Source organism: Mchenga conophoros, linkage group LG18, assembly GCF_057382185.1.
Source record: "Mchenga conophoros isolate Kocher_MC1m ecotype Shallow Benthic linkage group LG18, M_conophoros_male_GT1.1, whole genome shotgun sequence".
Taxonomy (NCBI): domain Eukaryota; kingdom Metazoa; phylum Chordata; class Actinopteri; order Cichliformes; family Cichlidae; genus Mchenga; species Mchenga conophoros.
This window is the reverse complement of record NC_140543.1, coordinates 2836443-2906948: the sequence shown is the minus strand read 5'-3', so window position 1 is coordinate 2906948 and position 70506 is coordinate 2836443. Positions and strand designations below refer to the sequence as shown.

At 41.2% G+C, this 70506-nt stretch overlaps 4 protein-coding genes and 1 pseudogene across 8 annotated transcripts; all 5 read right to left on the bottom strand.

Annotated features, from left to right (window-relative positions):
• Positions 1-9518: 9518 nt before the first annotated feature.
• On the bottom strand, positions 9519-12332 carry LOC146552876 (uncharacterized). The gene is made up of 4 exons (XM_085254407.1): positions 12194-12332; positions 10538-10849; positions 10331-10405; positions 9519-9977 (listed from the first exon to the last, which is right to left on the bottom strand). The coding sequence occupies exons 1-4, from the start codon at positions 12330-12332 to the stop codon at positions 9829-9831; spliced, it is 675 nt and encodes a 224-aa protein (XP_085110533.1). The 3' UTR covers positions 9519-9828.
• Positions 12333-23151: 10819 nt separating this feature from the next.
• LOC146552875 (NLR family CARD domain-containing protein 3-like) lies at positions 23152-32396 on the bottom strand. Its single transcript, XM_085254164.1, has 9 exons — positions 32287-32396; positions 31143-31272; positions 28497-28551; positions 28079-28310; positions 26143-27946; positions 25610-25777; positions 25354-25521; positions 25212-25258; positions 23152-25108 (listed from the first exon to the last, which is right to left on the bottom strand). Exons 2-9 carry the CDS (start codon positions 31268-31270, stop codon positions 24561-24563), a joined length of 3150 nt encoding a protein of 1049 aa, XP_085110290.1. The 5' UTR covers positions 31271-31272; positions 32287-32396; the 3' UTR covers positions 23152-24560.
• Positions 32397-41046: 8650 nt separating this feature from the next.
• LOC146552874 (immunoglobulin lambda-1 light chain-like) lies at positions 41047-43743 on the bottom strand (annotated as a pseudogene). The gene is made up of 3 exons (XR_014889474.1): positions 43338-43743; positions 41675-41986; positions 41047-41542 (listed from the first exon to the last, which is right to left on the bottom strand). The product of XR_014889474.1 is annotated as an immunoglobulin lambda-1 light chain-like (transcript).
• Positions 43744-48628: 4885 nt separating this feature from the next.
• On the bottom strand, positions 48629-62413 carry LOC146552873 (uncharacterized). Its single transcript, XM_085255066.1, has 5 exons — positions 62353-62413; positions 59820-59930; positions 58990-59256; positions 49217-49396; positions 48629-49124 (listed from the first exon to the last, which is right to left on the bottom strand). The coding sequence occupies exons 1-5, from the start codon at positions 62411-62413 to the stop codon at positions 48793-48795; spliced, it is 951 nt and encodes a 316-aa protein (XP_085111192.1). The 3' UTR covers positions 48629-48792.
• LOC146552872 (uncharacterized) lies at positions 57246-68273 on the bottom strand. 4 transcript variants are annotated; one of them, XM_085254310.1, is made up of 4 exons: positions 68211-68257; positions 66866-67209; positions 59820-66695; positions 57246-59256 (listed from the first exon to the last, which is right to left on the bottom strand). In XM_085254310.1, the coding sequence occupies exon 3, from the start codon at positions 63731-63733 to the stop codon at positions 62432-62434; it is 1302 nt and encodes a 433-aa protein (XP_085110436.1). In that variant the 5' UTR covers positions 63734-66695; positions 66866-67209; positions 68211-68257; the 3' UTR covers positions 57246-59256; positions 59820-62431. The 4 variants fall into 4 exon arrangements, with proteins under 4 accessions (XP_085110436.1, XP_085110433.1, XP_085110434.1 ...); XM_085254307.1 differs by having other exon boundaries at positions 66866-67381; positions 68211-68248; XM_085254308.1 differs by lacking the exon at positions 68211-68257 and having other exon boundaries at positions 59820-63976; positions 66528-66695; positions 66866-68204.
• Positions 68274-70506: the final 2233 nt, after the last annotated feature.

Genomic DNA, 70506 nt, shown 5'->3' with positions numbered 1-70506 from the left:
CACAAAACAATAATTAAAAAACCTGAATACTGGTCAGTTTTTCAATTTCTTATTGACTCTTATTCATTTCTTATTGATTTGGGTGAGTAATAACCACAATCTATATATTTTTTTTCAATAGACCCTGTAGTTTTTAAAATATTGATCTCTACCAAACGGTCGAGATGTCCCTTTATGGTAAAAATATGAAATGTCATGCAAATACAAGTACATTAGATAATACAGGTGAAAATTCCATCAAAGGAAAGTATTATATCAAACAACAAAATACATAGTTTTTTTTTTAATCTGCAAATGTTAAAAATGTGCTACAGCACAAAATACTCATATTCAGGCCACTTCTGATTGAATGCTACTGTGCAAAATCAGTTTTGTTTTTACAAAAATAAAATAAAAACAGAGCAAATCCAGCACATCTGCTTGTGGTTTTGGTCGTTGGGGTCTTAGGGTGTAGCTTTTATTCTGTGGTCTTGGAGAGCTGGATCATGGTTGTCCAACTCTAGATGCTGGCTTGTTAACTTGGTTCAGACACAGCCAGGTGGAAACCTTTTGAGAGCTACGGTTTCTGGTCCAATAGGGCACAGTCCCTCTTGTAGACCAGGTCAAGGATGTATCCAAACAGTGGAATATGCCATCTTCCCAGGAGCGCTCTGATGCTAAGTTGCTCACCCACCGTTGGATCTGCTCGGCCGACCACAAAGTCTACCCTGTTGTTTTGAGACCCCTATGTTCCTACTCTTCAGAGAAAATTAAAAGAGGAGGGAAACTTACAATTGACCCCCTTAAATACTCTTAGAATTGGATTCACATGTAGGTCAAGGGTCACTGAGCTTACCAGGCCAATTTGGGTTCCAATAATTAGTTCTAAAGGTTTTGGAATCAATAAGATGACAACAGTGCCCAAATTTATGCACCTGCCTGATTTTGTTTAAACAATTATTGCACACTTTCTGTAAATCCAATAAACTTTATTTCACTTCTCAAATATCACTGTGTGTGTCTCCTATATGATATATTTAACTGACAGTTTTTATTGTAACAACCAACGATTTATACAGGAAAATAATGACTATTAACAAGGTTGCCCAAACTTTTGCATCCCACTGTAACAGGACACAGAACTAAAGAAAGCCATGAATCAATATATGGAAACTACCTGATGCCGCTTAAGTGAAGCAGAGCAGAGGGGTTTTTTTTAGAGACAGACCTAAGAGTTTTGCAATTTGGCATAATTTAGAAAAAGTTTAAATTCCTTTGGAATTGAACAGCAGAAATTAGCCTCGTTTAAGAGAGGTCATATAAAAATACATCACTGTACACATAGTTAAACTGGTGCATAATAACCAAGTGAATAATGCAGAAAATATAGATTTTGATGATAAACTGGTCTCCGAGTACACTGTGAGAGAAAGAGATGTACAGCAAGTGTGATTTTGCTGAAGGGGAAGCTGTTGGGATTGAAAATGCTTGATGTCTCTTACGAAAATAAGTGGTTATAATCATTTTCATACATTTACTGCGAATGTGCTTATAATGAGTTGGCACTCAGTCTTCTGAAGGTCATAAGCTTTGTTCGGCATTACTGTGCGGACTGATATATTGTAGGAAATGACTTGGAGTGCAGAGGGGTAACTGCAAACGCTTACACACATAGATTATAATTAGAATAGGTCTCTGGGTCAGACAGTTCCGAATATGATATTTTAAACCAACTTTGAATCACTAGAAGAACAATGGATAATAACATTAGATTATCAAGGCTAGGCAGAGAGGTGTTTTCCTTTACTGTCTCTTACAGACGAGGTCACGGAGAAAAGAGGATGCTTCGCAGCAGACACCAAGACTGCCACGTCCGTGCGGGAGGAAGATAGCTGCTATAATCTATGTTTTTGTCTCACTATATAATGTTGTATAGCCCACTTGAGGGTCATCCTTTTTGTGAAACATGTTGCTGGTTCACATAGAGGTCCACAGCGCTGTGTAAACTTGTAATTTCAACTGCCAAAAGCAATATAAATTGTTTTTTAAAAGACAAACCTTTCTCCTGAGATTCCTTCCAAAAATTCTGAACACAACAAAGCAAAACAGCAAAAGTAAGAGAGAATTCATGACAGTCAGGGAAGAAATTATTTCAACCCCTGCTGATTTTGTAAGTCTGCCCACTAACACAGAAACGATCTGTCCATAATTCCAATGGTAGGTTTATTTGAACACTGAGAGACAGAACAATAACAAAAAAATCCTGAAAAATGCAAATTAATTTTGAACTTTTTTGAAATGCATTTTCTGGATTTTTTGGTTATTGCTCTGTCTCTCACGGTTCAAATAAACCTACCATTAAAACTATAGACTGTCATTGCTTTGTTAATAGGCAAACTTATTAAATCAGCGTCAAACTATTTCTTTCCTGACTTTATATTTACACATCAAAAAGGTTTGACCAAGGTTAGTTTATAGGGCCAGGAATAATTTCTGTTACGCCGACTTTATAATTAATTCGTTTTGTAAGTAATTAATTCTATTTGACATTTTTAATACTGTAAAACACGTTGTACTACCCAAAGTAAAATATAAATTTCACTGATAAGGGGTTTATGGTAAATGGCCTGCATTTGTATAGTGCTTTTCTAGTCCCTAAGGACCCCAAAGCACTTAACACTACATTCAGTCATCCACACACAGGTGATGGCAGCTACATTGTAGCCACAGCTGCCCTGGGGCGCACTGACAGAGGCGAGGCTGCCGGACACTGGCACCACCGGGCCCTCTGACCACCACCAGTAGGCAAACATGGGGTTAGTATCTTGCCCAAGGATATTTGGCATGCAGCCAGGAGGTAGCCTGGGATCGAACCACCAACCTTCTGATTAGTGGCTGACCTGCTCTGCCACCTGAGCTACACCCCGCACCCCATACAGCTTTGGACAGTTTATGCTTTTAAAATCGAACCACACATCAGTTTTAATTACCAGGCGTAAACTGTCAGGTATAACAAACTGTCATGGTTTTGGGTCTTTGATGCAGTGTCTTGTGTTTTTTGACTTTCATTATTATTTTGATCTTGAGGAGTGATTTATGTTTCCTAGTCTTTATTTTTAAAATTTAGTTTCCTTTTACTTATCGTTTGTTATAATTATCTTGTGTTCCCCTCCTGTTCTTTAATCTTTATGTGTTTTATGGTCTCCCTTACTAAGTCAGTCTTATTGTCGTGTCCCGTCTGTCATAGTCTTCATCTCTGTGATCTGTCTTCAGCATCCCTTTAGTCTCCCCAGCCCATCTTGTCTCTGTCTGTATAAGTGGTCCCTTGCTTTCTTTCTGTGTCCCTCACCATGTCCCTTGCGCTCTACCTCATTCTCTGTGTTTAGTCAGTCTGAGTCTCAGTATGCTTATCACTTCCTGTTATGGAAATGATATGAAAGTCCTTGTTATGTCTAATTTGTTCCTGCTGTGTTCCTATGTGTCTCCACTTCCCCAATATCATTTCAGTGTATATATGTCATAAAAAATCCCCAACAGTACCACAATTCCTCCCTTGGAACCCTATGAGATGTTTTCTCTAGATCCACAAAGCAAACATCACATCTGTAGTACTCGTTCTCAGCATGAGAGAGAGCAATACACTGATCATTGCCTCTCCTTTTAATCTAGTTTCTCGAACTCTTGTCCATGTCTTCATGGCGTGGCTCATACGCTTTATTCTTGTGTTGAGCTACAGCTCAGCACGTCAGCCTTGTTCTTTAAAATTAATAACAGCACACGTGTTCTGCATTACTCAGGCATCCTCTCACTGTCCAGGATCTTACTAAACACTATGGTTAACAAGCCCACTGTTTTCTCTCCTAGACATCTCCATATCTCCACAGGTATGTCATCTAGACCGACCGCCATTTTGTTCTTCATCCACTTCATAGCTGCCCTCACTTCCTCCTTAGTAATCTTTTGCACTTCTTGATTCACTGACTCCCCTTTTCTCTCTTACAGTTGACTAGACAGTCTGCAACACGGTCAGCTATGGTCAAGCCATTTTATTACTGCATGTAGGAGAATGAACACACACATCAAAACATCACAGGTTCATAGTAATGAGCGTTCTAACCTTAGGGGGTCACAGCGTCCCTTTTATACCCTCACACACAACTCTCTGTAACTTTTAGTTTTAACAGGTTTCTGTCCCGCGGGCTGTTGCTTGTTAAAGGGGCCACTACCTTTCCCAGGAAGCTCCTGGCACTGGTCATCTTGGGAGTTTCGTCCTTCTACGCCCTAACAGTTAGGAGATAACATAGTGAAACCTCTTTAAGAAAAGCTAAGCAGTTTTTCACCAGGTCATCCTGACATATACACGTACTTCATCTAAGCATGCAAAGGTTATAAAAAATGATACAGTGAAGTGAAATCTGAGGCCATGGTTCTCAGCTGGAAAAGGGTGGAGTGCCCACTCCGGGTCGGGGATGAGTTCCTGCCCCAAGTGGAGGAGTTCAAGTATCTCGGGGTCTTGTTCGCGAGTGATGGGAGAAGGGAGCCGGAGATCGACAGACGGATTGGGGCTGCAGCTGCAGTAATGCGGACGCTGCACCGGTCCGTCGTGGTGAAGAGGGAGCTGAGTGTAAAAGCGAAGCTCTCAATTTACCGGTCGATCTACGTCCCTACCCTCACCTATGGCCACGAGCTGTGGGTAGTGACCGAAAGAACGAGATCGCGGATACAAGCGGCAGAAATGAGCTTCCTCCGAAGGGTGGCTGGCCTCTCCCTTAGAGATAGGGTGAGAAGTTCGGCCATCCGGGAGGGGCTCAGAGTAGAGCCGCTGCTGCTCCACATCGAAAGGAGCCAGCTGAGGTGGTTCGGGCATCTGACAAGGATGCCCCCTGGGCGCCTCCTGGGTGAGGTGTTCCAGGCATGTCCCACCGGGAGGAGGCCCCGGGGCAGACCCAGGACACGCTGGAGAGATTATATCTCTCGGCTGGCCTGGGAACGCCTTGGTATTCCCCCGGATAAGCTGGAGGAGGTGGCTGGGGAGAGGGAGGTCTGGGCCTCTTTGCTTAGGCTGCTGCCCCCGCGACCTGGCCCCGGACAAAGCGGATGAAGATGGATGGATGGATGGATGGATGGATGGATACAGTGAAGTTCTGTCCACCTAAATCTAAATGTGAGGGTTAACTAGAATTTCCCATTACACTCAGCCTCCTTGTGATCAAGTTCATGCTTGTCTGTCCCGTGTTTAATGTTGCCTCTCTGTTCACAGTTCCATCAGAGTTACCTCCTAACATGCTACTATTCTGCAATGGTCCTGTTTGGTTCTAATACTTCAGTCTGTCTACAAACCAAAGGTTTCATACTCACCCCACTCCTTGGCCTGCCCTCCTGCCTGTTGTGACTCTCTTGGATTCCCCCCCTCTGGACCTCATTGAACCAGACCAGCTCCTCTCACCTGCCGCAGGACACTCTCATGGCCACTGCCTCCAGGGCTAATCAGCCTCCACCTGCAAGTAAGCACCCCCCACTGTAATACCTTCTCACCTCTAACCATTCTCGTCTTCCTGCCCAGTACCCCCTCTCTCCTCTGTTATAGAGCTTCACGTTCCGTCACTCTTCTTGTGTTCCCCATGTTCAAACATTTCTCCTTCCTCAAATTTCTTCAGCTCCTGTTTATGTTTCCAGTTTCAATCCATGTTCTAGTTTGAGTTCACATTTTTTGTGAATAAACCTTGTAAATAGTTTACACATATTGAGTCTGCTTTTGGGTCCAAACAGCACACGAACCTCAAGTTCCTGACAGTGTCCCATACTAAGACTTGAATCAGTGAATCACATTAGAATTGAAAATGTGATTAGACATGAGTAATATTTTTTGATTGGTTCTAGTTTTCTAAAGTATTTACTAAAGGAAAGCTGCATTTGTCAGGACTGTGAAGAAACCAATGATGTCAGTGGCTCAAAAACTGAGGAGCTGATATCTGGATGTACTAAAAAACAAAGATGATGAAAAGACCAAACAAAAGAGGAGCTGAAATAAAAGTTTTTAGATTTAAATGTTATTGATATAGAAAATAAATGAATGTGAAATGATGACTAAAGGATGAAAAATGTTAGAATGGCAGCATGACAAATGTTAGCTTTCTTTCATGATTTCAGTTTAATTAAAAATCATTGACCTTCAGTAAAACAACTGGAACCTGCACAGTGTGTGTTAATCCTAATCAAACCCAACACACACATCCTTCTCAAACGTTTTCAAAATGTTGAATATAAAGATTTGACTTTGCAGGAAAAGTTTTCTTTCTCATTAGGCTGCAGGGACACCTCCAGTGTCTTCATTTTATGTTTTAGGTTGCTCCTGTTCCTTCTGTTTTCTGTTTAAGTGGAGCCAAAATAAGAGACAAGGTATTTATATTATTCATCAAGAAACCATCATCCTCAGCTGTTATTTGAGTTCAATCACAAAAGTTAAGGTGGAAACTTTTTTTCCATTTTTCCCCTTAGATGTGGAAATGCTGATTAAATAAAGATAAATCTGATGTAAAATAATTTCTGACAGCAGTAAATAAAAATGGTCCCTGAGCTCAGTATGTTTGTGACTCTGAGATGGAGGTGAAACATGTGAAGCTGGGCTGTGGTTTACTGCTCTCTTCCTGTCACAGACACTGTTTGACATCTGTTCATCTGTTGGTTTTTGTTCAGGCTGCAGGGATCATTTCTCACTGTGGGGAGCTCACTTCCAACAGGAGCAGTAGTAGGTGGCTGAATGATCGCTCTTAACTTTCTGAGCCTTCAACTCACAGCCATTACGATTAATCTCAACTGAGAAATCTCTTTTCTGAGGATGATTGTAATAATCTGACCTGATTTCATTATCTCTTTTATCAATAGCAAGAATAATTTTAAAAGTTTTAGCATGATTCCTCTGGATCCAAAATATCCAGCTATAACACTGATTAATCCCTCCACATGTAAAACTGACTTTTTCTCCAACTCTCCTGGTCAATGTTAAATCGTCCTGAATCAGCTGTTCTGCTGCCATGGTAACCAGTGCTGTAGAGACACAGACAGATAGATGAAGGTTAGTGTGACAGTGTTTGTTACAGGTTGACTTTGTTGGCTCCTGATTGGCTGGAAACACTCACCTGAACACAGACAGCACAGAGCAGCAGCTGGGAGGAAAAGCATTTTGTGCAGTGGTGTTTCCTCTGGTGAACCTGGGGAGAAGTGGCGCTCTGATGCAGCTGAGGCCAAACAAGGACGAGCTGTGAGATCAGACGAGGGCCACGTGGTTTCTAACAGGTCCTCAAAGCTCCCATCAGCCCCTGCGGCCCACAGATAAGACTGCTGCTGCTGATTGACAGCTCAGCTGAAGCTGCTGTGGTTTCATCGTCTTCATTTCAATCTGACAGCAGATCCAAAAATCTGGGTCACATGATGCACAAACACTCAGAAACATTCATGTTGCTGTGAATTTAGTAACACACACTGTTATCTGTGGTTTAACAGCTGTGATGAAAACACTAAATATTCAAACTAAATATAATGAAACTATAAATAAAAATACAAATATAAAAAATTATTATGCTGTAAAAACATTTAAAAGTAAAAAATATTTTTAAAAAAATAGATTAAAATAAAATCATATATAACAACATTTAGAGTAAAAATCTTATTTGAAACAAACACATGTGGTTCTGTTGTGTGTTTAAATATGTGCACACTGTGGTTCTGGTGTGTGTTTAAATATGTGCACACATGTGGTTCTGTTGTGTGTTTAAATATGTGCACACTGTGGTTCTGTTGTGTGTTTAAATATGTGCACACTGTGGTTCTGTTGTGTGTTTAAATATGTGCACACTGTGGTTCTGTTGTGTGTTTAAATATGTGCACACTGTGGTTCTTTCCCACATCTTCTAATGTGTTTTGTTCCAAGTTGGTTTCAGACTGAAGGATTCATTAAAGCCTTTTTAAGAATCATTAAAATGATGATCATCAATTCTAATATCTATAAACAGTAATAAAAACAGGGCTGTGTTTCACGTCAGCTTCATTTATTTGTAGCCATGGTTAGATTTCATCTGCAGCAGGCAGTCATCCACCTTTACACACACATTTACACAACAGTACAAAAGTACTTTTTGATTCCTGAAAGAGAAATAAGACAAATGTTGCCTTTGTATCATCTCTGATATGGAAGGGATCATTTGAAGATGTGAGTGAAGGACACAAATATTTGGATCTGGTGTTGTTCTACATTTTAGGACTAAAAGACAGAAGGAAGAAAGTGAAAGTGACTGTGCGAGGCGTTGAAGTCATGAAGTCAAGTGGAGGCCGCTGACTGCTGTTACTTTCTGCTGTACAGGTTCAACAGGGACTCACAGTCAGCCTGCTAGAACATTTGGATGAAGAGAAAAAGGAGGAAAAAGACTTTGAGGGACAAATCCAATAAGATCAGCATGTTTTGAATGTGGGAATACAACAGTTTCCTCCACCATGACACACACTGGAGCCTCTTTTTGCTCACAGCTTCACTGTTTGTCTCAAAGTTCAGTTTGGAGGCCAAAATTGTTGCAACACATTTGTAAGTTTGCACTAATTTCACTGTGTGACCCTTAATGGATGTAATGAAAGAATCAGTCAGTGAAATATGAAGCTGTGCTGTAAGTTTGGAGGAGAAAAGTGTCTGAGTGACTTTAATGAGGTGAACACATGAATACAGAGCACTGACTGACACGTACACACTCCTTTAATGAGTCGCACACATTTTTGTGACTTCATGAAATGTCAAAAATGACACAACACACAACAAGCTGCGAGCACATTATTGTGTGTTTGCTGTTTGTGTGCTTTGTTTGCTGTTATGATAGCAGGCATACAGCCATGTTCTCAATGTCTCAGCTATCATTGATTATTGCTGCTCTTCCTCTTCTATTAGGCACTTCAACTCAATGAATGACACACAGAAAGATTTCATGACTGTGTTCTTCACAATAAGGAGAATATGTTATCTGCATCTGAATGACTCATGTTGCCTTGTTTCTACTTTGTTTGCATATTTCTGCTTGTTGGAAAGGATTTTCTGAATCATTCAGTAGTTTTTGTAATAATAACGACATTTAGCAAGACTTCAAAATGATTCTCCAACATTTGCTGTTCAGACTTGATCTGTTCTTACGTGTGTGATATCCAGAATGAAAAACTCAGCTCAGGTAATAAAATGGGAGCTGAGCAGACTGCAGGGGCTTCATGGTCTCTCCTTTGATTCCATTAAAGTTCATTTGTCAGCTGTGAGTTGAGGATTTGAGCTGTTTCTCTCACAGGTGAAGAACACAGATCCTTCCTGGAATCATTCTTGAAGCAGAGTTCCTGCTTGTAACTGTCATTGTGTTATTAAAGTGAAAGCCACAGCTAACGGTGTGGAGGCTGCAGAGCAGAAACCCACACAGCCCGTCTGCTGCAGGAGAGCAAGTTTGGATACAGTCAGTTTGTGCTTCACTCACACGGGTTGTTGTTGATCACACAATGAAAGTAGAATCAAACTCTTCATCTTCAAATCTTTATTGTTCACACAAACACAACTACACTGTTTGACATTTGAAAATCAAACAAAAACTTGTGATAAAAATATTCCTGATGGTTTTTGTTACTACAATAAAAGTCACAATAAGCACAAAAAGAATTCTAACTCAGAGCAACAATACATGTAAAGATGTATTTATTTCAGACGATCTTCTAACTGTTGAAGAAAAAGGCAAAATAAGCTCAACACATCATAACTAACATTTGTGATCAAAGTGATGAATGAGATGAATTGATGAGATGTGATGGTGAGAAAAGGCGAGCAGGAAACAGTCAGTCAGCATGTGTGCAGTTGGTGGACGCTCCCTTGTTTGTGAGCATCATCAGCAGAGAGAGTCCACAGCAGTACACCAGACTCTTCACTATCAGCACTGTGTACAGCAGGCAGAGCAGCTTCACCCTGCACTGAGACTGGAAGGACACTGAAGGACAGACAGACACAAAGAGACAGACAGACAGTCGGGTTATTCCTCTCAGATCAAGGAGAAAAAGTCCAAATAGAAACAGTCACAGCTTCTTCTTCAAGTGGATGAATTGATGTAGTGTTTGTGTCCACTTGGGGGCAGAAGAACTCCACAAGCAGCTAACAAACTGATCTCTGACATATTATGGTCTGTCTGCTGTTTGGTGCTGAGCAGCTAGTGTACAGTGGCTTTATCAGAGCTTGTTGGATGAAGATTTGATCAATTAGTGCAACTTTAAGAGCCTAAACTTGTTCCAGCTGCCTCATTGGACATTGGAGCTGTCCATGCAGAGAGGCAGCAGGTGATCTTACAGTCAGCTGGCTGCAGAGCTGGCAGGTCTGCTGGCTCTCTCTCTGGAGGACAGGAGGCTGCTGGAGCTGGAAGCTCTGAAACAGAAAAGGAGTCAAATGTTTGGAGCTGCAGTGAGAAATGTCAGTCCTCTGCTGCTCTGCTCTCTTTGACAGCATCTCCACATGAAGCTGAATCACTGCTGAACACAGTCACCAAGCCTTCATTACCTTGTTGTGTTCGGGCCTCCACTGTGCCCCCCTCGTGCTTCACCCAGCAGCTGTATTTATATGTGTCAGAATGGCTCCCATCAACCATCCTGATGGCAATGGTGCGTCCCGCCTCTCTGAGCTCCAGCTGCTCTCCCTCAGCAGGGGGCAGCTCCTCCGCTTCTCCGCCGTTCTTCTTCTGTCTTTTCCAGGAGAACTGGACCAGAGGAGGAAACATGGCTGAGGCCACACACAGCAGGGAGCTGTTCCCCTCCAGGTGGGCTCTGGATGCTGCTGGGTACACGCTCACCACGGGCTTCACTACCTGCTCATCTGAAGTTTGACAGCAGCAACAAGCAGCACAGACACACATTCACACAGTCAGCAGCAGCTTCCAGCACTGCACTGCATTCAGTCTGATCCTGGAAACTACATGGACTCTGATCACTAAACTACTCATCAGCACAAAGTTCACTACATACACTGGATTCAGCTTCATATCAAACACAGTCATCACCTCATGTCATCATGGCTCACATGAGGAACACTCAGCATGGTTTTAAAGTCAAATTAAATTCAGTTTAATTCGTCATGTTTTTGCTTTTTATTGTTTTATAGAAATTTAGTTCAGTCCAATTTTAAAATATTTACATTTGTCTTTATACAAGTGAAAATGTATTTTTCTTATTAGTCCTTAGACACGAGTTCTAACAGAGATCCTCTTCTGTCCAAAAATAAATTCATATTCTTTCATATTGTTTTGTACTATTAATAAAATTAAATATAATTTCACAAAATTCAATTCAGCAGATAAAATTTCCATTCTTCTTGTCTTTGATATATTTTACCATAAAGACCATATTTGTCTTTCAGACTAATTTATTCTTAAATATTTTTGTGTAAAATTGGAAAAGTAATGCAGTGATTATTTTAATTTATGTTTTTATTCAAATAAAAAACTGTAGCAACTATTTTAAAACATTAAAACTGAAATGTTGAATAAAACGTTTTCAATAATATGAAATATACTTCATGATATTTTTAGTCATAAAATACAAATTATTTGACAAAATATATTTAATAAAAATTTGTCTTGAAAAGTATTTTGGAAAATTTAAGTATTATTAACTTTTTATTGTCACGTACAAATCCACACACACGACTTCATCTCAGAAATAAATATCAGAATTTAACGATGTCAAATTCATCCTAAATTTATCTGTCATATCATTGTTTTCTAATCAGTATCTGTTTTTATAATTCTATTTACCTTTTTGAAGCAGCTACATGAATGTTTGACTATTAAAAATATTTGTTCCTCAACATAAAGCAAATATTTCCTGAAACCATATTTGTTGTTAATCTATATTAATTTAATTTTAACATCAAATATGATCTTGTGTTAAAAACCAGCAGAATCACTGAGAGGATCAAATCCTAAATATTTGTAACATCACTAATATTTGCAGAAATAAAGAATAACTTTAGTTGTTCAGTGAGATTTCAACATGTTTTCAGAGATTATTGAGCTTTTCTTATGTAACAATGGCTGCAGATGAATTCTCTACTAATGATGAAAAACTAACATGTAAAGCCTGAAGCAGCACAAACTGACTTTAAACACATTTTCAGCTTCTACAATAAAACAACTGAAGGAAAATAAATGTTTGTTCTTACCTGTTACAGACAGTTTAGTTCCAGAGCCAAAGATGAGGTACCATCCCACTCCCACAGTGAGACAGACTGCTACAAAAACCTGTCTGCTGTTGAACGTGTCAGCTGAGGTGAATGAGTCCAAATGAGGAAGCAGGATCATATTTCAGCTCCATGATGTGTTTCTCTAATGTTCATATCAACATGACTGTCTCGTCTTCTCTTTTCTTTTAGCCACACTAGCAGCACAGCTCTGATGTTAATGTCAGTCTGTTGGTCAGTCCACTACTTTAGTCCACATGAAAATAGAAAATCACTATATAAGCACCAGTCCATTTATCCCAGCAATGATGCACCACTACAATGAAACATGCTGCTGATAGGATCATGGTTTGGCCCATCTGGCTCACCATCATTAATCACACAATGAGTTTTGAATTCTAGCAGCAAATTGTAAAGAAAACTATCAGAACATCTGTCAGTGAACTGAATCTCAGGAGAAAGTGGGCCATGCAGCACCACAATGACAAGAAAGGAAAGATCGATTGTGGGTAGGCAGCAGAGGATCAGGGGACCATAACACCATCTTACACAGTTATTAACTAACGAGCTCATTGACTAATCTGAAACATCACTTTGATTTTTCTAACAGCTTCATTGGAATTTCAGCTCACAGTGGATCTGCAACATGAGCAGCTGAAGAGCTTCAAGAGCTGAACGTGAGGTTATAAACACACAGTTGTACAGAAACTGTGGCAAAATGGTTTAAACAACATCCAGTTATCAGAGTGACCGTCACAAATCTGATCTCAGCTCAATAAAAAAACAAAAAGTTTCTGATGGAAGAAATGAGACAGAGAGGCTGAAGTCTCCTTCACTTTCCCCTGTCATCACATCTTTGAGGGGGTAAAAGGATTTAACATCCAGCCTCATGTGTTAGATCCAGATTTGTGGCATCACTGTAAGAAAAGAGCTTTTTCCCCATGTGCTCGTAGTAAATCATCTTTATTTCTATTCACAGTTATAATCAAAGTATGATCCTGATCAATATGTTAAATAATAAATGTAGTAAGTAAAATAACTGCTGATCTTCTGTAAACACAGTGATTGGTGACGACCTACCAGAGGGAGGAGAGGTGGGGTGAGTGAGCACTTATCAGAGCATAAATTGGAGCCTCAGAGATGTTCAGGTTCTGTTTCCAGCAGTCCTGTGAGCAGTTCAGATGATCGGATACCAGACATTCACCTTTGGAAATTCTGGCAGAGACACCAGAGACATCAAGCAGCTGCCCAGACAATGGACTTACAAATTCAACATGGGTTGGCCTCCACCTCTGTGGAAAGTGTGGGGCGGCCAATCAGCTCTGGGGATGGATCCTTGGTCACGTCACGACAGCCTTCGTCTCCACGGTCAGCTTAGCATCTTGCTGGCTGATCATAGCGACCTGCTCCGTAAAAATGTTTTGTATGTAAAAGATTTTAATGAATGGTTCAGTATTAGTGCAAATGTTCTCACTGTAACTGAAACACTTTAGAAGATTTTAATGATCACAAAAACCAGATGTTGGTGGTGATATGATAATAAAGATAATAACACTCACCTTTCTCTGTGGATGTCCAACCAGGGTCACACACAACAATCCCAGCATGTGGGACCATCATCTGTGGGATGTTCTCCTTAAAAATCTCTGTGTTGATGAGATGAATAATGTGGACACTTGATTTGAAAAGAACACAACAGTCAGTCGTCTTTGTCAGGTATGGAGGAAGGACGGCAGCAGAAGTCTTGGCAGAAGAGAATATCCAAGCTAATGGACATCATCCAAGTGGCTCCTGGTGTTGTTAACAGAAAATACAAAGTTACTGTCACATAAAATATAAGTTTAGAGAAAGTTCAGAGAATTAGATCCACACCTCTTCTAGTGTCACAGTTACACATCCTCATCTTTCAGAACAAGAACTCAGCCTTCAAGGTGGATTTGAAACTGCTGCATTTAATGACACAGATCATATTTAAAATACACATACAGGTAAATTTATAACAGAAAGTTTAACCTCCACAAAAAAATTCAAAATAAATGACCAAGACTGTGACAAATAAATCAGCACAGCATAGAAAGTTAGCTGTTAATATGAGAGCCTCAATTTTAAACTGTTAACTACATGTTAACATGTTGCAGCTCCAGCATTTTTTGATTTATCAATTAAACTATTAAATAATTAATCTTACAGTAATGAGTCTGTGTCCTTTATGAACTATTAGTTTATTAGATTTATATTTCCTGGAGTGTTATTCCCAGGAAAGATTAGGATGTCAGCCTCTCTGACTTTGTCTCTGATGAACTCATTTCTAATCTTGTCCAGTGAAAGTCTGAACATCTTCCGTTCGGCCTCCTGTCTTTTTGTCAGAGCCACAGGATCCAAACCAGACATCACAGCAGCTCTCACCAACATCCTGTAAACCTTCCTTTCACTCTGCTGCTGTCCTTCTGTCACAAATCACCTGACAGTCATTTAAAGTTAGCAGCACAGTGTGGCTGTGACAATGCTGCTCAAGCTTTCCTAAATTACATTCAAAGTTATATACTGCTCAACAACATAAAGGGAACACATGGAGTTACATTGTGTTGTTTAAGGGTTCCCTTTATTTGTTGAGCAGCATATATTAAGATCATTTAAGCAGATTACTGTGAAGGACTTTAATGGTTTGCTGATGGATTCGCCTCCATCTCCTGTGTTCTTGCTGTCAGGTGGATCCTTGTGATCCTGTAAACAGTGATGCACCTGAGAGTCACAGACAGACATGTGGGACACAGACAGACCTCTTCCACAGCAGATGTCTTTAGTTCACAGGAGGAAAAATACAGGTGTGATAATGACGGCTGCATTCCAGTTAGCAGAGGTCCTGCTTTGTGGATCAGAGTCAGTTTCAGCCTGCTGTGTTACAGTGGACAGCTACAAATAACAGGTGTAGCCTGAAAGGTCGATCAGATGAAGGTTATTGGTTTGAATCCATGTTGAGAGGTTGGTATCTATCTCTCTGAGATTACTTTTTTTGTTCATAAAGTTGTTCTGAGACAAACTGCTGCTGCCTCCAGCTGACTGGTTCCAGGTGTTGCAGGTATGAATCCTCCTGATGGTTCAGTCTGAGAAGAACTGAAGTCAGAACAGTTTTAAAATGTTTGCTGGCACAAAAACACAACCTGACATCCAAGGTAAAATTCTGTGATTTAGAAGTGGAACTACAGAGAGGAGCGGTGATATCACGGCCACTGAACTGTGATTAAATAAATGTTTTAAAGAACAAACAGTGTGCTCTGTAGAGCTGTTTGATAGCCAGAATACACAGAAGTCCTGCTCTCACACTGACAGCAGTGATGGACACGTACAGCTTCATGATGGCTGCCAAACACACAAAGAACACGACAGGATCAACAACCTGTGAAACAGTTTTAGCAGTTTTTATACAAAATGTCATCTCTGTCATTCTAACTGTAAGCGATCATTAGCTAGATTAGCCACACGGTATTAGAGGGTTGTTGCTAGTTAGCGATGCTGCACACCTGTTACTCCCGTAGTCTTTATGCTTCAATGATTCCACAGGTCTCATTTTTTCTTATCCTATTTTAGACAGAGATGACATCAGCAGCAGACTCCACAGAGACCCAGAGTTACTGTTAGTATCTGAATTATATGGATTTAAACAGTTTTAGATTCAGTTCACACAGAGCGCTCTACAGCCTGCTAACATGGAAAGTTTAAATGAAATAAAGCACACTTACAAAAGGTTTGATAGAAGTGTAGTTTGTTCTTTTCATTTAATAACAGGGTCCAAAGTCCACATCATTATCAACAGCTACATTCACCCTGGGGAGCAACAAGTGAAGGTGACCATGAGGACCAAGCTGGGTTTCCTGGGTCCAGAGGTTTGAGAAATGTCCTCCCTTTCATTTATCACAGCTTCTGTTGACCCACGGAGGAAGACTCCTGATGTGTCATTTCAGAAACATCAGGAACTGAAGGTCACCGCAGGGATCAAGCAGAACTCGCCACCTTCACCAGCAGCTTCCTCAGAGGGAAATCTTCAGACCTCCACTAGACGCCCAAAATAGAAGATGGACAAATCTGCATTTCATGAGCAGTGTGATAGAGACCTTTACTTTGTGTGATGTTAGAAGTTTTCACATCATCCTCAGATGAAGCACGGAGACTCTGGACTTTTACATAATGATGTTATATTCAGTCCTGTAGAAAGTTACATATTTAAAATATATATTATCCTTTCTGGTTACTCTGGTATGAAGGACTCTGAATGACTTCATGGTAAAAAACACAATATTGGCAAAACACAGTGTGAGTGAATTCCAGATTAAAGTTTTTAGTTCAACATACAAGTGACAAGTGACCTTTGACCTTCATAAGGTTTTACTTAATTGTGTCAGAGAAAATCTCACTTCATGCAGCTGATGACATTCAGTGTTTAAAACAGAAGCTGTGCAGATCTGAGATCAGCAGCTTTCTGAAACACCAAACTGAGTTAATATTTATGCTCCTATATAGTGACACAGTTACATGGATGATTAATCCCTTTGACTTCTTGTCTTTAACTTTATCAATCAAACAGCTGCAGCTTCCACTGACAAAGAGTGAACATGTAGGATGATGTGTGTGATGTCACTGGGTGGTGCTGAGGGCAGCTCCTAAAATCACAAAGAGAGCAGAATCATCACAAACTGTGAAAGTTTATCCATCAAACCTGAAGTAAAGCCGACTCTTCTCTGTCCTCACACACTTTAGGATCTGAAGTTCTACAGTTCTGCTGACAGCTGATAGATGAGCTGTTTGTTAAAAAAGACAAAGTCTTATATACTAACACATTATCCAGTATAATATTTACCTTTGAGTCATTGCTGCTTTTAAATGGAGACCTCAAAGATGAGATGATGAGCAAGTTTCCAGTCCTGGTTCAGTCTGCTGAGTATTGGACAACATATATTATTGATCTCTAAGGATGGAAGATGTACAGAGTACTGCACATGTAACTTTGTGAACAAGACTCATTAAGAATACATCAGACTGATTTTAAACCTGAATATTTCAAACAAAGTCAGTAGAGAAAAATCTATAAATAAATATACAGTCTGGAACAAAATCCCAGAAACTTCCTGTGATTAAATGACTAAGATTCAATTTGAGGAAATGTGAAGTTATGTGAGTTAAAACTGGTGAACGAGAGTGTTTTACATGGAATCACTATTTCTGCTGTTAAATCTGTGTGTTTGATCCAGTCAGACTCTGATTCTTCTTCAGCAGCGATGCTGGAAATGAAATTAAGCAGCCAAAGCTGCTCAAATGTGATTGGTCAGAAGCACAAACAGAGAGCAGAAATCTTGTCCTGTGATTCCAGATTTGACATATTCAGATACAAAATCAGTTTTTTTCTATCAGAGAGAAAAGAAGGTGACAGAAAGATGAGGCACCGTGACTGATTCATCCTCTATAAACATCCACAGGAAACTGATGGAAATCTGTCCAACAACATCAGCGTCCTAATGAGCCGCTGCTAGAAGGACAAGATCCTGACCTGACATCAGTCCAAGTGTCTGGTTAAATGTACTGAAAGGTGTTAAACAACAAGTGCTGCTGGAAGAGTTTTCATGAAGAGAACATTAAGACTGTGAATGAGGGATGGACTTTGACTCAGTTTGACACAATCTGTTTTTCTTTCACTTTGAATAAATGTTTTTGTGGGACTGAGGATACATTTGTTTACATTTGGAAGTTTGATGTCATCTGTTCCTCTTGTTTCTGTCTTAAAACAGGATGAAAAATCTGTTTAAACAGAAATAAATCGAATTGAATTTCTGACAGCAGTAAATAAAAATGGTCCCTGAGCTCAGTATGTTTGTGACTCTGAGATGGAGGTGAAACATGTGAAGCTGGGCTGTGGTTTACTGCTCTCTTCCTGTCACAGACACTGTTTGACATCTGTTCATCTGTTGGTTTTTGTTCAGGCTGCAGGGATCATTTCTCACTGTGGGGAGCTCTCTTCCAACAGGTGCAGTAGTAGGTGGCTGAATGATCGAGTTTAACTTTATTTATCTTCAACTCACAGCTGTTCTGTTTTTTCTCAGCTGAAAAGTCATCTTTCTGAGGATGACCGTAATCTGAGTAAACAGAACCACTGCTCTTTTCAATATAAAGAATCACTCTGAATGTTTCTTTTTCTTTCTTTTGGTACCACCATACTTCATTGAAATTACACTGTTCAGTCCCTCCACAGCTGAAGGAGACACTTTCTCCAACTCTCCTGGTCAATGTTAAATGGTCCTGAATCAGCTGTTCTGCTGCCATGGTAACCAGTGCTGTAGAGACACAGACAGATAGATGAAGGTTAGTGTGACAGTGTTTGTTACAGGTTGACTTTGTTGGCTCCTGATTGGCTGGAAACACTCACCTGAACACAGACAGCACAGAGCAGCAGCTGGGAGGAAAAGCATTTTGTGCAGTGGTGTTTCCTCTGGTGAACCTGGGGAGAAGTGGCGCTCTGATGCAGCTGAGGCCAAACAAGGACGAGCTGTGAGATCAGACGAGGGCCACGTGGTTTCTAACAGGTCCTCAAAGCTCCCATCAGCCCCTGCGGCCCACAGATAAGACTGCTGCTGCTGATTGACAGCTCAGCTGAAGCTGCTGTGGTTTCATCGTCTTCATTTCAATCTGACAGCAGATCCAAAAATCTGGGTCACATGATGCACAAACACTCAGAAACATTCATGTTGCTGTGAATTTAGTAACACACACTGTTATCTGTGGTTTAACAGCTGTGATGAAAACACTAAATATTCAAACTAAATATAACTAAACTATAAATAAAAATACAAATATAAAACATTATTATGCTGTAAAAACATTTAAAAGTAAAAAATATTTTTAAAAAAATAGATTAAAATAAAATCATATATAACAACATTTAGAGTAAAAATCTTATTTGAAACAAACACATGTGGTTCTGTTGTGTGTTTAAATATGTGCACACTGTGGTTCTGTTGTGTGTTTAAATATGTGCACACTGTGGTTCTGTTGTGTGTTTAAATATGTGCACACTGTGGTTCTGTTGTGTGTTTAAATATGTGCACACTGTGGTTCTGTTGTGTGTTTAAATATGTGCACACTGTGGTTCTTTCCCACATCTTCTAATGTGTTTTGTTCCAAGTTGGTTTCAGACTGAAGGATTCATTAAAGCCTTTTTAAGAATCATTAAAATGATGATCATCAATTCTAATATCTATAAACAGTAATAAAAACAGGGCTGTGTTTCACGTCAGCTTCATTTATTTGTAGCCATGGTTAGATTTCATCTGCAGCAGGCAGTCATCCACCTTTACACACACATTTACACAACAGTACAAAAGTACTTTTTGATTCCTGAAAGAGAAATAAGACAAATGTTGCCTTTGTATCATCTCTGATATGGAAGGGATCATTTGAAGATGTGAGTGAAGGACACAAATATTTGGATCTGGTGTTGTTCTACATTTTAGGACTAAAAGACAGAAGGAAGAAAGTGAAAGTGACTGTGCGAGGCGTTGAAGTCATGAAGTCAAGTGGAGGCCGCTGACTGCTGTTACTTTCTGCTGTACAGGTTCAACAGGGACTCACAGTCAGCCTGCTAGAACATTTGGATGAAGAGAAAAAGGAGGAAAAAGACTTTGAGGGACAAATCCAATAAGATCAGCATGTTTTGAATGTGGGAATACAACAGTTTCCTCCACCATGACACACACTGGAGCCTCTTTTTGCTCACAGCTTCACTGTTTGTCTCAAAGTTCAGTTTGGAGGCCAAAATTGTTGCAACACATTTGTAAGTTTGCACTAATTTCACTGTGTGACCCTTAATGGATGTAATGAAAGAATCAGTCAGTGAAATATGAAGCTGTGCTGTAAGTTTGGAGGAGAAAAGTGTCTGAGTGACTTTAATGAGGTGAACACATGAATACAGAGCACTGACTGACACGTACACACTCCTTTAATGAGTCGCACACATTTTTGTGACTTCATGAAATGTCAAAAATGACACAACACACAACAAGCTGCGAGCACATTATTGTGTGTTTGCTGTTTGTGTGCTTTGTTTGCTGTTATGATAGCAGGCATACAGCCATGTTCTCAATGTCTCAGCTATCATTGATTATTGCTGCTCTTCCTCTTCTATTAGGCACTTCAACTCAATGAATGACACACAGAAAGATTTCATGACTGTGTTCTTCACAATAAGGAGAATATGTTATCTGCATCTGAATGACTCATGTTGCCTTGTTTCTACTTTGTTTGCATATTTCTGCTTGTTGGAAAGGATTTTCTGAATCATTCAGTAGTTTTTGTAATAATAACGACATTTAGCAAGACTTCAAAATGATTCTCCAACATTTGCTGTTCAGACTTGATCTGTTCTTACGTGTGTGATATCCAGAATGAAAAACTCAGCTCAGGTAATAAAATGGGAGCTGAGCAGACTGCAGGGGCTTCATGGTCTCTCCTTTGATTCCATTAAAGTTCATTTGTCAGCTGTGAGTTGAGGATTTGAGCTGTTTCTCTCACAGGTGAAGAACACAGATCCTTCCTGGAATCATTCTTGAAGCAGAGTTCCTGCTTGTAACTGTCATTGTGTTATTAAAGTGAAAGCCACAGCTAACGGTGTGGAGGCTGCAGAGCAGAAACCCACACAGCCCGTCTGCTGCAGGAGAGCAAGTTTGGATACAGTCAGTTTGTGCTTCACTCACACGGGTTGTTGTTGATCACACAATGAAAGTAGAATCAAACTCTTCATCTTCAAATCTTTATTGTTCACACAAACACAACTACACTGTTTGACATTTGAAAATCAAAGTGAAAACTTGTGATAAAAATATTCCTGATGGTTTTTGTTACTACAATAAAAGTCACAATAAGCACAAAAAGAATTCTAACTCAGAGCAACAATACATGTAAAGATGTATTTATTTCAGACGATCTTCTAACTGTTGAAGAAAAAGGCAAAATAAGCTCAACACATCATAACTAACATTTGTGATCAAAGTGATGAATGAGATGAATTGATGAGATGTGATGGTGAGAAAAGGCGAGCAGGAAACAGTCAGTCAGCATGTGTGCAGTTGGTGGACGCTCCCTTGTTTGTGAGCATCATCAGCAGAGAGAGTCCACAGCAGTACACCAGACTCTTCACTATCAGCACTGTGTACAGCAGGCAGAGCAGCTTCACCCTGCACTGAGACTGGAAGGACACTGAAGGACAGACAGACACAAAGAGACAGACAGACAGTCGGGTTATTCCTCTCAGATCAAGGAGAAAAAGTCCAAATAGAAACAGTCACAGCTTCTTCTTCAAGTGGATGAATTGATGTAGTGTTTGTGTCCACTTGGGGGCAGAAGAACTCCACAAGCAGCTAACAAACTGATCTCTGACATATTATGGTCTGTCTGCTGTTTGGTGCTGAGCAGCTAGTGTACAGTGGCTTTATCAGAGCTTGTTGGATGAAGATTTGATCAATTAGTGCAACTTTAAGAGCCTAAACTTGTTCCAGCTGCCTCATTGGACATTGGAGCTGTCCATGCAGAGAGGCAGCAGGTGATCTTACAGTCAGCTGGCTGCAGAGCTGGCAGGTCTGCTGGCTCTCTCTCTGGAGGACAGGAGGCTGCTGGAGCTGGAAGCTCTGAAACAGAAAAGGAGTCAAATGTTTGGAGCTGCAGTGAGAAATGTCAGTCCTCTGCTGCTCTGCTCTCTTTGACAGCATCTCCACATGAAGCTGAATCACTGCTGAACACAGTCACCAAGCCTTCATTACCTTGTTGTGTTCGGGCCTCCACTGTGCCCCCCTCGTGCTTCACCCAGCAGCTGTATTTATATGTGTCAGAATGGCTCCCATCAACCATCCTGATGGCAATGGTGCGTCCCGCCTCTCTGAGCTCCAGCTGCTCTCCCTCAGCAGGGGGCAGCTCCTCCGCTTCTCCGCCGTTCTTCTTCTGTCTTTTCCAGGAGAACTGGACCAGAGGAGGAAACATGGCTGAGGCCACACACAGCAGGGAGCTGTTCCCCTCCAGGTGGGCTCTGGATGCTGCTGGGTACACGCTCACCACGGGCTTCACTACCTGCTCATCTGAAGTTTGACAGCAGCAACAAGCAGCACAGACACACATTCACACAGTCAGCAGCAGCTTCCAGCACTGCACTGCATTCAGTCTGATCCTGGAAACTACATGGACTCTGATCACTAAACTACTCATCAGCACAAAGTTCACTACATACACTGGATTCAGCTTCATATCAAACACAGTCATCACCTCATGTCATCATGGCTCACATGAGGAACACTCAGCATGGTTTTAAAGTCAAATTAAATTCATTTCAGTTATTTCGTTATGTGCTCTCTAATGGCCAGATCATATGGTGGTTTCTGGCCCTCCAGGCTTTTAAGTTCATAGTGGTCCATAGGATGGGGGTTCAGATGGCTGTGGCTGATTTCCTGCTGGGGGTGTGTGGCGGAGTGTGGTTGGTGGCTCGGTTGCAAGGGAGGAGTCAAACAGAGTGTTCAGGGTGTGGCGACTGGGAAGGCTTGTTTTCGGAGCATAGCAAGCATCATATAATCATCCCTTCCCTTTCAGTGGCGGCCAGGCTGGAGAGGAAGACAGTTTCTGGAGCAGTGAGCACCGAAAAGTGCTAAAGCAAACAATGACATTACGAACAAATAAACAAAAGCCCAACACGAGTTTCTGCGTCCTGTCTGGTCCTTTGGGTTACACACACTTTAGCCTTTCCCACTCATTTTCCTGTTTAGAAGCAAAGTCACCCTCTGCAATGTAGGCAACAGAAAATAGAGATATATTTTTTATTTTCCTTCTTTTTTTCAGATTTTAGTATAATTCGATTAAAAAAATAGACTAGAGTTTGCGTTTCCATATTTTAATATTATTTTATCATTATGTCAATATAGCACAAGGTTCACCTAGCTTTGCACAAAAATTAAAAAAAACTTTTTTTTTTTCATTTCAACTGTTTGATATGCATCAACCAGTTTTAGCCAATCATACTTTTTGTTGGCTCCTCCACATATCCATAAACATTGCGCCGGACATTTTTTCTATCCTCGTGATATAAAAAAGGAAAAAAAATACGATATGCTGTTTCTTAATTCTTATGTATAAATATATGTTTGTTCCCCATAAGCACCGTAACTGTAGTTTAAATGTTTGAGATGTACAGTACATACATTGAACAGCCACAGCATGAAAATCACCTGCCGATCACTGTGTATCATTAGGCACTGGGGTACTGGATCCTTTGGTCCTGTGGGTTGCTGAGTGGGACTTCCATGGATCAGGCATGTTCAGGGTCATCCCACTGATACTCAGATTGGAATAGGAAGGAGGTTGAGTCAGGGCCTTTGGTTCTTTGCTGTAATCTTTTAATTGTTCCTGAACAGTTCTTTGAGTGCAAGGGACACATTTAATTTAAAATCTGTCAGTGGTTTTACTGTTGTGGCTGATCAATATAACGTAACTGAAGTTAACATTACATTTGACCCATGGGAAGAATCAGTGCCACAAAACATTTTATGACTGAGGACAAAATATATTTTTCCAATTAATCATTGTTAATATGAGTGAGTTGCTGTGTGGGTTTTTTTTTTTCCCACGCTGATATCCACTTGCAATCACGCCCATTCAGATAACCAATTAAGCCAAGCCCACTAACTGCATGTCTTTGGACTGGACATGGAAACATTCTGATAGCATGCAAACTCCACAAAGAAAGAGCCCAGGCAGATGGTGCATGTGAACCTAGTACCTTCTTGCTTTCGACATCTACGTTTATCTGTATTTTTAAAATGTGAAAATAAATCCAATGCCCACACTTTTGGTTTGCAATGGGATCGTTCTGATGATTATTTATTACAGCTTGATTTCACAAGCTTCTAGTATATTTTCTCAATACTGTCACCTATTGATCCATATCCCATCCCTCATCACAAAAGCATAAAAAACATAATACAAACACTTTAACATAAAAAAACTCATTACAGAAAATAGATATTAAGATTTAAAATATGTAATTTATTACCAATTTCCTTGAAATTGTTAGTTATAGGAAAAAATACATCCTTCCGTCCGCTTCTGCTGATTCAATTCAGGCTTAAAGACAGACAGCTTTTCACAGCTTTGATATCCACTTGCTACAAAACTAGAACTTGATTAAAAAAACGCCAAAAAAAACTTGTTGAAATCACTTACATACAAGGTCTTCTGAAATCCCTTCATTTGTTTTACAGCGTTCACATAATTGTCAATACTGTAAAACTGTACTCTACAAACTGTTGTCTGCAGGGGCTATCACCATTTAAAGATATTCTGGCTGGCGTAAAATTAATGTAGCACGTGGCTCTCCCAGTCTGAAGCCTGGATACAATGGCTCAGTGAATTCAGTGTGGAAAGTGTGCAGGTGAATCATGGTCTGTGAAGACACTGCATAGAAGGTCAGCGTGCCAGCTGTCCAGTCTAAGAACACTCCAACCCTCTTGGAGTTGAAATAGGGAACAGATATGGGTGCATCATCATTCTTATTGTGCCACACGGTGTATTTGCCTTTGCAGTAGCGTAGACTCCAGGACTGATCATTGTAGCCAAGGACTGGTTCATTCCCTTTACCTTTCCTGCTGATTCCTTTATATGCAACTCCTATACCCATCCATTCCCCAGACCACTCTATTTCCCAGTAGCACCGATCACGGAGACCCTCATTACAAAGCACTTGTCCCCAGTCTTCAAATCTCTCTGGGTTGTCAGGGTATTTCTGACTTTCTTCCAATCGTTTCATTTTCTTCTTGTCTTCAGAAAAAGATAGTTCTGAATGTGCTGTATTCATATTCACAGTCAGCTCTTGTGCATCTGAAAAAAAAGATTTCAGTTTTGTTTTTTGTGCCCCCATCCAGTATTAAAACTTGAAATGTCACTGGTATGTTTGTTTAAAAATAATAACAAAAAGTCTCACATTTCTTCAGAGCTGATTTTAAGTAACACTCCCCACTGTCACTTATCCTAGGTAAAATCAAAGATGTTATTTTCTGCTAATCTAGAGTACATGAAAAAAATAACTTTTATTTAACTGTAAGTGTAATTTAACTCAACTATACCTGATAGTGAGGTGATCAGGGTCGTTCTCTATGGAGGAGAGGTGCTTCATTCCCAACTCCCCAGGATGATTGTAACTCAAGTCCAGCTCCTTCAAGTGTTTGAGGCTGGAGGTCAGAGCTTTAGCCAAAGAGTCACAGCCCGAGTCAGTGATTCCACAGAATGCCAAACTGAAATTTAAATTTAAAGCATATAGAGTTAGTTTCTTTTAGCTATTTGTGTGGCATAAATATCCTGCACCAGGATATTTTCACAAACCTAAGTTTTTCCAGCTGGCATGCAGTATTTCCCAGTCCATCAAGGAGAAGTTTCACTCCTTTGTCTTGCAGGTCATTATCACTCAAGTCCAGCTCCTTTAGACACGAACTAAATAGAACTTTGGAAAGCATCTCACAGCATTTCTCAGTAAGGTTGCATTCTTTAAGCCTTAAAAAACAGAAAAAATAACCACATGCTAGTATATTTTGCAGGGTTAAGAGGCTGCTGTACAATATAAAATAGTAGATGATGCCAAGTTAAAGCACTGTATTAAAAAATTGTTAAATAAATATTAAGTCAGGGCCAATGTCTGTGATTCCACATATTGTCAATCTGAGTAAAGCATATTAAGCTTAATTTACAGTAAGTAACATACGGTGTTATTTTTTAAATTATTTAGCTATGAAGAAGAGAGTGAATTTGATCTGGTGTGTTTGTTTCAGCTGTGTTTTTAGCATCATAATAATTGTCACATTTAAAAATAATATTGTATGTCATATGAACATTACAGAGTATTGTTGTAATTTACTCACAAAGCTATTTTGGATTCCTTAATCACCGGTAACAGCCGCTGGAGACCCTCCTCAGATCTGGAATATTTTCTCAGATCAAACTCATTCAACTCATCCTTGGATGTCAGCAACACAAAAACCAGAGCAGACCAAAGTGAAGGTGAAAGTGTGATCTCTGACAAACTACCAGAACTCAGACACTTCTGGATCTCCTCTACAAGAGACTGGTCATTAAGCTCACTGAGGCAGTGGAAGAGATTGATGCATCTTTCTGGGGAAAGAGTTTGACTGATTTTCTCCTTGATGTACTCAATAACTTCCTCATTACTTGGTAAAGTACTCCTCATGGTGGCAAGAATACTCTTCAACTGATCTGATTCCTGTGAGAGGCCAAGAAGGAAGCGAAGAAAAAGATCAAGCTGACCATTCTCACTTTGCAAGGCCTTATCCACTGCACTTTGGAGAAGGCCAGTTACTTCAGTAGAAGCCTCTCGGACAGTGAGGGATCCTTCTGGTTCCAACAAGTTTAGGTTAGAGCAAATGAAGGTGTGGAAAACATACACTGCAGCAAAATACTCCTGAATGCTGAGGTGCACAAAGCAATATGATCTCTTTAGATGAATTCCAAAATCATTCTTTGAGATCTCTGTGAATACTCCTGAATATACTGCAGTGTCGCTGACATTTATTTCGTACTCGCTGATTTCATTCTCATAGAAGATTATGTTTCCCTTCAGTAGCTGCTCAAAGGCTAGTTTTCCAAGCTTCAAGATATTCTCTTCATTCATTTTGACCTGTGATTGGGTTTCGCAAACCTCTCCACTGAGTGAATACTTCTGACATTTGATCAATGAGTTGTGCACAAGAAAATGTGTGTACATTTTTGTCAATGTGTTGGGCATTTCTCCTCTGCTCTCGTGGCTTTTTTCTTCTAAAATCTTCTGCAGGACAGTGGCAGATATCCAGCTGAAGACTGGAATATGGCACATGATATGAAGGCTCCTGGTTGACTGAACATGTGAAATGACTCTACTGGCCATGTTTTGATCAGAGATTTTTTTCCTGAAGTATTCTTCCTTTTGTGGATCATTAAATCCTCGTATCTCTGTCACGCGATCAACACAGTTAACTGGAATGCGACGTGCAGCTGCGGGTCTGGTGGTAATCCAGATGTGCGCAGAGGGCAGCAGGTTCCCCTTGAACAGATTTGTGAGAAGCACATCTACTGGAACTTGCTCTGAGACACAAGAACGAGGCTCATTGTTGTTGAAGTCAAGAGGAAGCCGGCACTCATCCAGCCCATCAAATATCAGCACAAGCTTATATTTGCTAAAATCTGAAATTCCTGACTCTTTTGCCTCTGTGAGAAAATTGTGAAGAAGTTCTGTTAGAGTGCATCTTCTCTCCTTCATCAGATTCAGCTCCCGAAATGGTAAATTAATAAGGAGCTGAATATCCTGGTTAACTCTTCCTTCTGCCCATTCAAGATTAAACTTCTGCACAGAGATAGTTTTTCCAATACCAGCAATGCCTGTAGTGAGCACAGTTCTGATGAATCTACGGGATCCACAAAGAGAATTAAATATGTCTTCGCATTTGATTTGCTTATCTTTTGTCATTGATCTCCTCGATGCAGCCTCAATCTGCCTGACCTCATGTTCATTGTTAACAGTTTCACTGAGTCCTTCTGTGATGTAGAGCTCAGTGTACACCTTGCTGAGAAGAGTCTGGTCCCTATGCCGTACTGTTCCCTCATAAATGTATTCAAACCTTTTCAGTTTTTGTCTGAGTTTGCGCTGGCAGACATCAAGCTCGCCATAAATATCTGGTTGTAAAGAGAAAAAAAGAAGAACACAAACAGCTTATTAAAAAACATCAAAGATATATTTTTTCAATAAGAGATCACAAAAACAAACCATAAAACTAAATCTGTACTATTTGCACGTTTTGTCCTTACATTTCTCCAGTTTGTTAGCAAGCTCCTTTTGGCCAATTTCATTTAAGACGTGTAATGTAATCCTCAAAACCCCTTCACTGGCACTCGTGTCTTGCTTTGTATTTTCAGTAGACGGATGGTCTTCATCTGGCTTTTCCCTTTCAGTAGAATAGCGTGACAGATGTGGAAAGAGCATCTTTTTATACCTTCCAATTTCACTCATAAAAATCTCCATGCCATGGGTTTCCACCAGCTGCAATAGAAAAACTTTTTTTAATCCACTTTTTTTGTTATATATATATGATTATTATGATTATTATTATTATTGTTTTTTTACACAAAAGCATATCCCAGCATATCTATGAGAGGCGTGATCTTAAAAATACTTTATTTTTTCAAAAGCTGTTATTAAGGGAATATAGATTTTTTTTCAGCAGACCTTAAATATGACATCTCCATCCAGCTCCTTTGTCTCTGGAAAATCATGCCCGTCCCTTAAAATGAATATTGATAAAGTTATAAAAAAAATTTCAGCTCAATAAAACCAAGTAATTGTTATTGTGATGCTGAATTTTCAATTATTATCACAGAAAATAGACACCAACTATAAACTGCTCTGTCATCTTAAGAGTTTTTCAGTTATGAGGTATCATTAAGTGGAAAGTTTGACTTCCTAGTGGCAAAACTTAAAGAATCTCCTGTACCACTAGTGTATTTCACATGGAACCAACATTCTGCACAAATACATTGGTTATTATCTATAACTAAATAATTACCATGACATGAATGGGGGGGAAATCTCCATTAAGGTTCTATTGAATATCTTTTACAGTTACAAGACTGACACAGATTCAAATCATCGATTCCAGACTTCCCTCACCCCAGCCTCCTCCTCCAGCTCATCTTGGGAGACACTGAATTGTTCCCAAACCAGCTGAGAGCACCTGGGAGGTGTCCAGGAGGCATACTAGTCAAATGCCTGAATGACCTCAACTGGCTCCTTTCGATGTGGAGAAGCAGCAGCTATACTCTGAGTCCCTTTCAAAAGGCCAGGCTACAAACACCATCTCTAAGGAAGAGCCCAGCCACCCTTGGAAGGAAACTAATTTCTGCTGCTTGTATTCACAACCTCATTGTTTCAGTCACTACGTGGAGCTTGTGACTAGGGCTGCAACGATAACGAACATAATCAATGATGTCGTCTATAAAAATTTGTCAACGAAGAATTTTATTTTCAATCTGTCATATACTAATACTACGTAAATGTGTTTTTGGTACCACAATTCACTACAGGAAGCAACGGGGGGAGTATCGCCTATATCGTGTGCCAAGACTGCACTCAGTACTAACAAAGAAGAACGTACCATAAACAGAAGGACAAAAGAGAATGCAAATGGAGATTTCAAAAATGTGAAAGCATTTCACAGAAAACCAAGTTGAATGTAGACTGTTCAAAGTGGAGCTTTCTTCCGTGACAGCACTACTGCAGGAGCATTTAAAACGCTGGTGTTGTGCCAAGGTAGCTAAATCCTAAAGAATTTGTTTCTCCTGCATTGGGAGCACGCACTGGGCAGAGAGGGTGGATCCAGTTGACACTGCCTCCATTCCAATCAACTGTATTTGGAAGGAGTGATGTTTTACGATCAAAAAACAAACGGTTTTTAAGATCAGTGTAGTGACATTAACAGAAAATACACTTGTTGTCCTCATGTGTTATTGGACGAGATTACTTCAAAGCATTTTGCCTGATAATCATTTGTATCGTCCTGTAACTTGACTGTATAAAAAGGATAAAACTTCCAAAATTTCAGGAGTAATAAGTGATTGTAAGAAGTGTTTGTGAACTAAAAATGTGGGATACTGTTTGTCTGTCATTTGGACAGCCCAGTGCAGGGGAAACAAATTCTGTCATGGTCTGGGTGAATGCCAGTGTTTGTCCACAGAGCCGGCAGTTCCACCTCTGGGAGGAGCCACCGTGTTCCTGCTCATTGCTCTCACCAGTGGGTAATTAAGCTGTTGACTTGTAAGGCAGCGCTCTCAACTTCTCTTTGCCAGCTAACCACACTATCAGTTTACCAGACGCTGCCGCCCCAGTGTTATCTGGTCACTGGACTTCTCGACAGTCTTCATAGTTACAGTTTTTGCTCACTCCACTCACCTGGCGTATATAGATATATAGATATAGATATGTATATGAGTTAAACTATTTAATCTGCATTGAACACTACACCAACAGAGAAACAACCACATTTGTGATTAGTAATGGTCTTTTCTGTTTTACTTGTATTAAGCACAGGTGTATAGATGAGTTTGTCCTGAAAAGATGCTTATGGACCTCTCAAATGGGTGAAGTCATGACAGAGAGCACCTTCAGCATAATTATCAGCAGCTGGGAACCTCATCTCAAAGATAAGCCACACTCAGAGCATGTCCACTCCAACTGTGAATTCATAAACTGAATTATCTCTAAACTTTTATTTTGGAATGAAAAATAAAACTTTTTTATTTTCATTTGAAGCTTTTTTTTTAACCTAATGAACAAGGTTTTTTCGCACATTTTTTTTTTGTTTAAATACTACTAGCACATTAATTTACATTATTTAATAATCGTATTTATTTCATTTTTATTTTTATGGTCCTATTGAGTAATGTTAAAAATACATTTGATTATTTTCATATTCATATGTTTCCTGGGTAATTATTCTAATTTGCTGCAGGACGAAACAAGAGGGTGATATTGACAGGTGGGCAGAACTGAGCAGGTGAGGTGCTGGAGCCTGGAACATGCGGTTTGACCACAAGAAGCGGAGATGAGAGGTATTGAAATAATTGTTGACTAAACGACTAACTGAGGAAAATTTTTGAAGATTAGTCAATTAAAAAAAAATTGTTGGTTGCAGCCCTACTCTTGACCAAATCTAAGGGCCAGAATACAGATTAACCAGTAAAACTTAGCATTTATGTTCTGCTCTCTCTTCACAGCAGCAGATTGGTTGCACCAATGCTGCACCAACACATCACAGAGTATACAATTAAATATAACTTATGCAATAAATGCAAGCACAATTTAAAGAATGAAATACACCTGTCCATTTTTTCTTTTGTAAAATTTGTACGATTCTTCATGGATCTGTCGCTACCCATGGATATGCAGGATGAGTCCTCCAGCTCTGTCCCACTGGGAGAATCTTCAGTCTCTTTAATAGCTTCCATACCTATAAATTTACAGAGATAAAATGATCCTTTGCAAAGCTGTCAACATTTAGAATACAATACATTTTACTTTCTCCATAAAGCAGTGATAACCACATATGAATATAATACAGAGAAGTCTAAACATTTAAAATTATCACACATATCTGAGTCCAAATATCACACACACACACACACACACACACACACACACACACACACACACACACACACACACACAAATACTATCAGCTTGCACTAAAAAAAATGCCTTCAATCAGCTTGTCTTTTTAAATGTGAAAAATTAAATCACAGGAGTTTAGCAAGTATTTCCTGAGATTTGCTTAACTGGCTGAACAGCAAAAATCATGCAAGGGGCAGCAAAGGAATATGCGTCACGCTTGCAGTGGGGTGGAAGAAGAATGAAAGGATGAAAGGAAACTACTGAAATGCCCAGACTTCTACATTTTTCGACATTTATATAAAGTTACCTTTGTCTAAATTAGCTGAAAAGTTCAACTAAACAAGAAGCAAAGTGAATGTGCTTTGACATAAACAAGAGGCTATTTTAAGCACTACATTAACACCGGCCCTGACAGGCAGGACGCTCTCACTTTGTGCGTGTGTGTGAGAGCGAGAGAGTGGGTGCGGTTGATTTCCTGTAACTCTTGCCGAAACCTATTCCTGGAAGTCACAAACAGTTACAGAAACAAAATGCTGCTTACAAACGAATCCATCGGTAACAATGATGACATCATATATGACCTAACTGTTAGTTGTGAAACTACTTCAAATGAAATTTTCAAACAACAGTAGCTCAGCTAAAAAGGGCAAATCGACTGTGAAACTGCTAGTACGTGAAGCCGAACTGAATTGAATACAAACGCTCGAAAAGAAGTTGAAACGGAAAAACATAAACTTTGTCCCTGCATGCGTTTGGAAAATCACCTAATCTTCACAACCAATGCAGCAACATTAACCAGTTTATTCAGCTTCTCTGTTCACATTGTCAAGCAGGAATAAAAAATTGCCTTTACCTGCTCTTTATGTGGCTGTCATTTGCTTTTTTTCAGGTTCTTTTTTTTTTTTTTTTTTGAAATGGGCGTTTCTCAAGTGTTGGCGTTTACTGAGTAAACAGTAGCATACTAGGGCGTGTCAAGAAGTGAGGCATGTGGTGGCACTTACCCAAAAGGCTGGCCTGGACTGAATTACGCACCATTGGATGAGAGCATGAATTAGACCAGTAGGAATGTAGTGCATTGGCTGACGTACAGTTTTAAAGCAGTTTATTTAATTATGCTTGTGTTATGCTATTTGTTGCTTCTGCACTTCTATAATTTGGATGCAAGTTGCTTCCAATATTTATATACTTCTTCTTTTGCAAAAGATCGAGCCATCCAAAAACAAAATCACCCCACAGCTGCAACATTAAAGTGATACACATAACAATAGTCAATAACCATGATCTAATATATACGTCATCTAATATTTTGAGACAAATCTGCCTTTCTGGGACCTAGAAAGGCACCTATGTAGCTGTCTACATAGGAGTATATTTACGCAATTTAAATATATACTCAGCAGTTGTTTCATTCGTAACATTTTGTGAGTACTAGGTTGGGCACCCTTTTGCCTTCATTTTTTGTGGCATAGAATTAACAAAGTCCTAGAAACCTTAAGGATTCTGGTCTGTATTGACTGGTTCCAACCCCTGTGCCACATTCGAAGTCACTTAATTACCTTTTTCAATATTCTGATGCTTTGTTTAAACTTCAGTAAGTTGTCTTGACCATACTGTGGAGATACAGAAATTCTTTTATTGCTGCCATATAATCTGCATCATTATAACTGCATTAATAACATTCTTTACAGCATTATTCCATTTAATAATATTTCTCACAGTATTGATACTGCATTACAGTTGTTTATTGAAGATGTTCATTTGAGGATCCTTCCATTATGTTAACTTTTATTACAAGTACGGTTAGAAGTATTTTATACACATTGCATATTTGTGCTTATTTTGAGTTGATGTTCGGTTCATTAAGGGTCTTAAGCTTCACTGGCGTGACTGTCCAGGTGATACATGTTGAGGGAAACTAGAACATAGAAGGATAACTGCAATGCATGCTTACAACACATATAATCTAGGAATGTGTCAGGCCTGAGGCCTTAACTCATTTGGTGTCTCAATATATTTTACTCTACTTGGCAACAGATGACCAGAGTCAATAATTAGCCTCAGAGACCCTGAGGGCTTGAAGTTTATTACCTTGTATGAAAGCTGTTATAGAAAAGAGAAGTTCTATGTCTGCTTATAGCTATTAAAGATGTACAAGATGTATGATTAACTGTGACTAATGTCTGGAACCTATTTTAATCTGCCATTTACGCCATGGGGGGGGGGGGGGGGGGGGGGGGGGGCGTGTACCCCACTGCTTTAAGTGTCCACAACATGTATTTTGGTCAGAAGACATATGTTGATGTTTTCTCCGGGCTGTTAATAAACTCAACGTTTGATTGCACTTTTCTGGGGCCTCCGTGGTTTGTGACACTGCTCTGCATTGATCGATTTCGCGACAACTTTGGTGGAGGATGCGGGCACCTTGTAGAGCGCTAGAGGTGTTGCTTTCTGCGGTGGTCGAGCCGGATTAGTGGTCAGACGGGCAGACGTCTCGGGTGATTTCTTGACTACTGTGGGCCCACATGAAAAGGTGAGCACAAACCTCTTAAACTGAAATTGTGCTGTATTTGATTATAATTCTAAAAATGTAGTCAAGAAGTTATCCATTGATCTCTGCTTCGAGTTTTGTTTGGAACGAAAGTGAAACTTTAGTGTTGCATTCAAGGTCGACTCGTAAGAAACAGTATTATATGTCTTAATGCATTGGATTGCTGCCATGGGATTGGGTGATTAGACATTTACATTAATGAACAGTTAAAGAAATTGTCGATCAGTAGGCCCACAAACCCGTATACAGAAAGTTTATTTTGGTTCTGTGATAAAAGAAAGAGGTCCTAAAGTCCTATGAGTTTCACACAGTAGATAATGCAGTTCTGGAGCTGATGTGGGTGAGAGGATTTGCCTAGTACTAACTACCTCAAACTTATCCAGCTAATGCTGTCTTCCCTGCTAACCCTGATAAGAAGAAACGTGAGTAGGCTTGACGGTCAAATCCTATTAGTTGCACCTGTTAACAGTAGCTCCTCTGTTGATTAATTGTTGCACTTGTTATTTTTGGTATGTTTCAATAGCCCAGGCAGCAGGCCAGGCTCCAAGGAAAGATTATTTTATTATGGCTAGGGTAACCTGTTAGAGCATTTTGCATAAATTAAGAATAATACTTGGATTTCTGTAATCCAGTCATAGATTACATATTGTTATAATTACATAAAATGTGTTCTTGTGTGTGTGTCATTTCTTTCCAACACTGTAAAACACTCATATACTTCATATTTAGCCACCCTGATGTTTCTGATTGCAATTTTAGTTCAATTATTGTCATCATTGTGCCTGTTTTTGCCAGCTATAAATGTGTAGGATGTGTGTGCTACATATGTGTTCTAGGGAACGTGAACACTAGCATGAATAGATCATTCTTGCTAGCTTCTTTTTCTTGCTAGGAGAGGAGCTGGAGCGGGCAAATTATTTACTTGGAGGCCTTTCCTTCTTTTACCTTTCTTTGTCAGGATCAGACACAACGCAGAAACACATCGGTTACATTTCTGCTTTTTCACAAAATGTCAAAAAGTGAATGTCCACAATTTAGCCATAATTGCAGGAAAATGTATTCAAGCAAGATCAAATAGTGAAAATCAAAAACACAATGATCAAATAGAACTATATTTATTTAACTAACCCACTCTGAGCTACTGTTCTTATCTTTGGCAAAGAAAGGTCGGTGAAAGGATGAGCGACCAGGCCTGAAGATGCACTTGTTTTTTTCTGCTGATGATGTTCACCAAGCAGCCTGATGGTGCTGGAGACGTTTCTCTCTTTCTGACGGACTGAGGCCTCTCTGACAGGAAATCTAGTATCCAGTTACAGAGAGAGGTCCTCAGTCCCAACTTGCTGAGTTTGTCAAACAGTTTTTGGGGGATAATGGTGTTGAATGCTGAGCTAAAGTCTATAAACAGCATTCTAACAGAGGCGTCTTTCTTATCCAGGTGGGAAAGGGAGAGGTGAGGATGAGGAGCCTCACTGCAGTCAAAGACAAATGTCCTCTGACTTATGATGGACAGATCATTTGGAATGGATGCAAGCCCACCACTACAACTCCTTCTCTTGCCAAATGCCCGTTAATAAATTCCAGTCATCCACTGTGTGATTAGACACAGCTGATGTTGATCAGTCATTCCACAGTCCACAGCTCATCCTAATGGCATCACACTACTTCAGAATTTTTTACTTTAAAATTTGCCACTTTTTTCTCTGAAATTTACAACTTTAATTTTCTGATTTGACAAATCTGATTTGTTTTCTTAATTTTTTTCCCTCCAGCCCCTTATTGTCTTCTCACTTTCAATTTCCTTATAGCGTCATAATACTTTTCTTCCTTTTTTTTTCAGTAAATGAAAAAACAAAAGGTGAGCAGGTAGTGGATAATCTGCCACAGTAACAACAATCAATTCAATTCAAATCAGTTTTATTTATATAGCGCCAAATCACAAAAAAAAAAGTCGCCTCAAGGCGTTTTATATTGTACAGTAGGTACAAAGAAAAACCCAACAATCATATGACCCCCTATGAGCAGCACTTTGGCGACAGTGGGAAGGAAAAACTCCATTTTAACAGGAAGAAACCTCCAGCAGAACCAGGCTCAGGGAGGGGCGGGGCCATCTGCTGGGGTGAGAGAAAGAAGATGGGATAAAGACATGCTGTGGAGGAGAGACAGAGGTTAATAACAGATATGATTCAATGCAGAGATAAGATAAGATAAGATAAGATAACCTTTATTAGTCCCACACGTGGGAAATTTGTTTTGTCACAGCAGGAAGTGGACAGTGCAAAAGTTATGAGGCAAAAATTAGAATACAATAAGAATAAATACAGTACACAGCTGTACAGAATAGAATAAAATACTATATACAGTAGAATAAAATAAAATAAATATACAATAAGATAAAAATAGAATACAAATACAAATACTATATACAACTGAGTAAAAATACAACGATGACAGAAAGGATTATTGCACTTAGTATTATTGCACATGTGTGGATGTGTGTGCTTGATCAGTTAAAGTCTTTGTTGTGGAGTCTGACAGCAGTGGGGAGGAAAGACCTGCGAAATCTCTCCGTCCCACACCGTGGGTGCCGCAGTCTCCCACTGAAGGAGCTGCTCAGTGCTGTCACAGTCTGCTGCATGGGGTGGGAGATGTTGTCCAACAGGGATGACAGCTTAGCCGCCATTCTCCTGTCACTCACCACCTCCACTGGGTCCAGAGGGCATCCTAGAACAGAGCTGGCCCTTCGGATCACCCTGTTCAGTCTCTTCCTGTCCCCAGCAGAGATGCTGCCGCCCCAGCAGACCACGCCATAAAAGATAGCAGAAGCCACAACAGAGTCATAGAATTTCTTCAGGAGTGGGCCCTCCACTCCAAACGACCTGAGTCTCCGCAGCAGGTACAGCCTGCTCTGCCCTTTCCTGTAGAGGGCGTCTGAGTTATGAGTCCAGTCCAGTCTATTGTTCAGATGAACACCAAGGTACCTGTAGCTGTCCACAGCCTCAATGTCCATACCTTGGATGTTCAGTGGTTGCAGTGGAGAATGCTTGTGCCTGCGGAAGTCTACCACCAGTTCCTTGGTTTTACTGGCGTTGATCTGGAGGTAGTTCTGCTGGCACCAGTCCACAAAGTCTTGAGTCAGTCCTCTGTACTCCTTGTCGTCCCCATCAGTGATGAGGCCGACTATTGCAGAGTCATCAGAGAACTTCTGCAGGAAGCACTGGGTGGAATTGTGGGAGAAGTCTGCAGTGTAGATGGTGAAGAGGAACGGAGCCAGAACCGTTCCCTGTGGGGCCCCCGTACTGCAGACGACCCTGTCCGACACACAGCCCTGAGTCCTCACATACTGTGGTCGGTCGGTGAGGTAGTCCAGGATCCAGGTAGTGAGGTGATGGTCCACTCCAGAGTTCTCCAGCTTGTCCTTTAGAACCGAGGGAAGAATGGTGTTGAAGGCACTGGAGAAATCAAAGAACATGATTCTCACAGTGCTTCCAGCGGTCTCCAGGTGAGCGAGGGAACGATGTAGGAGGTGAATGACGGCATCATCCGCTCCAATGCCAGGCTGGTAGGCAAACTGAAGTGGGTCCAGTGATGAGCTTATTAGGCGCCGAAGCTGAGCCAGGACCAAGAGAGGTCTGTTAATACATAGTGAGTGAGAAAGGTGACTGGAAAGGAAAAACTCAATGCATCATGGGAATCCCCGGCAGCCTACGTCTATTGCAGCATAACTAAGGGAGGATTCAGGGTCACCTGGTCCAGCCCTAACTACACTCAACAAAAATATAAACGCAACACTTTTGTTTTTGCTCCCATTCCCCATGGGATGGACGTAGAGACCTAAAATTCATTCCAGATACACAATATAACCATCCCTCCCAAACAGTGGTCACAAATCAGTCCAAATGTGTGGTAGTGGGCACATCTGCTATATTGAGATAATCCATCCCACCTCACAGGTGTGCCACATCAGGATGCTGATCTGACATCATGAGTAGTGCACAGGTGTACCTCAGACTGCCCACAACAAAAGGCCACCCTGGAATGTGCAGTTTTTTGCGCTATTGGGGGTCTGGGGACCCAGAACCGGTCAGTATCTGGTGTGACCACCATTTGCCTCATGCAGTGCAACACATCGTCGCATGGAGTCTATCAGATTGTCAATTGTGGCCTGTGGAATGTTGGTCCACTCCACTTCAATGGCTGTGCGAGGTTGTTGGATATTCGTGGGAACTGGTACACGCTGTCGTATACGCCGGTCAAGCACATCCCGAACATGCTCAATGGGTGACATGTCCGGTGAGTATGCTGGCCATGCAAGAACTGGGACATTCTCAGCTGCCATCTGCCCTGAACAATGTGAACCATGATTCATCCGTGAAGCGCACACCTCTCCAACGTGCCAGACGCCATCGAATGTGAGCATTTGCCCACACAAGTCTGTTACGGCGACGAGCTGGAGTCAGGTCAAGACCCCGATGAGGACGACGGGCATGCAGTTGAGCGTCCCTCAGACGGTTTCTGACAGTTTGTGCAGAAATTGTTTGGTTGTGCAAACCAATTGTTCCAGCAGCTGTCTGGGTGGCTGTTCTCAGACGATCTTGGAGGTGAACCTGGGGAGAAGTGGCGCTCTGATGCAGCTGAGGCCAAACAAGGACGAGCTGTGAGATCAGACAAGGGCCACGTGGTTTCTAACAGGTCCTCAAAGCTCCCATCAGCCCCTGCGGCCCACAGATAAGACTGCTGCTGCTGATTGACAGCTCAGCTGAAGCTGCTGTGGTTTCATCGTCTTCATTTCAATCTGACAGCAGATCCAAAAATCTGGGTCACATGATGCACAAACAGTCAGAAACATTCATGTTGCTGTGAATTTAGTAACACACACTGTTATCTGTTGTTGAACAGCTGTGATGAAAACACTAAATATACAAACTAAATATAACTAAACTATAAATAAATATAAAAATCTAAAAAAAGATAATATGGTTAAATATTTTAAAAGTTCATGAATTGCGCACAAAGTAGTTAAAAAAACAAAATCATATGTAACAACATTTAGAGTAAAAATCTTATTTTTAACAAACACATGTGGTTCTGTTGTGTGTTTAAATATGTGCACACTGTGGTTCTGTTGTGTGTTTAAATATGTGCACACTGTGGTTCTTTCCCACATCTTCTAATGTGTTTTGTTCCAAGTTGGTTTCAGACTGAAGGATTCATTAAAGCCTTTTTAAGAATCATTAAATTGATGATCATCAATTCTAATATCTATAAACAGTAATAAAAACAGGGCTGTGTTTCACGTCAGCTTCATTTATTTGTACCCATGGTTAGATTTCATCTGCAGCAGGCAGTCATCCACCTTTACACACACATTTACACAACAGTACAAAAGTAGGAATATTTGGAAACATCTCTGTGATCTCTATAAGACAAAAGGATGGGAGAGGCTGGTGTGGTCTCAACACTGTTCACAGTGTTTCCTTCAGTGCTGCTGACAGCGTCTCACAGCGTGCTGTGATACCTGATACCTTGTAAATGAGTCATTTACCTCAGAGCCGATTTTTAGGCTCTCGCCTTTAGTTCATGTTTGTTTTCATCACTCGTTGTCGTCACACCGAACCTCCTGTAACAAACTTCACTTAATTCTTCGCCATCGAGCGTCTGAGTTTGTCTGCGCCTGAGTCCACTCCTCCATGACAACATCTGTTTCATATTTGCTCTTTTTCACTTCATAGTAAATCACTTAACTTGTTATAGATTATTTACCCTGACATAAAACACAAATCTGTGGAATAAATCTCATCAGATTTTATATTTGCATCTAAGATTTTAAAATCACAGATTCTTTAAAAGCATCACTAAAGTTCAGCGAATTTCTAATTTGTCCTCCTGCACTTGTGTCAAATATGGACACGCCTTTGTCCTCATGAAGGTTTGCCTTCACTCAGACCCATGCCCTGCTGTTCCTACCATGCCAACATACAGACACATGTCAGGAAGTTGGAATAAAGTTGAATCAAACCTTGAAACACAGAGATGGATGATATTTTATACCTTTCATTTATAAACAGTCAAAGCAGACGGGGTCATTTTTGAGCCCAAAGGAAAACCTGATTATTTGCTGCCAGTAAAAAACTTGAAGTAGTTTAAAAACAGCTTCCTACATTAACTTTGACATAAAGCCGTCTGTGATCATCTGTTAAAGCGACCGACTCTGGTTGTGAAACAATGATCACAATAACTGATCATTTCATGTATTTTTTACACTGAATTGATCGACAATTTATACTTTAAAAACACTGAAATGAAGTGGGGACATTTGTGACCCTGAGGACCACAGGTGTGTGGAAATCGGGACATTATGAGGGTTAAATATTAATATTAATATCAACAGAATTTACAGCACAGTGTGGGTGAACTTAATAAATATTCAGCACTGGTTAAATCATCAAATTGATGAATGTTCTTTGTTTGAGTTGGTTTCTCTGTGCTGCTCTTAATTATAATAATTATGATTTGATTTCAGTTTTTAACTCAATTATATTATTTGTATAAATTGTACTAGTCTGAATAATTAAGCTGATTAATCAATGACACATTTTGATTAAACATTTTACATATTTATGATTATTAGAAAAAGATGGAAAGATGCTCAACATCCATCTGAACTGATGGTGTTTTGTGAAATTGTTTTTACAAATCTTGTCTTAATTTATTCCCTTTTTCAGTGTTTTTAAATCATAACGGTTCAACTTGAGTTCTGTGGGATTTAATGTTCAGACTTCATCTTGTATTTGTCTTTTGTGATCGTACTAAACATCAACTCTGTAACAGCTCTGAGTTCACACTTTGTTTCTCTCACACACATGAACACAGATGCTTCCTGAACAACTTGAAGCAGAGTTCATGCTTGTAACTGTCGTTGTGTTATTAAAGTGAAAGCCACAGCTAACGGTGTGGAGGCTGCAGAGCAGAAACCCACACAGCCCGTCTGCTGCAGGAGAGCAAGTTTATGATCTGTGAATGCTGCAGTCACACAGGTTATGTATCACAGAAGAAATGAGAAATGCATTCTTAAAAATCACAATCTTTATTTTTACTTCAGACAAATAACTACACTGTTATTTTGTTATGGTGGGATCTGAATGCATCAGCTGAGTTTTTCTGCAGAGATGTACAAAAGAAATCTTCACATAAAGAATCTACACTTTTACAAACACATCAAACATGTTTATCTGTAAATTTATATTACAGAGTTTAAGATGATTAAATGAGAAAAGGTCAAATGCTCAGTAATGAAACATTGAACCAACCAGAAGTTAATTTACATTTCTGACTGCTGACTGGAGGAAATCTGATGGTGAGAAAAGGCGAGCAGGAAACAGTCAGTCAGCATGTGTGCAGTTGGTGGACGCTCCCTTGTTTGTGAGCATCATCAGCAGAGAGAGTCCACAGCAGTACACCAGACTCTTCACTATCAGCACTGTGTACAGCAGGCAGAGCAGCTTCACCTCGTGTATAGAAGGAAGAGAAGGAAGATACAGGACTGGTGGAAGAGCTGGAAGCTCTGAAACAGAAAAGGAATCAAATGTTTGGAGCTGCAGTGAGAAATGTCAGTCCTCTGCTGCTCTGCTCTCTTTGACAGCATCTCCACATGAAGCTGAATCACTGCTGAACACAGTCACCAAGCCTTCATTACCTTGTTGTGTTCGGGCCTCCACTGTGCCCCCCTCGTGCTTCACCCAGCAGCTGTATTTATATGTGTCAGAATGGCTCCCATCAACCATCCTGATGGCAATGGTGCGTCCCGCCTCTCTGAGCTCCAGCTGCTCTCCCTCAGCAGGGGGCAGCTCCTCCGCTTCTCCGCCGTTCTTCTTCTGTCTTTTCCAGGAGAACTGGACCAGAGGAGGAAACATGGCTGAGGCCACACACAGCAGGGAGCTGTTCCCCTCCAGGTGGGCTCTGGATGCTGCTGGGTACACGCTCACCACGGGCTTCACTACCTGCTCATCTGAAGTTTGACAGCAGCAACAAGCAGCACAGACACACATTCACACAGTCAGCAGCAGCTTCCAGCACTGCACTGCATTCAGTCTGATCCTGGAAACTACATGGACTCTGATCACTAAACTACTCATCAGCACAAAGTTCACTACATACACTGGATTCAGCTTCATATCAAACACAGTCATCACCTCATGTCATCATGGCTCACATGAGCAACACTCAGCATGACTTTTATAATCAAATTCATTTCAGTTTAATTCGTCATTTGTTTGCTTTTTATTGTTTTATAGAAATTTTGTTCATTCCAATTTTAAAATATTTACATTTGTCTTTATACAAGTGAAAATGTATTTTTCTTATTAGTCCTTAGACACGAGTTCTAACAGAGATCCTCTTCTGTCCAAAAATAAATTCATCTTTTTTCATATTGTTTTGTACTATTAATAAAATTAAATATCATTTCACAAAATTCAGTTCAGCAGATAAAATTTCCATTCTTCTTGTCTTTGATATATTTTACCATAAAGACCATATTTGTCTTTCAGACTAATTTATTCTTAAATATTTTTGTGTAAAATTGGAAAAGTAACGCAGTGATTATTTTAATTTATGTTTTTATTCAAATAAAAAACTGTAGCAACTATTTTAAAACACTAAAACTGAAATGTTGAATAAAACGTTTTCAATAATATGAGATATACTTCATGATATTTTTAGTCATAAAATACAAGTTATTTGACAAAGTATATTTAATAAAAATTTGCATGGAAAAGTATTTTGGAAAATTTAAGTATTATTAACTTTTTATTGTCACGTACAAATCCACACACACGACTTCATCTCAGAAATAAATATCAGAGTTTAACGATGTCAAATTCATCCTAAATTTATCTGTCATATCATTTCTGAGTTTTCTAATCAGTATCTGTTTTTATACTTCTATTTACCTTCATGAAGCAGCTACATGAATGTTTGACTATTAAAAAATATTTGTTCCTCAACATAAAGCAAATATTTCCTGAAACCATATTTGTTGTTAATCTATATTAATTTAATTTTAACATCAAATATGATCTTGTGTTAAAAACCAGCAGAATCACTGAGAGGATCAAATCCTAAATATTTGTAACATCACTAATATTTGCAGAAATAAAGAATAACTTTAGTTGTTCAGTGAGATTTCAACATGTTTTCAGAGATTATTGAGCTTTTCTTATGTAACAATGGCTGCAGATGAATTCTCTACTAATGATGAAAAACTAACATGTAAAGCCTGAAGCAGCAGAAACTGACTTTAAACACATTTTCAGCTTCTACAATAAAACAACTGAAGGAAAATAAATGTTTGTTCTTACCTGTTACAGACAGTTTAGTTCCAGAGCCAAAGATGGGGTAACCATATCCACTCTCACAGTGAGACAGACTGCTACAAAAACCTGTCTGCTGTTGAACGTGTCAGCTGAGGTGAATGAGTCCAAATGAGGAAGCAGGATCATATTTCAGCTCCATGATGTGTTTCTCTAATGTTCATATCAACATGACTGTCTCTTCTTCTCTTTTCTTTTAGCCACACTAGCAGCACGGCTCTGATGTTAATGTCAGTCTGTTGGTCAGTCCACTACTTTAGTCCACATGAAAATAGAAAATCACTATATAAGCACCAGTCCATTTATCCCATCAATGATGCACCACTACAATGAAACATGCTGCTGATAGGATCATGGTTTGGCCCATCTGGCTCACCATCATTAATCACACAATCAATTTTGAATTCTAGCAGCAAATTGTAAAGAAAACTATCAGAACATCTGTCTGTGAACTGAATCTCAGGAGAAAGTGGGCCATGCAGCACCACAATGACACAAATGTTAAATGGTAAATGGCCTGCATTTGTATAGCGCTTTTCTAGTCCATAGGACCCCAAAGTGCTTTACACTACATTCAGTCATTCACCCATTCACACACACATTCACACACTGGCGATGGCAAGCTACATTGTAGCCACAGCTGCCCTGGGGCGCACTGACAGAGGCGACAAAAGGAAAGATAGATGGTGGGTAGGCAGCAGAGGATCAGGGGACCATAACACCATCTTGCACAGTTATTAACTAATGAGCTCATTGACTAATCTGAAACATCACTTTGATTTTTCTAACGGCGTCATTGGAAGTTCAGCTCACAGTGGATCTGCAACATGAGCAGCTGAAGAGCTTCAAGAGCTGAACTTCAGGTTATAAACACACAGTTGTACAGAAACTTTGGCAAAATGGTTTAAGGGAAACAACATCCAGTTATCAGAGTGACGATCACAAATCTGATCTCAGCTCAATAAAAAAACAAAAAGTTTCTGATGGAAGAAATGAGACAGAGAGGCTGATGTCTCCTTCACTTTCCCCTGTCATCACATCTTTGAGCGGATAAAAGGATTTAACATCCAGCCTCATGTGTTAGACCCAGATTTGTGGCTGTAAAAAAGTTATTTTCCCCATGTGCTCGTAGTAAATCATCTTTATTTCTATTCAAAGTTATAATCAAAGTATGATCCTGATCAATATGTTAAATAATAAATGTAGTAAGTAAAATAACTGCTGATCTTCTGTAAACACAGTGATTGGTGACGACCTACCAGAGGGAGGAGAGGTGGGGTGAGTGAGCACTTATCAGAGCATAAATTGGAGCCTCAGAGATGTTCAGGTTCTGTTTCCAGCAGTCCTGTGAGCAGTTCAGATGATCGGATACCAGAAATTCTGTTGTGATTTGGCGCTATATGAATAAAATTGAATTGAATTACTGTGTGTGGCTGGGGTGTGTTCATTACCTTTGTGATGGGGAGCCTTTGTCAGCAGCCTCCCAAGTTTCTGTTGCCCCGATCCACAATGGAAAAGCTCCTGCAGTGACTAGTTGCTGGCGCCATGTCTCGTAGGTCGCACACTCGGTGCTTGCCTAGAATCCTGCAGCCAGCGTTCCCCTGGAATATTGCTCGTGGCCTCGCAGGTTCACGTATCCAGTGGATCCGCTGTGGATCACCTGCCCAGTGTGTGGGAGTTCTCTGGTGGACATGGAGCTTTTCTCACAGTCTCACGAGTTCGTGCTCGGTGCCCTCTCCATGCTCACTGTTGGGAACATGCCAAGCAGAGAAGGGAAGCTCTGCAGTCCTGCATAGACTGTTTCATATTGCCAGCACATACCAGAGAGGCTTGTGCTCGCTTTTTTTACTCTAAGCGTACCAGCCAACCACTTCCCGACATGCCTAAGGCTAATGTAGGGAAGGTGGATGCCTCACAGGCAATGGCAGAGTGTCCTCAATATGCTGTGTAGCCAGCTCCCTCTCTCGCCAGCAAGGGGCTACTGGAGGACAGCTATCAGGAGGACTTTGAGGCTGAGTCCATCCTCTACTCCGCAGGCTGCTACCTAGCCCTAAACCAGCTCATACTTTTTGAGGTGGATAGGGCATTCACAGCTCTGGATATTAGGTTGGGTTGGCCTCCACCTCTGTGGATAGTGTGGGGCGGCCAATCAGCTCTGGGGATGGATCCTTGGTCACCTCACGACAGCCTTCGCCTCCACGGTCAGCTTAGCGTCTTGCTGGCTGATCATAGCGACCTGCTCCGTAAAAATGTTTTGTATGTAAAAGATTTTAATGAATGGTTCAGTATTAGTGCAAATGTTCTCACTGTAACTGAAACACTTTAGAAGATTTTAATGATCACAAAAACCAGATGTTGGTGGTGATATGATAATAAAGATAATAACACTCACCTTTCTCTGTGGATGTCCAACCAGGGTCACACACAACAATCACAGCATGTGGGACCATCATCTGTGGGATGTTCTCATTAAAAATCTCTGTGTTGATGAGCTGAATAATGTGGACACTTGATTTGAGAAAGAAGCTCAACACAACAGTCAGTCGTCTTTGTCAGGTATGGAGGAAGGACGGCAGCAGAAGTCTTGGCAGAAGAGAATATCCAAGCTAATGGACATCATCCCAGTGGCTCCTGGTGTTGTTAACAGAAAATACAAAGTTACTGTCACATAAAATATAAGTTTAGAGAAAGTTCAGAGAATTAGATCCACACCTCTTCTAGTGTCACAGTTACACATCCTCATCTTTCAGAACAAGAACTCAGCCTTCAAGGTGGATTTGAAACTGTTGCATTTAATGACACAGATCATATTTAAAATACACATACAGGTAAATTTATAACAGAAAGTTTAACCTCCACAAAAAAATTCAAAATAAATGACCAAGACTGTGACAAATAAATCAGCACAGCATAGAAAGTGTCATGGTCCCTGTGCCCCGCTGGTCGACCCTCTATATGTTTGTGGTTTGTTTGCTCCCTCTCGCTCTCTCTCTCGCCGCGGCGACGCTCATTGCGGGCTCCTGCTGCTGGCCCACACACCTGCTCATCACCGCACCGGCCGCTGATCCCAGCTGATTACTGCACTACTTAGATGGCGAGTCTGCACTAGTCTTCGCTGGATCGTTGAGCTATCAGCATCAGTTAAACTTAAACTTGTGTATCTTCCAACCTGTATCTTGAAAGCCTTTTGTTATTATCCCGCTAACCCGACCTTTTGTGTTTAGATCGTTTTTGGAACCGGATTATGAGAGGAGTGACTGAGGAGGAGCTTTTGTACAGAAAGTGTGGAGCACCCTTCCCCCCCAAACCCTGTTTCCCACGGACCCTGGCGACCCGGACCCGTTTCCCCTGCACGTTGTATATAGCCACTTGGTGATTGTGTTCACTGTGAATAAACGCACTGTTCTTCGCTTAAAGGAATACCCTGGCCTGCGCCTGAGTCTCTTTCGGAAACCATATCAGAAAGTTAGCTGTTAATATGAGAGCCTCAATTTTAATCTGTTAACTACATGTTGTCAGGAGTAGTGTCGTGGATGAGAGAAGGAGGACCCAAACGCTGGACTCACAGGCAGGTAGGTGAAGGTGGATGTTTATTGCCGAAGGAGTGAACACACAGTTCCGGGGTAGGAAATGGCTGGCTGACTGAACGAATGAACAAAGGACCGACTGGCTGGCTGGTTGACGAACTGAACATACAGACGACATTAATATCAGATGTACATCAATGACACGACAGTGAACGAATAGAAACAGAGGGCTTAAATACACAGGTTGAATGTTGACAATGATTGGAAACAGGTGAGTACAGGGCTGAACATAATCTGACTAATGACACGAGAGACAAGCTGACACGGGGAAAAAACAGGAAGTGAAAACATTAATGTGGCGAACTAAACTGAACATGAACAAACTGATATCACTGGGTCGTTGACCCAGGAACCCTGACACATGTTAACATGTTGCAGCTCCAGCATTTTTTTTTTGATTTATCAATTAAAGTATTAAAATTAATCTTACAGTAATGAGTCTGTGTCCTTTATGAACTATTAGTTTATTAGATTTATATTGATTAAAATACCTGTATTAGTCCCACAAGGGGACATTGTATGTTTTTAAAAGGTTCCTTCATGATCTGCTAGAGGGTGTGGGGGGGCCACAGCCCCGTCCTCCAGGGTATGAAGCAGGTATGGAGGAGATCAAAACTCCAGACATCCAGAGGCCCCCAGAACACAAGAGACCAAGGAAGACCAACAGAGGGGCAGCTGCGCCACTGTCCCAGTAAGAGCTGAGGAGAGTCCCAGATGAGGGCTCACTCAGCAGCCGCGGAGCAGAAGCCAGGGGGGGTTGCAGTGACGCGCCCGTGAGCTCCGCCGGCAGCCAGCTGTGCCTGAGTGACCGAGCCCCAGGCCGAGAGGCGACTGGACTACAGACTGGGCAGGAGCAGACTGGACTGACTGGACTACAGACTGGACAGGGGCAGACTGGGGGGACAGGAGGAGACTGGAGGACAAGTGAGGGAACTGACTGGACTGAGGAGACTAATGGATAAACAGAGGTCGGTGAGGCTAATGGCTGAGCTACAGATTGAGCTAATGAGGGAGATAAAGCTACAGCCTGAGCTAGTAAGGCCGGTGCCTGAGCAGGGGACACTTCAGCTAATCTAACTAGGGATAGTGCGAGGGCGTGAAAGGCTGGGTCAGGAGGTGGATGGAGTGGTGACGTAGCAGGTTAACCGGTTAGCTCTTCCAAGCCTTTAGGGAGGTCAGGCTGGGTTCTGGCTGCCCTCAGCCTGGGCACTGGGACGGGCACGGAAGGTGGCTGGACAACAGTCACCCCCACCTGAGAAACAGAAGCGGGTGTGGAGGTAGACTGTGTCACAGCTGCCCTCCTCCTGGGAGCTGGCACTGGTGTGGGCGTAGACTGGGCCCCCGTGCTGGTGGGAAATGGCTGAATAATGGGTGTGGAAATAGTGACGGCGTGTGTGTTACTGGCAGGTTTATTGGAGATTGTTCTGGTTTTTCTGCCACCACTATTTACAGTGACAAATTGAATTGAATTGTTTTTATCGAAACTATATGTGACGTAGCAGAACTATATAACCATGCTGGCTGCTACTGCATTCAGACCTGTGCTTTTGTATCTGTGTGTTCAAGCCTCCATTTCCGGAAACGTGAAAAAAAGATTATTTTTTGAGCTTTGACCACTCTGAGTCCAGTCTTTTTCTGCCGCCAAAAGAATGCAAAAGAACTGAATTTAATAACAGAAATAAATAGAATTGAATTTCTGACAGCAGTAAATAAAAATGGTCCCTGAGCTCAGTATGTTTGTGACTCTGAGATGGAGGTGAAACATGTGAAGCTGGGCTGTGGTTTACTGCTCTCTTCCTGTCACAGACACTGTTTGACATCTGTTCATCTGTTGGTTTTTGTTCAGGCTGCAGGGATCATTTCTCACTGTGGGAATCTTCCTTCCAACAGAAGCAGTAGTAGGTGGCTGAATGATCACGTTTAACTTTCTCTATCTGTAGTTTACAACCATTTTGCTTATCTCCAACTGAGAAATCCTCTTTCTGAGGATGACCATAATCTGAAGTAACACGACAATCTCTTGTATCAATACGCAGAATCCCTCTGAATGTTTCATTTTTCTGGTACCAGTCTATATCCCTGTCAGCGCACTGTTCATTTCCTCCACAGCTGAAGGAGACACTTTGTCCAACTCTCCTGGTCAATGTTAAATCATCCTGAATCAGCTGTGCTGCCATGGTAACCAGTGCTGTAGAGACACAGACAGATAGATGAAGGTTAGTGTGACAGTGTTTGTTACAGGTTGACTTTGTTGGCTCCTGATTGGCTGGAAACACTCACCTGAACACAGACAGCACAGAGCAGCAGCTGGGAGGAAAAGCATTTTGTGCAGTGGTGTTTCCTCTGGTGAACCTGGGGAGAAGTGGCGCTCTGATGCAGCTGAGGCCAAACAAGGACGAGCTGTGAGATCAGACGAGGGCCACGTGGTTTCTAACAGGTCCTCAAAGCTCCCATCAGCCCCTGCGGCCCACAGATAAGACTGCTGCTGCTGATTGACAGCTCAGCTGAAGCTGCTGTGGTTTCATCGTCTTCATTTCAATCTGACAGCAGATCCAAAAATCTGGGTCACATGATGCACAAACACTCAGAAACATTCATGTTGCTGTGAATTTACTAACACACACTGTTATCTGTGGTTTTCTTCTTCATCTAACTTGTTGAATATCTTCACCTTTTCTTTGTTTGTGTGAATAAAAATGAATAAATAATATTCACAGCATCTCATTTTTAATTGTTCTGTTTTGTTGACGACAGTTTTAAGAATCATTAAAATGATGATCATCAATTCTAATATCTATAAAGAGTAATAAAAACAGGGCTGTGTTTCACGTCAGCTTCAGCTTCATTTATTTGTACCCATGGTTAGATTTCATCTGCAGCAGGCAGTCATCCACCTTTACACACACATTTACACAACAGTACAAAAGCAGGAATATTTGGAAACATCTCTGTGATCTCTATAAGACAAAAGGATGGGAGAGGCTGGTGTGGTCTCAACACTGTTCACAGTGTTTCCTTCAGTGCTGCTGACAGCGTCTCACAGCGTGCTGTGATACCTGATACCTTGTAAAGGAGTCATTTACCTCAGAGCCGATTTTTAGGCTCTCGCCTTTAGTTCATGTTTGTTTTCATCACTCGTTGTCGTCACACCGAACCTCCTGTAATAAACTTCACTTAATTCTTCGCCATCGAGCGTCTGAGTTTGTCTGCGCCTGAGTCCACTCCTCCATGACAACATCTGTTTCATATTTGGTCTTTTTCACTTCATAGTAAATCACTTAACTTGTTATAGATTATTTACCCTGACATAAAACACAAATCTGTGGAATAAATCTCATCAGATTTTATATTTGCATTTAAGATTTTAAAATGACAGATTCTTTAAAAGCATCACTAAAGTTCAGCGAATTTCTAATTGATCCTCCTGCACTTGTGTCAAATATGGACACGCCTTTGTCCTCATGAAGGTTTGCCTTCACTCAGACCCATGCCCTGCTGTTCCTACCATGCCAACATACAGACACATGTCAGGCAATGAGTTGGAATAAAGTTGAATCAAACCTTGAAACACAGAGATGGATGATATTTTATACCTTTCATTTATAAACAGTCAAAGCAGACCAAGGCTGGACTGGGACAAAAAATCGGCCCGGGCATTTTGACTAGAGACCGGCCCACCAGGATAAAGATTGAAAATGTGACGTCATTCAGGGGTAAAACCGCAAAGGATTCTGGGAACTTGTGGCAAGAGGTACTAGCGCATGCAGGCTTTCAATTGAACTCAGTTACACAGCGATAAAAAGAAACACAAAAAATGGCAAGAAGCTGTTGTATTATTAACTGCAACAGCCAGTCGCATGACAGCCATGGGAAGCCGATCGTTTTTTTTTTATCGGATTACGTCGTTGAAGAGAAATTTTTTTAAGCCATGTTTCCGAAGTAAGAGCCGACGGATGGTCTGGATATACCAAATATAACGTCCCAGAACACTCCAGCTCACATGTTAGTCTGCTCCAAGCATTCCCACAAAGGCCAGAGTTTTTTAGTCGTTAATGCGTCATTTTTCTTAACATAATTGGTGATATAGGTTACAAGCAAGTCTGGCGCTGAACAGAAATTGTCGCGCTATGCTCCTTTATTTATTGTGCATTAATAGTGAATTGTCCTGACACAATATTGCGTTTCGCTTCTGTTATTACCATGGTACATTGACAAAAACATATACTTTTATTCACAGGATAAAACAGTTGTTTTGTATCACTAATTGCCCAGTACGATTACAGCATACAGTATTATTGTCACTGCTACATTTCTGTGATGAACCAGAAATTATTTCCACTACTAATTAATTACCGTTGAGCTCAAAGGTTATATTAATAAACTGTTAACGAATGTGTATCTATGAAGACGATTTGTGAGACTGGTAAACTTACCTTCGTACGATGGTCTTTCGTTCTACACGGTGCGTTTCAAGGTCCTGCACCCATCCGTCGGTAAACTGTTCCTGGGCTTGTTGCAGTGACCTGAAGTTACTAAACTTCATGAGTGTATGCACTCACTCCAAGAACCGTGTAATTATAAATGTGAGCGTGGTGAAAGTTGGGCAGCACGCTAATGTCTTTTGTCCCTCTGCGTGCTTGTAAGTAGAGCAGGGCGATATGGCCAAAAATATTTATCACGATATATATTTGAAAATTTGCGATAACGATATAACCGACGATATAATTGATGCGAGACAAAATACAACTCCACAACATTACTAGCGCAAAAAGACAACCTTCCATTTAATTTCACTTAAACAAGAAGCTGGTTTTTATGTACATTAAAGCTTTATAAAAATGTAACAGTGCAAATGCAAATTCCTTGCTGAAAGTTTAACCAAAAGGCATTTCCAGTAGAAATGGGCTGACGTATCCTGAGCATAACCATGTATAATATCCACTGAAGTTAAAAAGAGGTGCTTTGCAACATTAAACTGCAGTGTGCAGTGCGTATTTTTCGGACCATAAGGTGCACGGGATTATAAGGCACATTAAGCGAAACAAAGCAGTCAGATAAATCAAACTTTATTAAACTCATTCTTCTTGCTTCCTCCACTTCTGTACCATTGATTCATTAATGCTGTATTCTATCACAGCTGCTCTATTCCCATGTTGCTGCAGTATATTAATGACTAACCTTTGTGGATGGATTATCTCAGTTGTTCTCCTGACTGAAGTTTGGTCCGTTTACAGCATCCTGCCATGCGATTGCATTTGTCTCTAACCATGAGGAACCTTCACGTTAACTTTTATAAGTGGAAAAGTGTTAGTGTTCGTCCTCCAGCTTCACTGTTTATGTTATGCTAACATAGCTGTGTCGCTAGCGATCACGTAGCACATCATTATATACCAGCTAGCCCAACTTCAGTAACCCTACAAACGTTACTGTTGTTTAGTTTCCTGTCTTCATTTATGTTGGAAGTGATAGCAGAGCTGTACGTTTGAATTTTTTCAGAAATCTCTCAGTCAGAACATGCTGTATCATGCTTAGGTAACTAGCGAAACTAGCGAGCTAACTTCCGCTAGCTTCCTGCTAACTTCTAACTCCATTAAATGTAATAACTTTTGTTTTCATGGATGCCTGGAAGGTAAACTTTATAGTTACACCTGGTAAAGCAGCAATGCTGATCGTTTTATTAAAGATGAAAGAATTTAGACAGTTTTTAACTCTCAGTGATGCTGCAGTGTTGTTTGACCTGAAGATTACGGAGTTTAGGACCCAGATTACTCCCAGATTTAAGAGCATCTTAGTCCGACAAATACGACAATAACGACGGCCGCTTGCATGTTCTGCAAAGAAATGTGCTTTGTTGTGTATCTGACGGACAAACACCAAACCAGTTCCACATCACTGAAGTTGCACCATTTTTACAAACCAATTCTGGTTCATCTGTTTCACTCAACAATCGGCCATGTGCGCATGAAAACAAAGGCACTGCGCATGCGCGTTTTACTCCCATTCTATCGCGATATTTCATTTTCCTATCGTTGCTTAACATTATACCGGTATTACCGTGAACGTTATAATATGGCCCAGCCCTACTCGTAAGGGTAACCCTTTCACACCTTTGATTTTTTCCTCGTATCTTTTCTTTGTCTTTTCGTCGAGTCTGTCTTTGTACGGACCGGCATTGTTCTCCTTTTGTTTTGTACATTCCTTTTTTGTGCGGCAAAGAAAAAACAAGAATTTATTGGAATCGAAGAATGAACGTTTTGCGGTGCTGCAAATGCTTGCATTTGATGCGGTACTTGGATTGTTTTGCCACGAGTTCCCGGCATGCAATGCGTGAAAATCACGTGATTGCTAAACAAGGGGGCGGGTGCATTCAGCCTCCTCGGCTGTAATTGGTCCAGCCCAGAGTCGATCATGACCAATTGGCCAATCCAACACCTTTCATTATATATACCCTTCCTAAAAATAAAAAAAAAAACATCGGCCCATAAGAACAAAAAATCGCCAGCGGCCCACCGGGCAAATGCCCGGTATGCCCGATGGCCAGTCCAGCTATGAAGCAGACGGGGTCATTTTTGAGCCCAAAGGAAAACCTGATTATTTGCTGCCAGTAAAAAACTTGAAGTCGTTTAAAAACAGCTTCCTACATTAACTTTGACATAAAGCCGTCTGTGATCATCTGTTAAAGCGACCGACTCTGGTTGGGAAACAATGATCACAATAACTGATCATTTCATGTATTTTTTACACTGAATTGATCGACAATTTATACTTTTAAAAACACTGAAATGAAGTGGGGACATTTGTGACCCTGAGGACCACAGGTGTGTGGAAATCGGGACGACATTATGAGGGTTAAATCTTAATATTAATATCAACAGAATTTACAGCACAGCCTGGGTGAACTTAATAAATATTCAGCACTGGTTCAATCATCAAATTGATGAATGTTCTTTGTTTGAGTTGGTTTCTCTGTGCTGCTCTTAATTATAATAATTATGTTTTATTTCAATTATATTATTTGTATAAATTGTACTAGTCTGAATAATTAGGCTGATTAATCAATGACACATTTTGATTAAACATTTTACATATTTATGATTATTAGAAAAAGATGGAAAGATGCTCAATATCCATCTGAACTGATGGTGTTTTGTGAAATTGTTTTTACAAATCTTGTCTTAATTTATTCCCTTTTTCAGTGTTTTTAAATCATAACGGTTCAACTTGAGTTCTGTGGGATTTAATGTTTAGACTTCATCTTGTATTTGTCTTTTGTGATCGTACTAAACATCAACTCTGTAACAGCTCTGAGTTCACACTTTGTTTCTCTCACACACATGAACACAGATGCTTCCTGAATAACTTGAAGCAGAGTTCATGCTTGTAACTGTCGTTGTGTTATTAAAGTGAAAGCCACAGCTAACGGTGTGGAGGCTGCAGAGCAGAAACCCACACAGCCCGTCTGCTGCAGGAGAGCAAGTTTATGATCTGTGAATGCTGCAGTCACACAGGTTATGTATCACAGAAGAAATGAGAAATGCATTCTTAAAATCACAATCTTTATTTTTACTTCAGACAAATAACTACACTGTTATTTTGTTATGGTGGGATCTGAATGCATCAGCTGAGTTTTTCTGCAGAGATGTACAAAAGAAATCTTCACATAAAGAATCTACACTTTTACAAACACATCAAACATGTTTATTTGTAAATTTATATTACAGAGTTTAAGATGATTAAATGAGAAAAGGTCAAATGCTCAGTAATGAAACATTGAACCAACCAGAAGTTAATTTACCGGGATTTAAAAATAGTTGCGCAAAACGGAGCGTGCCCGCTCCGACCGGCTTTAAAGGGTTAAATGTAGTTTTCACAGAATTTTGTGTTGTTGATGATCTGGGAGCAGACACACACTCACACAAACAGGCTCAGATGAGGTTTTGTGGGATGACAGGAGGAGAGAAGTTTCAGTGAGGTGTGTAAGACTGCAGCTCTGCTTCCTGATTTCAACTCTGGATAGTCACATTTCGGGGGATTCATCAAATTTGGGCAGTTTTCTAGAAATGAGAGCTTCTCCATCCAAAGTGGGATGGATGTGGTCTCTGCTAACATGAACTGGTTTCTCCCAGAAGGTTTCCCAGTTATCTCTGAAGCCCACATGACTTTTTGGACACTTTGGTTCCTGCTGGTCTGATTGTGGAGGCCCAGAGAAAACTATGAAGTCTGACATTGTTTTGGTAAAGTTACACACGACTAGTAGTAGAATCAAGTAGAATCAAATTCTTCATCTTTAAATCTTTATTATTCACGCTTACAAACACAACTACACTGTTTGACATTTGAAAATCAACCAAAAATTAAACAAAAAACAAATAAAAGAGAAAAATATACCTGAATAAAAAGGCAGGGTAAGCACAACACATCATAACTAACATTTGTGAACACTGATCAAAGTGATGAATGAGATGAAACGTCGCGAGCATTCGCTGGGCACAGAGTGCGGATCCAGTTTGCTCCGCCTCCATTGCGGATAATTAGACGTGGAATCCCTCTCTCAGCAGCAAGACATCTCCCCCCCTCCCCTCCTCCCAAACATCTCCCAGTGTCACAGTGGATCAGGTCAGGAGGCAACTGAGGAAGCTTCGCCCCAGAAAGGCAGCAGGCCCAGACAAGGTGTGTCCTAGGATGCTAAAGGCGTGTGCTGCTGAACTTGGGGAGCCGCTACAACGAGTCTTCAACCTCAGTCTGCGACTGGGGAGAGTGCCCGCCCTATGGAAGACATCCTGCATCGTCCCGGTCCCCAAAAAGAACCGGCCCAATGAGCTGAATGACTTCCGACCGGTGGCACTGACGTCACATCTTATGAAGACTCTAGAGCGGCTCTTCCTCAACTTCCTCCGACCACAGGTACAACATGCCCAGGACCCACTACAGTTTGCATACAAGGCGGGTGTCGGAGTGGAGGATGCCATCCTGTACCTCCTACACAGAGCCCACTCACACCTGGATGGGGGAAAAGGCACGGTCAGGATACTGTTTCTTGACTTTTCCAGTGCCTTTAATACCATCCGGCCCTGTATGCTTCAGGAAAAACTGAACAGGATGGAGGTGGACCCCTGCCTGGTGGCCTGGATCTCCGACTACCTCACCGACAGACCACAGTACGTCAGGCTGAAGGACATCACGTCTGACACTGTGGTCAGCAGCACAGGAGCACCACAGGGAACTGTGCTGTCCCCTCTTCTCTCCACCCTGTACACCTCTGACTTCTGCTACAACTCTGAATTATGCCACATTCAGAAGTTTGCAGATGACACGGCCATCGTGGGGTGTATCTGGGATGATCAGGAAGAGGAGTACAGAAGTCTGGTGAGGAACTTTGTCGCATGGAGTCACACAAACCACCTGCAACTCAACACCTCAAAGACTAAGGAACTGGTTGTGGACTTCGGGAGGTCCAGAGAAGGTCCACTGCCGGTTCAGATAGAGGGGGAGGAGGTGGAGGTGGTCAACAAGTACAAGTACCTCGGGCTGTGGGTGGACAATAAACTGGACTGGTCATGCAACACAGAGCACCTGTATAAAAAAGCCCAAAGCCGACTGTACTTCCTCAGGAGGCTGAGGTCTTTTAACATCTGCAGGAAGCTCCTGAGGATGTTTTACCAGTCGGTGGTTGCTGGAGTACTTTTCTATGCTGTGGCGTGCTGGGGGAGCAGCACAGCAAAGAGGGACTCATCCAGGCTGGAGAAACTGATCAGGAGGGCTAGCTCTGTGGTCGGCATGAAGCTGGACACTCTGGTGACAGTGGCAGAGAAAAGGACATTAAAGAAACTGATGGACATTATGAACAATGCTGGGCATCCTCTGCACACGGCCATAAACAATCAGAAGAGTCTGTTCAGTGACAGGTTGCTTCTCCCCAAGACAAGAACTAACAGACTTAAAAACTCCTTTGTCCCACACGCCATCAGACTGTTTAACTCCTCTCTGGAGGGGAGAGGGAGGGGAAACAGGAGGACAAAGGAGGGGGGAACAACTAAGCTGTAGTGCCTCTTCACCTCACTGTGCAATACCTTGTGCAATACTTTTTGTAAATAGTCAACAGTGCAATAGACTCAATACTTGAAATGTGCAATTCACTTGTATTTTTATTTTTTATTCCTATTTATTCTATTTATCCCCTTCGTATATTTTATTTATATTTGTCTCTGTATTTATATATGTGTGTGTGTGTGTGTGTGTGTGTGTATATATATATATATATATATATATATATATATATATATATATATATATATATAACAATTCTGTAACTGTAACTTCGGTCGTTGCTGTGCTTTTTGGAAGTCGAATTTCCCAGAGGAACCCACCCGAGGGATTAATAAAGTTCTATCTTATCTTATCTTATCTTAAGTAGTGACGTTTTAGTTTTGTGAAAAGAAGGAAAAGTGAGTGTCGTTACATTATCATTCAGTTTGAGAGTTACAACAGAAAGTTATATATTTATTGTTTTCACGCGGTATCAGACGGGATTATTTTAAAAAATGAAGGGCATTTTTTCCTGATAATAATTTTTATATTCCTGTAACTTCATACAACTGTATAAAGACTTCATGAACCTCCAAAGTTTCAGGAGTAGTTAGTCATCATAAGAAGTGTTTGTGAACTAAAAATCAAGACTGTGGGATACTGTTTGTCCGTGACTTGGAGAGGCCACGCAGAGGAAACCAATTCTGTCGGGGACACGTACCCCAGCACGACACATGGCCAAACAGCCCCGTGGTTCAAAACAAAAAAACATACTTTTTTCATACTTGTGTTAAGTTTTGTATAGAAATTACACAAGATTCAGTCTCAGGTTAAATGTGATAGAATCAGCTTACACACTGATGGATGTCATGAAGCCGTGTTTGCATTTATTTGCACTGTTTTCCACTCTGCATGTCTATTTATGTTAAGCTATTAAAGGGTCCATTCTACAACATTTGAGCTGCACTCGTGTTTTCAGAACCAAAGAGTTTTTGAAATTGCATTTTAAATAACTTTTTGAATGTTACTTTAAATACTTAGATTTAAAGATCAGTATGGCTGAACTGTGGAATATTTTGGGCGCAGTATGTTTTTTGTATACAAGTATAAAAGAATAGCTTAAGTGTTTTGTCTTTAACATTTTAGTATGAACTTGTACAAAATGCAGCAAGACATTAAAATCTGTGTTATTGAATATATATTGGTCTGAGCAGGGAGAAGAAAATTATTTACTTTGATTATTAGGAATGAACGGTGGCCAATGCTGACCACACATAAAAACTGCAGACAAAAACTGATTACACTGATTATGTCATGGATATTGGGGAGGACACAGGCGCAGACAGTACAGGTTTTATTTACAATATATATACATGTGGAGGGGAATCCGGGGTTCCACAGGTCCAGGAAAAGGAAAGTTCAGGAAAAGTGAAGGTTCTCTCACACTCACACTCCACGATTCTACACAGCCAATCATTCATGTCCCAAGCAGCAGGTAGGTCACAGGTCCAGGGAAAAGTGTCTCGCACAATCATCCAGTGATGAGAGGATCTGCGTCCTGGCCTTAAATGGCAAACACAACAGCAGCGTAATGGGAGACAGGTGCGTGAAGCCCACAGTGAGCTCCGCCCAGTCAGAATGACGAGGAAAAGAGAGAGCAAAACAATAAACACATGTGGCCTTGTGGGGCCAGCCAGGCAGACACAGGGACCACGACAGATTACACTGATTACACTACCCTGCTACAGATAGACGATACAGTGCCAACGTCACAAACATAGAGTTGGTTGGAGTCACACTCATACAGACACTTGGACACCAAAAAGAACAACATACAGGAAGAAATACCTACAAGCTTTTGTATCAGTCCCTTCAAACATTTTACTAAAAACCAGAACGACTTCAGTATCTGTAACGAATTTGGGCTGTTTCATCAACGACTACATTTGTAGGCAAATCAACATCAGAATTCACACTTTTGTGAAACCTCAGATCAACAGAACCACTGATCGGAAATCAGCTCTCACCTTTCACAGTAACCTGAACAGTAGCTTCAATCATGCCCAGACTAGATATGGCCACACATGTGTAGTTAGCTGATTCTTGAATGTTGGTGAGCTCCAGCACACTGCGCCCTAATTGCATCTCCTCTCTGGACAGGTCCACCAAGCCCATGGTCCACTTGATATATGGCATTGGTGAGCCCACTGCTACACATGTTAGACTGACACTGCTGCCTGCCATCACTTCCTGGTTGGAGGGTAAAACGGAGAATCTGGGCGGGACTCTTCGTGCTAATGAAATAAAAAGAAAAAGGAATATGTGAGGTCATTATAATGCTTTTTGTGACGTTATGAATAGTTACGCCCATACAGCATCTCGAGGGTAAAGACTGACTCAGAACAGCTGACAGAATGCAGGGCTGATTGCTTCTGTCCAGATGTGCAGACAAGCACAAAGAGAATAATGGAATAACATAACAAGCACATTTAAAGCAGGTCTCACAGCAGAGTGTGTTATTGGTGGGCGTGAGAACAGCGTTTGATCACTCATCCATAAAACAGCCTCTATGATACACGACTGTATGCTTTTAACGAAATCATGAAATGTTAGCCGAGCCCATCTCTTTCTTACCAAAACACGAATAAGCATTTTATAAGTATAATGAGTGATTTGTCTCCCTGTGTCAGGGGCAGCTAGAGTTATACGAGAGGATGCCGTTAAAACACTGTCTGCACATTCCCACAGTCGGGCTTAAATCAAACCATGAGGGGCGAGGGTTTAAAGAGTTGTGTGATTTCATGAGATATCACAATGACCTTAATGATTAACTCCACAAATGAGAGAAACATTTTACCTCGTACGTAGAGATTGGCGGGACCAGAGTAACGCACACCAAGGCTGTTTGTGGCGACACATTCATATTTCCCCTGATCCGACTCCTCACTGTTCTCAATTTGCAGCGCTCCTGTGTAGAGAATTAGTGAATTGAGCTGTTTGATAGTGACTTGCTATCAGTAGCCAACTGTAACCCAGTATAACCCAGTTCATGATCAGACAGGATTACAGGTTTGGCAATAAAATACTTAAAGCAATACAAACATCCAGCAGATCAGGAAAGTTATAAAACATGTCTTCTTTACCTTTCTTTGTTAAGAGATGGTTCATTGCAATGAAGCTGCATTTAAAAAAGAAAAAAAAAACCTTTCATGTGCTCTCATTTTCCCCAACATGAATTTCTGAAAGCCAGTGATTGTTTTGGAAGCACTGTTTTCATTTTCATTAAACATTAATGTATGTAGTGTTTCTGTAATGTTTGAATCCAGTTTGTGCACCCTCCCAGTCCAGCAAGAAGAGAGGATGTGTGCTTCTGAAATATCTTTGGCTGCAGACACTCGTGCTGAGGAAACAGACTGTATGCAGATCCATCCATTTCAGTTTACAGTGAGTCTGCTCACCCCTACAGACTAACCTCATACTGCATAGCGTGAACTTTCCATTAATGTGACAACGTGAAGATGGAGGCTTCATGACTGAAAGAGCCTCTGGTCAGTTTTCTCTTCTAACTCAGCACCAATCTGAACTTGTCACGGTCCTGAGTTATTATTTTTATTAATCTGTGACTTCATGCGTTTTCATTACTAATGTTTTGGTTTCTGTTTTAGTGCTCTAGTCCTTCTTTGATCTGTTAAGTCTAGTTCTTAGGGTTCATTCTGGCGCCTCCATGTTTAGTGTGGGTTTAGTTCTGTCCTCACCTTTGTTCTTGTTCCCCAGTCAGTCGTCTCTCATGTTGCTCCTGTCCCTGTACTCAGTGTTCCCTCTGTGCGGTGTCTAGTGTGGGCCTCTGTGTCTGTCGTGTACTTCCTGTTTTATTTTGACAGTCCTGCTTTATGTTCGGCCTCTGTTCCCCATCTCGTCTGTGTAATTAGTCCCAGCTGTGTTTCCCCTCTCCTTTTCAGACACACACACTTTAGTAACAGTGTGAGTGCGTGTGTTAGAGAGTCGACAAAGCAACAAGTCTTTTATACATGTGGAAAATGTTGTGTGGAGTGACTCAGAGTTGGCAAAAATACAGACATTCTGTACTTAAGTAGAAGTACAAATACTACTGTTAAAAACTACTACAGTAAAGTACTGGTTCAACTTCTTTACTCTAGTAAAGGTGCAGGCTCTGAGATGTACTCAAAGTAATAAAGTAAAAACTATCTCTTTGAATCAGAATGTCTTTATCGTCATTGTTGCAGGTACAATGAAATTAAAAGTGGTCCCCAATCAGTGCATAATCCATAGAAATATGAAAATATAAATAAAAACAATAAAACTGATTAAAAATCAATAAATAAATCCCTAATAAGAATAGTATGAGCAAACATTCACATACACCTCCACACACACATGCCTCAGTCAGTGCATAGATCATTTCAAGACTGGCGTGATGGACATTTTTTGGTAACAGCATTCTGTTAGGTGTGGCTGTATGCAGACAGGAATAGGACCCAAGATGCAGACTCCGGAGACAGAACTTAAACCAAAACAGCTTTAATGCTGAACGCAAACATAACATAACTGGAACAAAACTCAAAATAAACTAACACCGGTGGACTGACAAAACACACAGCAAAATAAACGGTAGATCACGACACGGTCACAGAGAAACACTGGGCTTAAATACACAGAGGGAGCAATCAGGGAATAAGTAACAGGAGGGAAACACAGCTGGGGCAAATCAGAACTGACAAGACCAAAGAAGCGTAATCTGAACACACTGAGATAAGACAGAGACCTTCAAAGTAAAACAGGAAACGCATAACACAGACTGAACAAAGACACAGACTCGCACGCACTGTAACAGAGGGAACAGAGACGTGGGACGAGGGCAGACACAGACACTGACTGGACACGGGGATATAGCAACTAAGGATACACAGAGACGCGAACTAGACAAGGGGATACAGCTGACAGGGGAGACAGAGCAGCTAGAGAAGACAGAGACATAAACCATAAGACAGAACTCAAAGAAACCAAAAACTAGAAAGTATAAATAATATCATAAACTCAAAAACCCTGGGTCAACGACCCAGGCATCCTAACAGTACACACCCCCCCCCCCCCCCCCTTAAGGGCTGGCTTCCAGACAGCCCAACCAAAACATCAAAACAAAAACAACCCAACCAGGGTGGGCGGCGGGGGAAACAGGATGGAGGGCTCGAAACAAACCAAACAAGGAGCCAGAAACAACAAAACAAAAAACAAAAAAAAAGTGCAAACACTGGAGCCCGGAAAGCAACAGAACAAAAAACAGGCTCACGACAGGCGCAGGCGGCCAGAAAAACAGTTCACAAAAAGTTCAGGGGGGCCGGCCCGGAGGCTGACGGCACAACAGTCCAAACCCGGGCAGGTCAGGGGGGCGGCCCGGAGGCTGATGGTCCAAGAGTTCAGGGGGCCGTCCATGACGGCAACGACGTCCAGTCATCGGCCGGACAGGCCGGACAGGACGTGCAGGCCGGACAGGACGTGCAGGCCGGACAGGACGTGCAAGACGAGCAGGACGAGCAGGACGAGCAGGACGAGCAGGCCGTGCAGGACGTGCAGGACGAGCAGGACGTGCAGGCCGGACAGGACGTGCAAGACGAGCAGGACGAGCAGGACGAGCAGGCCGTGCAGGACGTGCAGGACGTGCAGGACGAGCAGGACGTGCAGGCCGGACGGGACGTGCAGGACGAGCAGGCCGGACGGGATGTGCAGGACGAGCAGGCCGGACGGGACGTGCAGGAACAGACAGATTGGAGACCTCAGGAGCAGACAAAGCTGAACACTCGGAGACTGGACCAGGCGGAGTTGCAGAGGCCGAAGCCGGCCCAGGCTAAGCACAGGCTGAGGCCGAAGCTGGACCAGGCGGAGGCGAAGCAGGAACAGAGGCTGAGGCTGAGGCCGGACCAGGCGAAGCTGCAGAGGCTGGGGCCGGACCAGGCGGAGCTGCAGAGGCTGGGGCCGGACCAGGCGGAGCTGCAGAGTCAGGACCAGGCGGAGCTGCAGGGTCAGGACCAGGCGGAGCTGCAGACTCGGAGGCCGGATCAGACGGAACTGCAGACTCGGAGGCCGGACCAGGCGGTGGTGGCTGAACGGCCTCGCCAGAACCATCAGCAGACACTGGGACGTGCTGGCTGGGTCCTCCCAGACCCCCAGCTGACGAGGCAAGAGGCTGAACGGGCCCCTCGGATCCTCCAGCAGAGACAGGTGGCTGAACGGGCCCCTCGGACCCTCCAGCGGAGACAGGTGGCTGAACGGGCCCCTCGGACCCTCCAGCGGAGACAGGAAGCTGAACGGGCTCCTCGGGCCCTCCAGCTGACGAGCCGTGAGGCTGAACGGGCCCCTCGGACCCTCCAGCGGAGACAGGTGGCTGAACGGGCCCCTTGGACCCTCCAGCGGAGACAGGTGGCTGAACGGGCCCCTCGGACCCTCCAGCGGACACAGGTGGCTGAACGGGCCCCTTGGACCCTCCAGCGGAGACAGGTGGCTGAACGGGCCCCTCGGACCCTCCAGCGGAGACAGGAAGCTGAACGGGCTCCTCGGGCCCTCCAGCTGACGAGCCGTGAGGCTGAACGGGCCCCTCGGACCCTCCAGCGGAGACAGGTGGCTGAACGGGCCCCTCGGACCCTCCAGCGGAGACAGGAAGCTGAACGGATGACCGAGGAGAAGAGCGACGGTGGCGTCGCTTCCTTTTAGATGAGGGAACAGGAACCGGTGGAGAAACGGAGACCTCCTCCTCATCCTCCGACCACACAGCCGCCAGAAAAAAGGCAGGTGAACGGACAGGCGAACAAGGTCCCGGCTGGCGTGAGGAAGGGGAGGAAGCCTGCAGTGGCGATGAGGCAGAGTGTGCGTTGTCCTGTGGCAGCGGTGGGGAAGATGTAGTGAGGGAGAGAGCAAGCTCACTAGCCCTGACTTGCTCTCTCCAGGCAGTTATGGTGTTCCCCAACTCAGTGTCCTTAGCAAACTGGCTAAGCCGGGAGTCTGAAGTTTAGACAGAAGAAGGATCATTTCAGTCTGCCTCTGATGCATACAAAGCTGCCTTAGGCTTACAGTACAGTAACTAACCAATAAGCCATCTTATGATAACCAACGTAACAGAACAACAGAATACAGAACTTAAACCAAAATTTATGATTCACGTCTTTTTCCCTAAAACACTGACCCTGAACTGATATCCTACTCTTTTAGTCCCTCTTTAAACTCTGGCACTCTCCTGTTTTTTTTTCTGGTCTTTGTTTGTTTGTTTGTTTGTTTGTTTGTTTGTTTGTTTGTTTGTTTGTTTGTTTGTTTGTTTGTTGAGGGGGGGGGGTCGCCGTATTTCTTATATTTTGATCATTTAAATCATGTGATTCTTCTAAAAGAAATTCTCCTGCTATTCTCCTTATTAAATGTGAGAAAACCACCATGGAAATCTGCATCTGTAAATCTCTAATTGTAATATGTTTGTCTGAAATAGGTTTCTCTTGTAAATGATGCACTGAGTCTCAATGTGACCTGTATACATAAATGTAAGTAAATAAAATAAAATAAAACATTTGGTCTTCATTGAAACTGACATACACATTTCATTGAGGTCAGTGGAAACCATAATCATTACACTAATTATCTGTGGGTGTCACTATTCTCCACACACAGGACACCTGAGAAAACCCAGAGAAGCGCTGCTGCTTCACCTGCAGCTCAGTCATGAGACACACGTCCGGTCTGTGTGTTAGTGTCACATTCTTGTCTTTGTTTTGACACGGTGTTTAAACCAAAACAAAGTTTAACATTAAACGTTTTAACATTAAAAATGTTTTGTATAACGATGAAACACAATTTTGTGTGATCAGGTAACTGACTGAGCATCTCCCAAAATTAGGAAAAGGCCACTACTATGTTATAATGCTGCACTATCTCAGAGACACCTCCAGCTCTTTAGAGTTTTACAGGACATCATGACTGTGCACATGACAACACAGTCTGTGATTCATTGTCTGTGATGCTCCTGTTGTCCTGCAGCAATGCTGAAATCAGGACAGTGTAGAAGGTTTGAGTGAGTGCTCTGCTGCAGAGCTCTCTAACTAAGTTCATTTTGAAAGCTTTTACCTTAAATGCTTACACTGAGCTTCAGCCAGAGGCTTACCTTGGCTTTTCTGCAAGTTAAAAGCCAGACTGAAAAAGAAAACAAAACAGAAATAGGAAAAAACACAACGAAAAGGAACAAAAACTGAAGTGTTTCTGGGGACACAATAACCTGACGGACCAGACCTGGACATGACAAACTAACAGTAAATGGCTAATAGCAAGCATGTATATGTGCATTATATGAATCATGTGATTAATATACACATTACTTTGAACCTTTTCTCCTCATAACACTAATGAACCGTCTTCTTCTCCTCAACGAGTCTCAGTGCGGTCCTTTGTATGTCTTGGTGCCAGTTCAGGGTCTGCCGGTGTATAGACCGGACAATCTAGCCCACAAAGCGCCCCTCCGACAGCCAAACCCATCTGTTCTCTGATTGGATTGTTACATTTGTGATTGACATTGACCAATCAGATGAAAGGAAGAAAAATAGGGTCACAATTTGTACTTGTAACTTGCAGGGTTTTTTTTTGTCCACACACAAATCATTTTTACACATACAAATCCTGATTTACAAGTACAAAATATTTATGACCACATTTTGAGCCCATAGAGTTTGTCTCCAAACAAACAACATCCTGTATATGGACACATTGATCAAAGAAAGTATGGAAATAAAGTATAAGCACATCTAAATATGGAACTGTTTGTCAAACATGATTTGGACACAAATTGGGGAATAATTGGCGTTTCAAATTTACATTATGAACGAACGAGCTTCAGGTGAACTCCCTGTTTTTGTTGAACTTGTACATTCAATAGAACAGCTCGCATCAGACTATTTTTCTGTACTGCACTCTATGTTTTTGCCCAGTGTTTGGGTTCTAAGTAGGTTTTAAAAAACCTAAATCAACATCTTTTTAGTCTAAAGAAGTTCAGGAAATCCTTTTAAATGTATGACCTGACATCTTAGACACCACAAAAGACAACACAATACATGCTTTAAAGGATGGAGCAGTTCCCATAGTCAGGTGGGAAACAGGAGGGGATTGGCTCTTAATTATATTACAGTGACCCTATGACAGCAGTATAGGTGAGGTCCCCAACCCCGTCCCCACTGGGCGGTGCTGCCTGGCTGTCCCCGACACCCAGAGGTACCACAAAAGTAAAAGTCTAATGGAGCGCTTTCTGCTGTGCAGTGTGAGTCTGTTCTACACACTCCACGGCATGAAGGTTTGTTCTCTTCATGTAATCAGTCAAAGTGCAACAAATTAGTGCAATAAGTTGAACATTAAATATCTATATCATTCCTTTAAATGAACAGAGCTCCTTGAAATCTGCTGCAGGTGAGCCACTGATCACTGCACTAATTACAGCATAAAATGCACTTTGTGTCAAAATACTCATGAAGCTCAATGTTTTATTGGATGATGATAAAGCTAAGGTGTAAATGAGGGCACTTACTCTCTGCCAGAGACGAGAACAGCATGCAGCTGAGTGAAAACAGGACCAGCAGCCCCCCTCGGGGGCGAGGGGACCCTGCCCGGTGAATATTACACACCATGTTACAAACTGTTTCTGCTCAGTCCCCTGCTGGCCACGTCCCAATATGTCAAGGTCAAAGACAAACACCTGAGACAGCAAACACATACAGAAGAGAGGTACACAGACATCAGCAATCAAACTTACCACATCTCTGCACACAGGCTGCTCAGAACATTAATGGAGGAGCCAGAGAGTTGATTCTGTTCTAACTTCTATTCTGTATGTTGTGTTTTCAGTGGGAGAAACATTTAACTTACCTATGTGACTTCTTCAGCCTTAGAGACTGAAAATGCAACATCAACGTGCAAAGAATCAACTTTCCGGGCTTTCCTTCCCTCTGTGACTGAGCATGTGTCAGGACATTGAGGCAAGCATCAGCTCAGAGACATAAACCACTATGAATCCATTTCAGCTGCATTGGTGCAAATTAGGGCAACAACATGTATCCTGAGAAGACAAGAGCAAGGCAAAGCCCCATAGTGGTAACACTCTGCTCTTATCCCTCCTCCTGACTTTTCTCTGGTTTACTTTTTGTTATTGTCCTCTTCTCTGCTGATGGCATGAGACAGTATCTGCAGCAGATTCAAGCTCCACAGGTTTTCTGCAGGGAGGAAGAGGAGGAGTGTTGCCAGAGCCCTACAAAGTGACCTCCACCTACTGAAGCTACTGAGGCATGTTTCTGAGGGTACTCAGGTCTATACTGAGGAAACGTGACAGACATGAAGGAGTCTGGAGGCACAAACATGACCAGTTTCGTGGTGGTCAGTGATGGCCTGGGGAAAGGAATGGTTGTGTTAGGCTGTGGAAGAAGATCTCAGAGCATCTTTGTGACCTCAAAGAGTGAAATGGAAATCAGTGATTTTGATTCTGACTATATATTTCTTTCGTTTGTGTAAATTTTGGACTCTGTTCTCTCATTGATCACACTCAGCATACCATCAGGTGTCTCACTCTCTGTGCAGGTGGAGAGAGCAGAGCTGTCACGATGCCAGAAATGTGGTAATCACAGAATTACACAATACACCAAACCTGACTTTCACATGATGATCACAAGTACATAAGTATCAGGTTATTTAAGTCTTTTTAAATCACTGCTGCATTTATTTCAATATTTTCTCTATCAATAATTTTGTGGCAGAAACATTTTTGTCAAAATGTTTAACACAAAAAGTCTTTATACTTCAGAGAAGTTTTAAATTTTCTGATTATAATTTGGGACACAGATGTTGAAATAATGCGGATACTGGTCAAAGCAGCCGTTTCTTTCTGTAAAACCAAACACACAGAAACTATCATATAACACTGTCAGCTGTGATTATGCTAGAAACTGCCAACACATGTTCATCCACACTGTGATTGTTCGGTCATTAAAATGTTAAAGTTAAAATTTTCCTGTTAGTAAAAGTTCTGGTTATAAACGCGTCATGTGTTTGATCCCAGAGGAGAAGCTGTATATGTTTAGAAAAGCATAAAACATGTAACTGTTAACAGTTTAAATCATTTTATAAATATTTGCATGTAAAACAAACAAATGTCAACATTGTATATAAATACAAAACTAAACTCGATGAGAACATTCAGGAACGATAACGGTGAACTTACTGAATCTCCTTTTTGTCTCCTTCTCTCAAAGTGTTTCGTTCTTTATTTATTTTTCAGGGAGTCCAACAACCTACTTTATGTAAGCAAACAGGAGTCAGGTGACCTGGTAACGGGCAGACGTGGGCGTGGCTAATTGTCCCAGTGTAACAGCTGATATTTGCTTACATAGTCCATTTTCCTCTAACAGCAGCACAGAGCTGCCAGCATGTTTAATGATTGACAAGATTAAAGACAAAACGTTGCTGTGATCAGTTCACGATAAATCTGATAAATAACTGCTTTAATATAAGTTTGGTCAAGTTGTTCTGGTGTGTATAACTGTGCTCCTCTTATAGAGAACAAATGTGAGATGTTGATTCCTGCCAGCAGAAACCAGCACAGGCTGCTTCATGTGGACTGGAACTAATAACTGCTTTGATATTAGTTCGGGGGAGTTGTTCACAGTCTAAAAAGTAATTCAGAGGCTTAGTAAATATCACGATGAATATAAGTTAGATGAGCCTGATAAAATCTATGAATATCCTTTTAGTAATTATTTGAGTTTGATCAATTAAAATAAATGTCTAGAATTTCAACTTGTGTGTTTGTGTGAAATTAAGGTATTTATTTAAATTTATTGCAGACGAAAAAATCAGTATTTGGTTCACAGAACACCTTTTTTGCATATACTTAATATTTTTGTTTGAAATTGAATCTAAATATTTGAGAAATAGGTATCTATACGTATCAGTGTCTTGGACTAAAATCATTAATTATTCAAATCAATATTTTTTATTGTCAGCAACTACAACTTAAAAGTGTAAGTAAAACACGATAACATAGAGTAATTGAGTATTAGTGCGCGGCACGCATAGCCTCACGGGAAAGTTTTCATTTCATCACAACAGCCGTCAGCAGACACAAACTCACGGGGGAACCACCTGGAAAAGTTGCCTCCCATTCTGCTTTTAAATACTCGAGGAACAAGAAGTAGGCCTGCAGTGTGAGAGCGAAGTGCTCTAACAGGGTGATATGGTACTACAAGGTCATTAAGATAAGATGGGGCCTGATTTTTGTCAACAAACTTTTCTGCCCATTAAGCTTTTCCTATGTGAGCTGTTTCTCAGGTGATGAACTCAGAGAATCATTCTTTAAGCAGAGCTCATGCTTGTATTTGTCATTGTGTTATTAAAGTGAAAAGGCAAAGTTAATAGTGTGTAGGTCTGTCTGATGCTTCACTCACATCTGATATTTTGTGTCACAGAGGTAGTTGTGACAGTAGTTCATTCTTTAGCGAGCTCATTGCTTTTACCCATTAGATGTTTCATGCGTAACATCTTGGTAAGGACACATTTTTACTGGCCATCAGTTGGGACTGAAACAGTTGATATTCATTTCCAGCATTTCCAGATTTTCAGCTGGTGGCATGACTTTCCATAGCTTTTTGTAAATCTCTTTCTTTGCAGGTTTAATATTTTTTCTGTGTCATTTCTCATCATTACATATAACTTAATTTATCGACATTTATGGTTCGATTTCTTTGAAAATCCAACAAGCTAATTCAATTTATGGGAGATGCAAAGTTGGAAGAACACATTCATCATTTCCATTAAATTCATTATTTCTAACTCTGATAATGTCAGTATGTCCAGTTTATTTGCTAATTTTCCTGTTCATACTAATTTCATCAGTTTTCACACTGAATTTTTCAAGTGATCCCAAATATTGATGAAGAACTATAAATGTAGTTTCTCTCTAGATAGATAGATAGATAGATAGATAGATAGATAGATAGATAGATAGATAGATAGATAGATAGATAGATAGATAGATAGATAGATAGATAGATAGATAGATAGATAGATAGATAGATAGATAGATAGATAGATAGATAGATAGATTCTCATCCATTTTCCACTCATGCCTTTTTGTTCTGAGCACAGGGGCCTACACCCTGTTACCCTTACTGCATGCATGTAATTCAATGTGAGGGTTTTTTTTCTCCCACACGCTGTGAATGCATCATTAATCCCGTCCCTCCCAATCGGAAACATTTTCTATCTGGCGCACTGGCACCATAAGTGTTTTTATTCTACCAGATAGGGAAAATATGGTGACAGCGGGAGTTGCAGGCAAGTTAGGGATTGAGACTCACTGTCGTTTGGATTTCACAAGGAGGAAGTCGAAAAAGTTTTGGTAATTTGACAACTATTGCTGCTAAAGGTAGCAATACCACAGATTTATTCCACCAGCGGAAGAGTCATCTACTGCTAATGAAGACAATTGTAAACATTAACGTGTTCAACGTCTCCCCGCA

Excerpts from the sequence above, each read along its gene's own strand:
- LOC146552876 (XM_085254407.1), bottom strand. The coding sequence starts at position 12,332 with ATGATCCTGCTTCCTCATTTGGACTCATTCACCTCAGCTGACACGTTC. Across the intron at positions 10,406-10,537 it reads GGAGGCCCGAACACAACAAG|AGCTTCCAGCTCCAGCAGCC; the intron begins GTAATGAAGGCT and ends TTTCTGTTTCAG. Across the intron at positions 9,978-10,330 it reads AGCTCTGCAGCCAGCTGACT|TGTCCTTCCAGTCTCAGTGC; the intron begins GTAAGATCACCT and ends TCTGTCCTTCAG.
- LOC146552875 (XM_085254164.1), bottom strand. The coding sequence starts at position 31,270 with ATGGAAGCTATTAAAGAGACTGAAGATTCTCCCAGTGGGACAGAGCTG. Across the intron at positions 25,778-26,142 it reads AAGGAATCCAAAATAGCTTT|GCTTAAAGAATGCAACCTTA; the intron begins GTGAGTAAATTA and ends CTGTTTTTTAAG. Across the intron at positions 25,259-25,353 it reads CCTGATCACCTCACTATCAG|GATAAGTGACAGTGGGGAGT; the intron begins GTATAGTTGAGT and ends GATTTTACCTAG.
- LOC146552873 (XM_085255066.1), bottom strand. The coding sequence starts at position 62,413 with ATGGACGGCCCCCTGAACTCTTGGACCATCAGCCTCCGGGCCGCCCCC. Across the intron at positions 49,397-58,989 it reads TGTTCAGGTTACTGTGAAAG|GGGCTGATGGGAGCTTTGAG; the intron begins GTGAGAGCTGAT and ends TGTGGGCCGCAG. Across the intron at positions 49,125-49,216 it reads TCTGTGCTGTCTGTGTTCAG|CACTGGTTACCATGGCAGCA; the intron begins GTGAGTGTTTCC and ends GTGTCTCTACAG.
- LOC146552872 (XM_085254311.1), bottom strand. The coding sequence starts at position 63,733 with ATGAGGAGGAGGTCTCCGTTTCTCCACCGGTTCCTGTTCCCTCATCTA.